Consider the following 72,089-nt stretch of genomic DNA (forward strand, 5'->3'; position numbering starts at 1 on the left):
TATTGTATTCTAAACCACAGCAACAAAATACCTATACAGTTTTTATAATTTTGACTTTTTATACCTGTTGGTATATTTGTTAATGGATAATGGAAAACGGTTCTCTGCATTATTGCAGTCTATTGCGTTCCACCGTCCAGATTGTCTAGTCTTTGAAAAATACATATCACCATAATAGTCTATAGGACGTCGAAGAAAAAATGTTTGATCGTATTCGCCAGTGTTTTTTCTAAAAATAAAATGATAAGCAAACGGAATTTATAAACTGAATTGGTTAACCTAAATAAGGCTTTTTTATCATAGGTTCCGTAGATCCTATTTAGGAGATTAAATACAGAACGTTTTTTAGCACCAAACAGACCTATTTATTATCGAACCAACCTAGGTCACATCGTGTGTGAGGGAGTTTCAATGATAAGAGACCCACACTGATTTAAACTTGTCATCGTAGTTGGGAGTAATTGACAGGTGCTATTGTAAATTATACCAATACCAATATAATAGATACATAAATGCATGATAGTAACAATTATAATTTATTAACTATCCAGATAAACACAATAATACAAGGATTCTCTATCTATTTAAGAAGAGTATTTTTTATAATGAGATGTATATGATTGTTTTCTGTTACGGTTGATAATAGCACCTTATTAGTTATAATTAATGTGTTTATATTTATATAGTATAAAAGAATAGAAATATCTTAAAAATTATATAATAAAAAAAATTCCTATGACCCATCAAAAATTGACTTGCGACCCGTAGTTTGAGTAACACTGCATTAAAAAATACAATATTATGGCAAAAATCACCACTGAAGTTATTCTCTTATCAATGAAATAATAGTATTTATTAATAAATTTCAACATCTTTAAGTATTTTTTTTTTTTAACAGAGTAAGAAGTAAGAACATTTTAAGTTTGACCAAAACATAAAAATAATTAATTGATATAATAGATATAATAACGATTAAGAAAATATTTAAATATGATATAATACACGGTAATACAATGGTACAAATAGAAACATCAAACAACTAATAATCGTACAATCAGATTCACATTATACATATATTATATAAACTAAAAGTTGTTTTTTAGGTGATTTATATTAACCTCGTATTTTAATAGGTTTTTATATTTAATTTTAACATAAGATTTACAGTTTTTAATTTGGATTTGAACTTTATTAAATAAGTTAAAACCTGCTGGTGAAAAACATAATTAATAACATTATTGTAGATCACACATTCATACTCATTACTGATAATTTACTACACTTACAAGCCTTCATGCATACTGCATATATTATTTAACTCCTTAAAAATAATCCGTCAAAATTAATACAGTTAGTAAAATGTTATACGTATATGATTTGCAATAATATTATAATGTGCTTAAGCAGACACTTCATTTAAGAGAGTGAATGTGAATTAACACCTGTTTTTTTTTTAATCTGTCTAAAATAAAACTAAATCGCTAATGCGTTTTAAATTTGATATTGAGTCAACATTTCGTACTTTGAATAGATATTACTTATACATTGTTTTTGAGTTGACGATAAATACATTTTTGCGGTGGTCAGACAATTGATTAACTACCAAGAGAAAATCGATATCAACTATCAGTAATTTAATATTATATTATTTATATTATATAGAACATAAAATATTAAAAAGATTTTTTTATATGACACAATGTTATCGCTTTTAAAAATTACAAACACAGGACATATGAACTTAAAAGTCATTAAATCATATTAATAATAACAAAACTGATAATTCTTCGTCAAATTGTCAAAAAGAAAAAAGTCTAAAAATTGCATTCTTAATGAGTTGTTTATTTTTGTTTTAAATAGATTGTATTGCCTTTAACTACTGTATATATATATATATTATACTTGGTAAACATGTACTACTATAACCTATGTTTACCATATTTGATGTACTAAATGTGTATTCAATCCCATGATATAAAGAAATTCATTATGTTTTGTCCAAAGCTTTTAATATTTTAGTATTTAAAAAAGTCAGTTATTATTACTTTTTATTATTTATAGGTAATTAAAAAAAAATCAACTACAATATTAAGATGTTTAAAAATGTAAGTTAAATAAAAAAAAAATTTCTGATATAATGTTATGATTGAATATTATTTATTACACTATTTGCATAATATTTTATGCTGTATAAAAACAGCATATTATTATACAGTTAAGTAAAATGTATTGCGTTAACACATACATTTACGGCACAACAATATAAACTAGCGCGATATCAAAGGTAACGCATTATTAATAAAAAAAAATAAACTCTTACGCTTCATAAATTAGTCAGATTATAGTTTGTTTTTTATTTAAAATATGATTATTTTATCAGGCTACACATTGGATTCCAATTTTATTAACTCTATTTTTATAAGTTTTAATAAACAACTAAATATTTACAAATAATTGAGTATTAATCTGATGTTATTTAAAGTTAAATAAAAAATCGAAGACTAATGTGATCTGAATAATGTTTTACTCAAAACTAAAAATCGAACTATTATACAAGATCGATTTTCCTGTTAAATCATTTTTAATCGTTAAAATATTTTGATTTGGTTTCCCCGGAAGGTCTGTTGTATCTAGATATTGTCTACATTTTGCTGCTTAATAAATAGCCTATTCCGACAAAATTAATAATATTTAATTAGTCAAATGTTTTTATCATACATAATTTAAGTTTCAGCTTTTGTGCTGATATCATTCATGATTTTTCGAATGTAAAATCTGTTTTATCAATTAATACTTCAATTTACACTCAATCACTATTCAGTTGTCAGTTGTCAGCTTGTCACTATCCGACGTTGAATAGATTCGTATAGCAATGTTATCACTTTATCAGGACAATTTTTCAATTACTAATCATTACAAAAGTCAGCTATATGTGTAAAAATATAAGCTTTGTAAAAAGTGAATTAATTAGCTAACCGTACCCAGTATAAAATAATTTATGTAATAAGATAAAAATGTGATAAAAAAAATATTTTTAAAATCTTTAACTCAATATTATGCTTTATTCGTAACCATCAGGGTTATGAATTTTTATAATTACATTTTGGATAATTAATAGGTTTTTCTATTAATTCATGTACTAAGTTTTAATTGTATTTTTCCCTTCATTATAACTTATCTACATTAAAAAAACTATTAATTATTATATTTCATATGACTGGATAGTGGTTAGGTACAATTAATATAGTATTTAACTTAAAAAAACATACAACACAATAAATACAAAAATATGGCTTGCATTAAAATTAAACATTATTGACTTTAAAGGTATAGAAACCGGTAATTTATTAAAAATCAAATATCTAGGAAATTTATAGTTACGTGGTGCCGTACAGAGTACAGTAGGCTGTATGGAAAAATTAGAAAAATTAACTCAAAGTTTATCAAACCATTCTCCTACTATGTTAACCAAAAATGATTTTTTACGAAATATGATCACACGCATAGAATAGTCGAATTTGATCTTTTTTTTTTGCATTATTTGAGATTATTTATTTATGTCGCATTAAATTCATATTTTTGAACTTACTTATTAAATAACACCAAAAAAATACAATTAAAATATACAACAATTTGTAATTATTCAGATTTTACTACGGCTTAATAATAATTCTGAATAAAATAGAGTTTTTTTCAATCAAAATACAATACAACATGTATCATGTTATTATCTTTCAAATAAAAATAAGTTATCAAAATTTGTTTATTTTACAAGGCGTGGATATTTTTCTATGAACCAAGTTTTGACTAAAAGTATAAAAATTAGTCGGTTCAGATATTATATCTTTAACATGCTAGTTTCTGAGACACTTTATTCTTAAATTTTATGGATTTAATAAATACTGCGTATAACTATTTTGGAATTAAAACTAGGACCTACCTAGTTTGGTATAAATGGTTCCTATACATTATAATGTCTGGATGAATTTAATATATAAATTTTATACATAACTAGATATAATAAAAGCTATACATATATTTTTAGTATTAACTATTAAGTGTATAAGCTCTATAAATGCATCTCTTCTGCATTCCATAGATGATTTAATTGTATAATTTCAATCTAGAATTATTCACAATTTTTCTTTTAATAAAAATAAAATAGTTCTTATTATTTATTAATTTCTTTTATTAAAATGAATGACAAATATAACTTATTTTGTATGGAATTATTTTGATGTAGTAATATATTATTTTCAAGCATATTCAAATTGTATACATAAATATTATCATGAAATAAAAGCAATTATTTTGGGTTAAAAACCCACTATAATATTAAGACAAAATAAAACTATTATTTTTTTAATATAAATAGTTTGTATTTATAGTTTAGTTTGTAAACGAAAACACCCGTGCACATTATCATTTAATAAATTCAGTGGTGGAATAATATAGAAGGAGATAAATAGTCTTAAAAAAATAACACAATTTAAATGATACTACACAACATAATATTATGTTATATATTTTGTATTTTGTTGTCTGATGTTGTAAAAAAAAATGGACAATATTTATGATGAATTTAGTATTTATACATATAAAAAGTATATCAACATTAGTTATAAACTTGATATGTGCTTGTAAGTTTTAATATAAATAATTTTTTTTTTTTTGAAAATCAACGTCTTTAAAATTTTACAAGAAATAAATGTATTGTACAACTCACTCAAATTATAAAATAATAATAATTATTTACACAAGATTACAATAAAGGTAAAAATAATGATGTTTTTTCATTAAAAAAAAAATAATAATAATAATAATAATAGTCCTAATAAAGTCTAAAAGAAAAACATTCTAAACATTTAAATAACAAGAACATCGTATAAAAAAAAAAAAGAATAATAATAAACCATTATCGACGTAGTAAAATATTTACACGATAAAACATATATTATTAATGTTAATATTTATCTTAATGATTTTGGTATAAAAATAATTTAGTTGAATAAAATATAAATAATTTGTAATTTCTGTAGGAAAAAAATGCTCTTCTTTTTTGATTTATTACAACAAAACAAAGAAAAAATATAAAAAAATAACTCCGGGAAATCGAATACTTAGTTAAAATCGCCAAGAGATATTCCGTATAATTTCGTTTTGTCTGCCGGGAAAAAATATTTTAAGAATAATAAAAATATATATAATAAATATATATATAATAATAATATCGTCGTAATGACAAAAATATAGACGAATTAAAATAATTTAAAAAACGACCCTTTCGTCAATCACTGTCCAAGTAGTTGGATAGTTAACAGACGGAAGGGCATGAGCGAGGGTACATGGATGGTTTAGTTGGTCGATGGTTGCATACAATATCCGCTGTACGTTCGGATGTTCTCTTCCGAGTAGTTCTTACTCTGTATCACTCCTGCATCTGTGTGATGAGACGGGCACGCATGTTCCGGCGGACACTGACACAACGTGTTAGTGTTGACCTCGTCCACCATTTCCTGACGCTTTCGCACCGTGAATAGCCGACAAGGTTCTTTCCGCTGGCATCGGAGCCTCTGCAAAACGAAAAATCAATTCCATATTATGAGACGTATCACACAAAAATAAAAAAAATATTCAAAACGTTTGCACGGGATTACAGTGTTAAAAAACCATAGGATTATATTTTAATGTACAGAAAAGACGTCACGTAAGTTTGAATAAAATTAACTAAAATAATTTTAATCATTTTTGAAATCTAACTAAAACATTTTGCATAGTTTTGCACAACTAAATTTTCTTTTCTATTGAGTAACTTAAGTATAAACATTTATTATTTTATACTTGTTGGCTATTGCTGATAGATATTGCATATTATTTTTAGTATACCTAACTATAAACTACATAATATATGTATGTATTTTAGTATCTTTAGTGAGCTATTCATTTTTTTGGTTTTAGGACGATTCTGTGTCCATGAAACTCTTCCCCCCTAAATACGCCACTTATTTTTTATATTATACCGTATACAAAAATAATATTAATACTGCACGTACGAAAATGTTCATTTAAAAACACTAGTATCATATACTTAATGCGCTGAGCCTTGGATTGTAGTAGGTATTGACTAAAAATGTAATATACTACAGGTATACCATCTATTTACGCTGCATGTAAGCATTAAGCGAGTTCCGCCTACTGACATAATAATTAATGATGCTTATTAGGCGAATATTTTGAAAATTTAATACAGCGTTTAATTATTATTTCACATTATCATCGTCGTCCCCTAGTCACTGATTTTGTTTATGACTATATAATTTTGTATGACGCCATGTCATCGATTCAATAGTCCCGGATCCTTTGCGAGAGTTAATTCGACGCCATTAAATTATTTTTATTTTTGTTTTGTAGCTCAGACAGAATACACTATAGAACAAACGATAATATTATATTCGTTCACGCGGGCTCGTATCAGTAACGCTCTTGTATAATAATTAATAGTATATAATGTAGTCCCCGCACGAGTACTAGCGACCACTCGATGAAACAACGACATTCTCCCCTTCGGTAAAAAAAATCTTTTGTAATGCTCTAAAGGCGTATTACTATATAACGACAATATTGAAATATGTTTTAATATGGAATATCCGTAGGTCGAATAAATATAGCTTTTCCGGCAAGTACCAGTACGCTTTACATCGTAAAACACTACTCTGGGAGCTTATATACACATATTCAACTTTAACAAAGCTAAGTACACATGTGAACTAAAAAATTGAATATAGCATTCTACCTTACTGTTATGCGAGATGGATTGCATTATACGTGAATCATACACCTAACTCAATATTGTCGACAAACTTCGTCAAAAGCTCATTTATAAATATAATATAGGTATTAGCCACCATAGATGAATTTAGGATTTGAGTTTTGTTCGGGTTACTTTAAGAATGTATTAATTTAATAGACCAATTATAAGCCACTAGATCATAATAATAATGATTCTTTAAAACCATTGACTCGTTATTGTTAATTCATTAAATACTTAGTGATTGTCTTTGTGACTCGGCGTAAATCTCATACAATTTATGAACATTACACAAAACCTAAAAAAAGACTATTATTATATATACGGTATCATTTTAAACAAAATATGGAAATGAAAAATAAATATTTTATTGAAAATAAACTAAAAAACGTTATCTAGCCTAACCATACAAAAAACGGTTTGGGAGGGTTAATTCACATGTTCGGGAAATTAGTCTACAATGCCTCTTGAAAGCACCTTAAAAATCGATTCTTAACTGGACTCTCCAATGGGCTTAACACGTAATAATTATAGTATAAATCACTAGCACTTACGCTTTGTGGGGAGCACGCGAACGAATACTGATAGCCGATCTGTTTGGACTCGGTCTGGTACGCTTGCCGCTTCAGTAAGTAGGCAACCGAACCCTTGGGACAGTGGCAGTGAACCGTCTGCAGCGTACCGTTACCCTCGCTTCGAAGTGTCCACGCCATGTCGCGAAAGTAACGACATTTGGGCAACATCTTGATGGGCTCGCATAGCTGTACAGAAATTAAAATATTATAAATATTTTTTAGAGTAGGTACAATTATATAATATGTATACCTAATAATTCAGATATATACGTAAATACTTTAAGGGAATTTGATACCGATCGTTCCTGTCTTTGTCTTTGTCTAACACACATAGACATAGAAATTAAAACGTATTTTTTGACAAACGTGCCGATTGATCTAGTGAAGCAATAAGAAATCTGAAAGCAGATTTGAATTTGTTGCAAAGTCTACTTTCCCGCATTTCTTTTTTTTTTTACTTAAAACTTCTTCAAAATTTGAAATATGAAAATTTTTAATTTTTAAATATAAGTTTTTTTGGATTTAAGGTGATAAAATAAAAAATGTGAAAAAGTAGATGTCAAGTAAATTTCTCGACAAAATATAATCCGTTTTCAGATTTATTATTACTTCACTACATCAATCTAAACATCTGGCAAAGAATACGACCACATTTCTGAGTTCTGTGTGTATATTAGATAAATGCAGAAAAAATCAGTATCGAAGGGGATAAAAAAAAATGGATGTGTACCTATTTAAGCCTGTAATCCGTAGATAATATTATGCCATACATAATACTATGCCTATTATGCCTACTATAACAGAGTGGTTATTACAATATTATTATTATTATTATTATATTGATTACTATTATTTTGCCCTTAAATAATTAATTTATTCAAATTCTGATTTTTGAAATTTGTAAGTATACTCACTTAAATACCATATTTACCACATAAAAACAATACTTATTAACTCAAATATTACAATTTAAATTGTTTATTTGGATTCATCAAAATATTAAAAATATACATTATTAACAATTTAGAAACAAATATTATTTATTTTATTTATATAAAAATATGGACTTTAAATTATACATTAAAATTTGAATAAATGCATTATTGATGGATGAAACGGGTGGAGGTGGCTATGCTTGGGGCGAACTATCTTGCACATATACTATTATTCACAGTCGAGGGTTCACATACGCGTGGATTAAAACGCACGAATGGTTAACTGAAGTCATTGTGCGCTGATAACAAAAACAGGTAGGGACGTGCATACATATTTTTTTTTTGAAATTTTATCGAAATCGAAACGATCGATCAAACGGAATGATTCTGACGGGTTTTATTCGTTTGTATAATGCAGTGTGTGAATATACTATATTATTACACATGCATAATATAACAATAATATTAGTTATATTATACAATATATTGTACGATATCGCGGCGCACAAGGCGCTTTCGGGGTAAGGCGCGTAAGGCCCAGCCACGGAGGATTTTCATATTTTTGTGTTTCTTTTTCTTTTTCTTTACCTTGAACTGCCTCGTTTTGTCGGTGATGGTGTGCCCATCAGCCGGCGACAGCATTTGCGAGCACGGCGGCACGCCCGGTGGACACCTGCACTGCCTCTCCACCCACGGCCATTGATACATGTCCACCTTGCTGCACACCGCCCACTTTTCGCACACCGGCAACTCTTCTTCAGAGCTCTGAAATAATAAAAACACAAATGCGATTATTACACGTGCGTCAAATTATGAAACGCGTACCGATATAATATATTAGTATATGAATGTAATATATAAATCAATATCGACGACGACGATAATGATAGAACACAACGATGAAAATAAAATTACAGTAAACCTGCAGTATCATAACAATATTATTATGATACGAGCGCGTGCTCGAGCGTAGGGTCGCACCCACTTCATTTGGAGAAATGTCTTATGAAATTGCATTAATAAGTATACAGGTATATACTGCAATACATTATATTATATTACGAGTATATTATTATATGTGTCCATGTTATGTTAAAATACGCGCGCGTTGGCACCGAAATAAATAGAAATCATTAATGAACCATATAATTATTATAATAAAATATTAAATAGTATAAGCATACGTATGTAATAATATATTGTAAAATTATATAATATGAGCGATTTAATTCGGCGCGGCCAATAGTTGATAATTTATTTTGGTTTTAAAGTTATATTAGTGATTTCGACTGTTTGGACAATGCAATTATACAGGCATTAACTAATAATATATCATTTATTGCAGTCTTATATTGACCATTGTCCATCGGCTAATATGATCGAAGCAAAATATTCGTGTTTAATTATTATTATTTTTTTAAATAATTGGATTTAATTCAAAACAAATATTATACTCTTACATGTTTATCATGAAAATACAGATACCACATGCTATACATCTATATTCTACACATTAAATCGACTATAAGAACTTAAGATAAAATAGAAAAAAAAGTTATAGTCAAATCCCATTCGATCGGAGTATTAAACGTCAAACAAGTGAGTAATTAATTACACCATTTAGTATTTACCGTCACGTGTGAATTATATAATATCGCTTACACAGTAATTATTAATATTAATGCAATCTGTTTGTTATTTATCACAAATAGATTCATTTACACATGAAATCGTTTTTTTTTTTTTTTTTATGTATGTATGTAATATTTTGTCGTAATAATTTGCTACGCATTACAATTGCAGTTATATATATATATATTACATACGGACATACATATATACTATATAGTGTATATTTATTAATTTTTATTGAAATGAATTGATATTACTATTGACGTAAATAATATGGATAATACTGCAACTATCAAGTACTATATGAATTTATTTAGAATGTATTTTTTTATACGAGATAAAAAATAAGATGACTTAATGCATTTTTTTTTTTTTAAGTAGGTCATTATTTTCAATGTCGTCACGACTATCAGAATATGATATGTATATATCCACGTCGTAATTCTTTGTATTTCTTGATAAACTTAGGTGCCTATTTAGTCTACAAGCAAGGCGGTTACACTACCCCAATAGATATTTTATTCTATTACAACATGTCAACATGTCAAAACGTGTGCTAAGAAATACAATTGTCGTTCACAAGATACATACAGTAAGGTTAGGTATCGTTTAAAACGACCTATTGTTTATGATAAAATTTTATACACGTGTATTTGATAATACTAATGAATGTTAGTTTTTTCATAAAATATAAAACTATACTATTTACTAAAAGCTACAGCACACGCCAACGTGATTGCATATATTGTACAATATTTTTTATTTTGTAGTGACCCATGGCATTTTAGTTAAGAGGCCATTTATATAAAATTATTATAAGGTATCTTTTTATAAAGTATCCGTAACCGATAGTAGCAAAAGTCGAGATTATCGATCAGTATCGTGTTCAATTTTGACTATTTTAGATTGTTGTAGCCTTGTAGGTATATTACTACCTAATTACTATCGGCCATCCTATTGCCTATAATACGGTAGTATACTTGACCAAACTGCAGGGATATATATATAGATAAATATCTGAGTATATTATTATAATTATTTGCGATTGATGAACATCGCTCTGTCGTAAAAAAGATTTGTCCATTTGTATAATACATTGAAAATAATTTATTGATTCATACACCCCAACTCGTAACGAACGTTCGTGGGTTTTAATCGTTTGGATCACGTAGAAGATGCCACATCGAGGTTTAATGCTCGCTGTCTCTCACTGCACGTCGTAAATTTAATCGTTTAAAAACAAGTTGATGTAAATCAGTAAGTAAGTCATTTTTTGTGGTAAATATAGCACCTATTTCATACAGAAATTAAAGAAAACTAGATATATTTTCAAGAAATTATGAGCGGTATACATTTATTTACACCAAAAAAAAAAAAAAAGATTTACTTAAGTAGAGTTACTAAAACAATTCATACGTCAAATATCTATACGACGTCTAAATACTGTATTCACATATTTATATTTTAATGTTTATTAACAAGCAAAACGGTAACGACAAACAAGTTGTCATTGAAAGTAGATACTTACATCGTATATATATAATTTATACATTCGTGATGTATATATATATTTGTTTTCTTTATAAGTCTTGTAGTCTCAATCTCAAACCTAATACCATATTGAGTATTATATACTATATAGTATTTATACTATTTTATACTATTGTATGTATTATATATTATATGTATTGTTAAACTATCTATACTCAATAGTAAGATGTATTTGATGGCAATGTTTCAAGATTTGCTAAAATCCATCGTTGATAGACATATTCAATATTCATACAAAGTTACAAGTTTATAAAATGTACATCGGCTGAGTCCCATTCCAACATGATATGCAGGATTGTATAATATATATTAATCAGAATAAAACTTACTATATTTATATTTGAAAATATTTAAACATCCATAAAATATATGAATGGTATCTTCAAGTATTAGCTGTTTATTTAAACATATGTGTGTAGTCGGTATTCATAGAGAATAATAGGCCATGTGGATTTTCAATATACTATAATGGAACGATATCACGTGGACGAGTACATGGGATGGAGAAAATCTGAATTTAAATTTTATTTAAAAAATGTGTGCCGTGTGCGTTTATATAGTAAATAGGTAATGATTGTAGCATTATATTATAATATAGACAATAATAGTACTTATTTACATCATAATAATACAAAATTGCATTTCTGATTTATCATATATTTTTAGTGTGCGCGAATAAAACGATACGTTATAGTATAATACTATAATTTGTAATTTATTCTCATAAATAAAAAAAAATATAAATATCAACCGCTGTGTGTGCAGTATAATATGTACAATGTATATATATACAAATCATTTGTTATTATTATTATTTTTATTTTTTTTGTTCTATTTTAAAAGAATATACATAATAATAATTCTGTAGTAAAAGGATTGTATCTACTTTATTGTTTTCTCGTGTTATTTTTACGGTGTATATAGTTTACTATATTATGTATTTCTATGACGCCGTGTTAAAATGATAATACAGATAAAAAACCACACGTACTCTTTTTAACGATTAAAATATTACAATATACATATGATATAATTTAATATGTATTATGATTAATGTGTGACTCAAATTATATGCGTTTGTCGCCGGAAAACAATGGTGGCACGCGTTTATTTAGAAATTGCGTAACATTCAAACGGACATCTGCACCAAACACGTCTTTACCATAAAACAATAATAATTATAGTATTACCTAGACTATTTGACACATAGTTTATTATTAAAAATTAAAAGTTTTATATCGTAAAATGTAAATTATAACCGAATAAAAATCAAACGTTGTTATTATTGTTTTGCTCACGTTATCACAAAAGTAATTGTCTCACCGCGTATATGATAAATTCTCGTAAGCGTGTACGAGGTGATTACTTTATCTATATACGTGATAGAATATACTTGAAGAATTTTAAATTAGGCTTTCTCTTTACCCGAAAATCGTATTTTTACGGATTTGGATTGTTTAAAAGTAAAAAATCTTACTTCCTATTCCGTCTAGTTTACAAAAACAGAAATGAACTGCAGACTGCAGTGATAATATACTGACTGATTCACGTCAAACCCTATAATAATAATATTTAACAAGAAACCGCGAGCCGCCATATTATTATAATGCTGTCTATACACGTGTCTAATATGAACTCCTCTGCACGGGGGTCACGTATAATAATTATTCCGGTTCCGTCGCAATTAAATGAAAAAAAATATTGATAGAAATAATAATATTATAATTATATGACGTCGTATTTAGCGTCGAAACGCGTTACGTCATTGTGTTTTGTTATTATTGCACATGCACATTTCTGTGCGAAACTGCGAAATGTACGCTATTAATTTATAGTAACTTTTTTTTTCGACATCGAAATCTCCATCGTCCCACGCGACGTTATTTGCAAACGGTGATGGTGACATGATAATATATATTATTATATTACATTATATTATTACTATATTATATGTATATATTTATAAATGTATACGCTTGCATCGTTATTTGGTGATTAAAAATTGATTTGGCACTATTTTTTACCTAATCCGCCCCCTTGAAAAAAAATTGATCGCACCGGCCCCGTTGGCATCGACTCAAGTATTCGACACATCTGCGGCGCAAGACGCAAACAAATCGGTTGCGCAAAAAACGCACACACGATATAATATACATTATAATGTATTATAATGTGTTTTAAATAATTTTTCTTGCTATATTTATGTACGCACGTGCATTGCGCGGGGACTTCATAACGTTCGTATATTATTATACAAAAGTATTTGTGTATTGTGTACACTGTACACGAATATAACATAACAGTGTATTTTGTGTATAATATGAAATTATATATTATTGTAATTTATATTTATAGTAATTTATGATGTTTTTATTTGAGTGCACTGCAACCACTAGCAAATCAAGAGGTTGTTCAAGGGGAGGGGTGGATTTAAAAAAATATTTTTATCATATACCTATCACCAAGTATAATATACTATATTTATGAAGGAATTGTTATATATGTGAAATTCTATTACCGGCAAATACTTTTTACAATGTAAGATTACAACCGTCATATAAATAATTATAGAATATTAGAATTATTTGAAAAAAGGTAAATTTAATCTAATTTCTAAGAGGAAGATACGATCACCCTATTCAATACTTCTCTACAGACTGCAGTACACACTGCACAATAAACGTCTTATAATAATAACTAAATTACGTATGAGTGTATGACATGAATGTTACATACAACATATATCATAATATAATATACTATACATCAGTACAAGAACTACTCTTTTAGATAATAATGCCTATCAGTTTCTCCAGATATAACTATATACATATATAAGTATAATAATGTATTAGCAAACGAACATAAACACAATCACATGTAGTAAGGTACACATGACGCGCGATACCGCATGTATATATTTATCATAATGCGGTATTGTGTTAGATTATGAGTGCAGTAGATTTTTTCCACGGAGTTTTGAGATTTTTTTGTCGAAAAACTTAGTACATTTAATTTATTATAAGCTAACGTAATAAAATATGCAAAAAAGTCAAAGAGTTACGTACGGTTTACAAACTATTCTATCGTTATATATAATATCTACGTAATAGTTTTATGAGCACTTTTTTACTGTGAATAAAGTTTCTGGAAGAGCGTGTAATGACTAATGAAGTAATACAATAACACCCCCTTCTGTGACCCACCACCCCTCACATCGTAACTACGTCACTGACACTGAACATGTAATTTATAATAATGTATTATAACACTTGTGAATACGCATCACCAGTGGCGTAAATTGGGCTAAATTGTTAGGGTTGCAATCAGTTTTTAGGTTGGGCAGGCTTCAAATCAGCTGCCATTTATATTTTTTGTATAACACAATACCTAATACAATATAATATATATATATATATATTATAAGTATAGATTTAAAATATTAAACTACTTAACTATTAACTTACTAAATTTATTTTTTAGTTAACGAATTTATCTTTCATTTTAAGAAATAAGTTAATTTATTTTTTTTTACATTCACTATTTCAGTCGTTTTTTTGTCAAAAAATATTTTCATTGTGAATTTATATAATGATATAAACAACTGAACTGTTTTTAATATGTATATTAAATACCTTGTTATCAATTTAATAAAATATTTTGTGGTTCTTTATTAAAAAATACACTAATACTCTATTACAAACACACAAATAATATCTGTATGAAAGATTTTATTTAATAATGTAAATTAATTATTTTCAGCTTTTAGGCACCTTAACTATTATTTAGATGACTATTGTTAGATAAAACACAATTAAACACTATTAATTAAAACACATACTATATAGAAATACTGTATGTTGTTTGAAATATAAACATTATAGTCTATAATTTAGTTGTGTGTTGATAAGAAATAAAGTACGGTAACGAATAAAAAAAAATATTTAACTGAGTTAACCAAAAATTGTATTAAACTTTTAACTTTTACTTTTTCTTATTGACGCATATCAACTTAACTGAGTTAAAAAAAACCATTAACTTGCCGAGCCTTGGTTTTTTACTGAAGGAATAATATCATTTACTGCAGTAGTAATCGGCGGCCTCTGTAATTATTATCAGCTACCATTGAGACTCGAGTCGGCCGATCACAATAAATATACATATTGGTATAATAATAGAAAATGATTAATAACAAAACTATAAATAATTGTGGAAAGGATATAAATATAATAATAATTCCAGTGCTTCAAAACAAAGTTAAACATTGGTTCTCAAAATATAAATTAGTTAATTTATTATTATATTGATATTTCAATTTTTTGAAAACTGAAATCGTGATTTTTTTGGAGTCGCAAAAAGATACTCTTGCGACCTTTTGATATTTTCAGGGGTTGCAAGTGCGACCCCGTGCGACCCCCAGTTTACGCCACTGCGCATCACGCGGCTTTCCGAGTATACAACATCTGTTGCTACAGGAAATACACTGGACATATAAGTTTATATTGTTGTGAAACTTGTAAAACATAATATTATAATACAACAGAGTCAGGACATTTTGGTTAGGTAAAATGAACGTATTCGATGTATTATGCTTCCCGGGTATCATTCATATAAAATGTATAATTAATGATAAAATATTTTATTATTTTATGTAAATGCTTAGGGTTTTAATGCTTGACATATTTTATTGTATGAGATAAACATTTTGATTGTACAATTTGTACTAATATAATGTTCTTAAATTCTTTTTATGGATATTGGATGTATTATTAAATTATTGTAGCTATATTTTTTTTTAATTAGGTGAACACCGCAGCTGCATCAAAGCAGCATTCAATAAAGTTAATACATATAATACCCAATTGTATTGTATATTTGTATGTGAATAATCATAATTATGTTAATATATTTGGGTTATAAATTTAAATTATACTTTTATTAAATTAACATAATTTTGTAATATTTTGATTTTAAACTATTAAAGGTACTGGAAATAATTTAAAAATTCGAATATTGAATTTAAATCCAGATCTACTGATGCTACAATAAATAGTTATGGACTGTAACAAATCGTCCAAAGACTCCACAGCAATATAATAAAATATATTATCAAAAACTGTATCTTCTACAAAATATTATGTTTCTACGAGTAGAAACTTTTTATGTTTAATAAACAGTTTTATACTCTTTCTCGGACGTCAAAACAAAGAATTCAAAACAACATTACCACGGAGCAATCCCGCAGAAGGCTATAATATGTAAGTAATAGTATATATGAAATATAAAAAAAACTATCATTATCGTGTTTGAAACCGTCCATCTAGTTGATAAAATTCGAAAAAAAAAAACAATCTAAAAAATAATAATAAAAATAACTTCATACAAACACACACGCACACTTACACACACATACACTTACTTATATAAAAATATAATAATTGACCAGATGGTGGTTACGACAGAAAACTCAGAGAAACGTTGAAAAATGTCAAAGACTATGAGGTAAAAAAAAAAAAAAACGAAATGAGTATGTACATTCATATATACCTTATATATAATAATGATTCAATACATATTTTATATAGTATATATATATATATATATATATAAATACGATACGCAACAATGTACTGTAACGACCGCCGTGCGACAGGAAGAAGTAAAAAAACGCGCACGCGCGAGCGTGTTTTTTTTTTTATTGAATCGTCGTTGCCGCCGCCGCCGATCGCAGTCGATTTTCATTGATGCGACGACGGCGCGGCGTAAAAAGATCGGTCGGCGAGCGTCAGTGAATGGGCACGACGTTTTTGTGGGAGGGTGGGGGGGGTTAGTGAATGGGTTAGGGGAGCGTAGTGGTTTCCAACCGTCGAGCGGGACGTGGCGGGGCGGGTACATAGTTTTTATATTTTCATTCTTGTTTTTTTTTTTTTATTTATTATTATTTTTATTCTGTTTAGAACAGACTGCGCAGGCGGGCCGGGGTGGGTCGTTGGCAGAGGGAGGATGCGTTTTGGTAGGGGTAATCGCCGCCGCCGCCACCGCCGTCTCAGACGAACGAGAGAGATCGCCACCGCACGGTCCACGCGGCGACGTCGGAGACGCTGTGAGAGCCCGCGCACGCAGCGGATCGCACGTGACATTCCATTCACGGAACGAACGGTCGACAAGCGCGCGCCGCCGCCACCCGAGATCCATGCCGTGCGACCGGTTCCGTCTTCTCGCGGGGCGGCGAAGGGTTTCCGTGCGCGCGTTCGGAACTGGTTTTCCTCTGCTCTCCCGGCTTGCACGACGGCTGAGTACGTCCGTCCATTATACACACAGCCGCCGCGGTACATATTATTATTATTATTATTATTATTGTTATATTCCGTGAGCGCGCGCGTGTGTGCGGCGTTCGATGCGCGCCAAAAAAATTATAACCGGAAACGCGACGTCACGGTCGGACACACCGCCTCACCTGTTTCCTCTTGCCGCGTGCGCGCTCGCGACAAGATGACGATGACGCGGCGACCCATCAATCACCTGTTGCCCGCCACGGCGATTGACAAGTCATATATATATATATATATATATAGTATAGTCGTACACACACAAACAATATATACACGCGTGCACCGGTTTAGTATTCGGTTTGTTCTCGCGCGGATAAATATAATATGAATCGATGGGAATATCATAGTATAATATTATCATCGCGAAATTTATGCATTGCAGTTGGTATACGACGGGCTTATATATATTTTTTAAGGTCAACTCGCATTCATACCCCGTAAAATGATGACAATCAATATCAATGTATATAAATATAATAAAATGAAATATAAATATGTAGGTATATATCATAGAAATTATTTTGATCGAATGATCCTCTGCAGACCGATGTTGTGCAGAATAATATAATAATTGTGCACGTGTACGTATTCGCCGTAAAGAAAACGATTATTATTATTTGCATACGACAACGATACGAGGAAGTGCGCACCACCCCCAACCACAACACGTGGGGCCACCCGCCGGCGGTTGTATGCGCGACGACGATCGTGGGAGAATTTTTCTCTTTTTTTCGCGGTAAACAATCGAAATAAAAACAACTACTGCGTGCCATTCAACGGGACGACGACAATGGCGCGGAAAGGAAGAAGAGGAACTCGCCGAATGTATATGCACCTATATTATATATAATATAATAATATGCGCGCAGTGATTTTACTCACTCATACACACGCACAGACATGAATACGATATATGTGTAAGTATAATATGTATATGTATATGTATGATGTATGTAGGGTCCGCCGCCACTGAATGTGCACCGATTGTCCTTTTCCGCCGGCTATATAGGTGCGCTGCAGCTGTCTGCGTCGGGGTTACTTGCGCGTGTATATAATATAATCGCTCCCCGGCACAGATCGTGGCAAGTGTATATATAATATATATAATATTATATAGATTGTATTATGCGCACCGCGGTAACCTAGTTTTTCAACGCGTCCTTTTTTTTCAAAGTCGACGTGTATCACCTCATGATACAAACATATATATATATATATATTTAGGCAGTAAATGTAACACGGCAGACGTGGCTCGCCGTTATTTTACCGATCGAAATATTATTGAAATATCATACTTGCAGTGAAGTCGCTCATCGTCGTCCATGTAATATAATATAATTATTATGCACGGTTATAACCCATTTACTGTACTATACTAAATAAAGCTCTATCGAATATTCTTTTCTTAAGTCAACGAAGGGCTGTGCAGATCTCGCCCAAACCAAGTAACGGATTGAACGGTTCGTGACGCATATTTCACAATGCATGTATACATATACATACAGCGAGCGTGTAATAGAATAGGTAAGTATATATAGGAGAATCTGACGAGTTTTCTAACAGCGAGAGAGAACGCACGACGACCGCGTAGAGAATATCAAGAATGCGATACAAAAAAAAAGAGCGGGAATGCCATGAAATGCTTTCGTGTAAAAAAATTTTGACGTTCCGACGTTTAATAATGCGTCGAACGCACATAACGCATTACGCATACCTACATAATAAATCGGTACAATTTCGTTTTTTCCGTACATTATTAAACGCGCGCGTTTGTCTACACACATATATAATATACGTATAGGTATATCAATATGAAGGGCTGTCGTCGTCGTCGTCGTCGTCGCGGAGACGGCGACCGGAATATACGCCCCCGTGTACGGGAAATGACAGGTTTCAGACGCGATTTGGGCGCCACTCGATCGCACGTTAAGATATATCTATATGTCTATATATATTATATATGTATATACTGCACGGTCGCCGCCGCCGTGCCGCCGCGTAATCGAGGTCCGTCGCCACTACACACGTATATCGCAGTCGCCTGCACTCACTCGCCGACGTCTGCACTGACGCCGCGCCGTGCGGGGCACGTCCGCGTAATAATAATAATAACGTCGGATAACCGCGCTTGGCGCCGGTCGTGAACCAAGAAAAACGGCGTACCTGCATATATATATATATATATATAAAATATGTCTATATGTATATGCCCCCGTCTTCGTCGTGGTCGGAGGAACGCGTTTCGCCACGCTCGGCGCGCCGTCCGCCTCGACCGCTGTGCGTGCGCAATTCATACGACGCGCCTATCGCGAAAGACGACGTCCGATCGGCCGCGCCGCGCCGGGACGAACGAATATTATATACATTATATCGTGGCACACCTTATTATGTCTACCCTGTACTGTTCAATAGTTAATAACAATATATCCTTTATTTGCAGTCCACCCTCTTTTACCCCTCTAATTGTAAAAACAAACCATTTTCTTTTTTTTATATATATATATTTCTTACCACTAAACACGATTAAAGTGTTTATAACACGTGAAGTAAGAAATTGTATCAGGGCCGGTTCCTGAATTGCGGTGGACGAACTTTGTCTTGATCGCAAATTTTCTTCTCGAGAGCGTGATATTATGTTTAAATTGTATTTATGGTTTTGAGTTATTAAATTTTATAAAATAAAGATAATCATTAGTTCTTAATATTCTTATAGATTAAATACTTCTGATATGTATTTCATTTTAGTACTTATTATACAAGAAGTTTTTTTTATAAATTATAAAATTTCATGAATTTGGTATTAATTACCTACTATTATTTTTAAATTATCATGACCATGTTCCATCATCTATACCTATTATAAATACTATTTAAAATTTAATAACTGAGAAACTATACTTGTTTGAATTTTTATTTATATGTTCATCAGGATTTAAACAAAAATCTTGCTTGTTAATTCACAGTAAAAACAGGTAGTTTTAATTTAAAAAATGTCTGTATCACCACAGGACACGTCTTGACACTTGAATGGTATAAATAAAAAATATGGTGTGAATACCTTTTGTTATCATTTTGTTTATTATTAAAAATGTTAATTGTACATTGTATGTATACATATATACACTTGTATCAGTTATATCGCAAATGTTTATAAAATTCATCAACTTTTATTATTTAATAAATTTATATACATATGTATGAAGTTTCTAACATTGCTTTATAAAATATATTGCAATCGTTAAATTTATATATCAATAGTACTTACAAATTTCTAAATTAAACTCTTTGAGAGAGAGACGTAATAATTATTATAATTCATTGCAGTTACATACATAAACACTCTCACATAATTCTATTCATAATTTTCTATATTTTACAGAAACATTTTTATAAAACTTGTATGCAACTATTCTATTTAGATCCATTCAATTTGCAGAGTGCAGGCAACAGGTGTGCAAGGTGGTGCACTACTACTATGGTTGAAGACGTGACACAGTCCAACATGTATATAGGTTGTTATGGACTATTACTACTGCACTACTACAACTAAGCGTCGCGAGTCATGTGTTTAAAAAGTAAGCCAAGTATAATATGGATATAATATATTAGCTTTATAATATAATTGGTAATTATTTTTAATTTAGTTGTAAAGGCCTATTATAACCGATAACCAATATAGTTGGGTTTATTATTGTGTATTCTATATTAATATTATATTTTGAATAAACATTCAAAAAGTTTATAATCTCGAGGTGGAGGGATCGAAGTACACTCTAAAAATTAATTGATATTTAACTAAAATCGAATTGTATAACCAAAAGCTGATTAATATGCTAATTTATTACATTTTGCGGTGTAGGGATGGGGGTAATACTGTCTATAATCAACAAGTCCACATAAGATTATTGTTTGTGCCAGCTATGGAGAACGCAGTCGTTTTATCAATCAAAATCAATTAGACAATTTTTTTATGTAGAACAAACAACAAGATTTTATTTCAATAAGCATGTCACGCACGATATCTTATATAGTTATTAGTTATCCGTATTCTTTTATAAATTGATTGCAATGTACTACAAAGTATTAATGATTATATTGTGACAGAAATTGCCATTATTATTATAAATTATAATAATTAATTATTATTTTTACGAAACTCGTCACATTCCCTGTAATCTCTCTCTCCCACACCACACAAGTGAGATATTTAACTTTATTAATCAATTATGGTTGGAATAGAACTTATACACTTCAGTAGTACCACATTGTAATCTACATGCGTATCGATAATATTATTTATTTAATGTCGTATTTACTTAGAGCGTGTTGAATGGTATTAATTTTTGCCACCCTATCAATGTTGTAGCTGTTGCAGTACGCGACATCGTCTCATCGGGCAGCAGACAGTGCGTCGCCCGTAGTACCTACCAATTGTATAATATAGGTACGCGTCTTCAAATTATATGGCATTTCTCTCTCTTCGAAGAAAAATCGTCAAATGCCCTTGCTCAAGGACACATCCGTGATGAGTAGACACATAATGGGTTTTTATTTATTCTTTTTCGTTACACAGACACGTTGAGGACACAAAGAGGAGAAGGGCCCACTACATATAATTATTATAACCCGCAACAAAGGACCGTTGGTGAATGTTTATGACTACGATGAGTATATTATATTATGTGTATATGTGTACGTATATAATATATATATATATATATATTGTACATAAATATCTGAGTTTGTGTGTGTGCGTGCGTGCGTGTATGCGTGTATATATAATTCGCTTTGTTTTAGGGTGCCAAGGAATGAAAAAGGAGGGAAAAACAACAGTATTATCGAACACGTTGCATTCCGATGGTCTGGCGTGTTCCTTTTGTGCGAGAAGATAATCACACGATCCTTCGTTGTATATATAAATATGTATATATATGTGTGTATAGTCTTGCCCCCCCGAGGTGAGGGGGCACGGACACGTTGTTATTCAAATCTACTCGTAAATCAATATCACTCCCTCTATACATAGGTATATATTTTATACCTATATACATATACGACCGTCGGCCAAATAAAAAAGAAAAAGTATTTGAAATTAACTATTATATTATTCTTCGTCTTCTTTAGACTGCTACAGTGATAATAAAAATATATATACTTTTTATTATTATTATTATTATTATTGTGATTCGAACGCGCTTGTGTATTATATTATTATCCGTATACATATATAGGTATTTTTTTATGCTAGGTCTGTATATATATGGTATGCACTATGCATTATATATTACTCCAGATTCGCGCACCTGTTGATTTACCTCGAGAAGAACGTTAAAAATCATTACACAGAAGCGATCGTATTGGCTGGGAACTATAAAACATCGGGACGGTATATACCATATTCGCTCTGCAGTATTATATATTATTATACATTATGTATAGAGTATACATACTACATAGTATTCAAAAAATGTTAATGAAAAAAAGTATATACAAAATATATACACACAATTATTATAGTGATGAGTCTGAAAAAAAACACAATCCAAAGTTAACCACATACACACGACTGATGGAATGTAAGGTTGGACATTTTGTTTGATTATATTGTATTTCGTAGCTTGTGGTTATGAGGTATATGTACACGTTGGTATTTATTTCGAATTGCTAGATGAACAAAACCAGTTCAAAATAGAGAACTTGATTTTGAAGAGAAGAGAAATATCTCAAATATCTAAATGTTGTATTATAGCAAAAATAAAATACTGTTTTCATTAACGCTTCCTCGAATTTCCGTACTTGTTTTAATTTAATGTTCGAAAATGTTATTAGCATAAATGTAATATACAAAATTCAACCCAATCGTATAATATAAAATAAAACTTTAAACAACAACGTAATTGAATAATTTCTTTTCATAGTGCCTATAGTCTATATGACAATATATATATATATATATTATACGGCATACATATGCATATATTACGCTAAGGTTATACACTTATACGTTTATATGTATTTCATAATATTATTGAAATTTTAAATGATTATTGTTTTATTTCAGCTTATACACACTATATGGACTTTCAAGCCAACAAAAATCTGTGTATACATATTCATAGTTTGGAAAATGTGTGTTAGCACTTAGCAATAACTATATATATTATTACTATTCGTAATAATCTAGTTCTATATCCAATAACCGTAACATAGTTGAGTTTCATTTCCATCGATCACGATCAAAAACTCAAGAAATCATATATCTATAAAAATATTAGTTTACATTCACGTATTATATTATAATATAGCTGATACATGATGCATGCATAAAAGGAACTCGTTTGCATTCATGTGACATAAAAATGTTTTTTTTTTCTTTTTTGTTAAACGAACGATGAAAAAAGTCACCAACAAAAGCGAGAAATTGGTTCTGATAATCGCACATGACAAATGATAAAAACGATGGTTCGGACGTCGAAATTCCGAGATATAGAAGGATATAAGACGGTCGTATTAGTAGCGGATATGCATGTGTACACATACGATGCTATAAGAATCCCCGGGGGCGTGGGTGCGGTATCGTGTATAAGATGTAAGTATTATATAGTATGTATTATAATGTACGACAAGCGCGCTATAAATATAATGTATATAGTATAATACTATTATATTTGTTCGGCTGACCTTTCCGCCGAAAAGGACATTTATCCTTTTGTGTAATGGATCCCCCCCCCCGTACCGGAAGCGTGGATCAAAAACGCAGTCGCCAACTGCAGACACACTCACACACACACATATGTATGCGTACATAATATACAAACGAACATAATATAATATAATACATTTATAATATATATATATATTATAATAAATAAATGTGTACAACACGACCATGGCTCGTCCTTATACACAAAAAACCCATTGACCCTATCCGCAGGACCGGATGTTCCTTATCGCGCACGCCTATCCTAGAACCGCATTCCTTACGACGACGTTGTACTGGACGAAATGTATGTGTGCCCATCGGATGAACAACGGAAAAAAAACTTATTACATTTTTCGTTTTATTTTTCTTATGTTATTATTATTTTTTTTATATATATATATATATATATTATTGTTATTATTATTATTTAACGATATTTTTTCGTCTGCTTCCGTTCTACCAGATTTGGCCGGTAAATTAACCGGAACGGGGTTTTTCTTTCTCCCGATAAAATGGGAAACTATACATGTAAGACGTAGGTATATATAATAATATCAATATATTATTACTATATATATAAATACAATTATGACGCAGTGTATAATATTATCGTAGTGTGTTGTCTTGCTTTGGTACCTGTACACACTGCCGTAAATATGGAGCTGTGCGTGTGTACGATATTATTATATTACATCGGAGTACAGTTTTGTATGTATTTATAATAAGTATCAAATAAACAGTGACCGCACCGAGTCGGTGCAAAAAACACACCGTGGCACCGATCTCATGGGTAGATATAATTTCCGTGTTTTTTATAATAATATTACAAAGAATTTATTATTATTATTATTATTATTATTTTGTGTCCTCCAATGCTTTTATTCTTTTTTTCGGTTTTTTACACCCCCTCGGACGAAAACCAGTAGCTATACGTGCACCGCATTATTAGGACAAACGCGCAGCGCCCCCGCCACCCCGTCGTCGTCCCTAAGAATAATAATCATTGCGGCGCACAGTAGCTGCTGCGGTGGCGGCGACGGCCGGTTCGGCGGGTGGTTCATGTCGCGTACCGAATACATAATAGAGTATAATATTATATACATGTACATATTACGCGTTATAAGAGACTCGAGAGAAAATTCGTTTACCACTCGGACAGGAAGTGCGCGAGTATATATATATAAATGCCGACGAAATCGGAACAAACAGAAAAAAAATTACCTGTCGAATTCACACCAGGAAGTTTACACTAGATATAATACACTAGGTAATAAACATAGGTAACTGAAACGTTGTGAAACTCGGACGTTAATATCGAATATAAAATAATATATATACATGTCGATTATACTTGTCGCCATATAGGTGTAAAATTTCGTCTGGTCGATGACACTGCGAAATAATAAATGCCGCACATCGACAGTATTACAATTTATAACATCGCAAACGCACAGGTGGTTATGGCAGTAGTACAATTATTATTATTATTATTATTATATACGTTGGTATTGCACAACCCGTTGGCAGCCGGCGTAAAAGTTTTACACTGGGGTGGAAATTGTATGGCGTTTGTGTGGTGCGAAAATTAAAATCTATTTCTATTACATTTGTGTGCAGTAATTATTTATCATATAATATTATAATGACCAGCAACGAGTTTAACGGCTTTCGGTTGTACAATATTGATTTGGTCAGCCCACATGCTGCCACCATTGCATGTTACACTATAATACTCGTATATATTAGACGTGTATTATATAGGTACATATTTGCAAAGTTTTTCAAGGAAATTCCACACTAATGTATTTTCAAACGCGTGTATAATATAATGTATAATGTACAGCAATGAGTAGTACCCGTTGCGGTGTATTTATATTTTATATGTAGATGTGAAAGTTTATGTTCGAATTCCAATCGCGATTCTGTATGAAATTTATAACTGCAGATGATGTATACGATATACATAATAATAAATCCCAAACCATATGAGTACGTTGAACGTGAATACGTAAAACTGGTATGTATAACTTGGGTAGGTACAGTACGCGATAATTTAAAATGCGTTAAACGTTTAAGAGGGCGTCATACCCGCATGTGTTGTCTCTGTCTTACAAGTGCGTAACATAGCAAATTTACGCTCAGAAGATCACGTATAGCTCCGTCAGTTTAAAAATTAGAGTGAATCGACCTATTATGAAACTTGATGGTAAGAAAATTATCAGTGTTTGTATGCTGGTTTTTTACGATAGTTCAATTTTTTAGCAAGTTATTCGTACATAACATAGCGTAAATTAACTGCTTAACTCACTTAAAAACTTAATAATCGTAAAAACCCAACATACAAACACAGATAATGTTCTTACCATCAAGTTTCATAAGAGATCAATTCACTATAATTTTTAAACTAACGGAGCTAAACGTGATCTACTGAACATAAATTTGCCATGTTATGTACTTGTAAGACGGAGACGACACATGCGAGTGTTGCGGCCTCTTAACAATTAATATTTGTATAGGTATAATATATTATTATATTATAAAGACAATTTTTTTTATTGTTTAAAATAAAAATTATAATTTATAAATATTTATTCTTTTTATAATATGAAATATTTATTTTTATAGTTTGAAATTAATTAATATATATTTAAATAGGTGTATACGATTACATAAAAAAAAATACTTATGAATACACTTCGTATCAAAATATAAGTATGTATAACATATTTTCACTCTTATTTAAAATTTGTATTCAATTATTAAACTATATTACAGTCTTAGACTGTTCTTAAGTGTGTTCACTGTTCATTAACGTCTTTAATTTAATCATAGTTGAATAGTGGTTTTTAAATGTATTAATGTATACGCAACATGTGTGTCTTGGAAAATAAATAACACAAAAATAAAAAAGTAAATTAATGTATATAAGAACATGAAGTGAATGCTTTAAAAAAAAATTATTAATCATAATATTATATAATTTAATAATTTAGGTATATTGTTTTAGTTATATTATAGCATATATTTAATGCTAGTTATAGATAAATTATAGGCAAGAATGCAAAGAATGCAACGTAGTTTTATTTTTACTAGGCTTATAAAAAAAATGTAATTATTTTATTCATATTGTGCCGAACGCTATACTATACACATTACAGTTATTATTTATTATGATATAAAGATTATTGTTATATGTCTCGAGATGATTATCTAGAAAAAAAGTAATATCCGATCTAAATAACTATTTATATGGACTAGAAATCACATTTACATAATTTTAATACATTAAAATGTCTTTTGGAGTTATGTTAAAATATTTTAAAAATTTTATGTATTTATTATAATTTAAAATGAGAAATTAAACACCCGAAAACGCAGACTTTATAGTTCATTTATATTTATATATAAGTGACAGCAGGCTGGTTGACCACTGAAAAACACTATAATAATAGGGTCGTCAACTATACAATTGACCTGTATATATATATATATATATATATATATTGGTAGTTAATATATAAAAACGCGAATGTGTTTTGAATAATTCAAAAATTATGTATTTATAGGTAAACTTAAATATTTGTTAATTCAATAAAAAGTAAATCTTTTGAGGTAAATAAATGACGCACGAGTGACATTAAAAAGTTAAAAAGTATACAATGCGAGGAAAAAATAAAGTTATTTTTACAAATCGTACATTTTAACGATCATTAACGTTGATTTTAGAATGTGAGCTATAACAGGCTTTATCTGGCCATGCCTTTATTGTAACGGCAGGATTGCGAACAAGGAATAAGATGAGACGCCCGGCGCCTTATTAACGGTAATTCAATTAGGTTAACAAATTAAAAATATAAAAAAATTCCATCGTTCTACGCCGTCATCATTCATTAATGTCTAATGACCAGGCCGCAACCACGAGTCACGACCAAATATAATGACGAGACGACTATGTATAGTGCAACGGTCAAATACTATGTCGCTGCGTATAAATGACACGTATATGGGACAATTGTTTTAAAAACGATTTTCATTATTGATCACTGCAGCAGTTTGAAATTAAGTAGTACTTTGGGGTATTTATAATATTAAATTACTATAATTTAGTTAAGTACCCAAATTCGCTTAACGAATACATCTTCACTCACCGCATAGCTACCATATATTATTATAAATATCGTTATTCTTTTCCCAACTTCATCCTGAAATTTGTTGATAATTTTGAAGTAAAGTTTTCATTGAGAAATCATGATTATAATATAATATGTAAGGGTATAATATTAAACATTATTTTTATTCACCCTGAAATTATAATTTTGGTTCCCCGAGTAGATAAACATACCTACTTTACAACTTCATTGTAATCGATCTATAGCATCAGTAACATGATATTAAAAGTATATGCTTAACAGTTGAGGTCCTTGTACTAATTTTTGAATCACTAAAATTATCGATACCTATAGGCCCTCCTATTCATGACAGTAATATATATATATATATATATAGTATAAACATATATATAATAATTGAATTCACCTATATACATGTTATATTATAATATACTCACGTGTTGGACCTTCGAGAGCAATACCCTACGACATGTCGTCGACGGATCGTCGGGGGGGTAAATTCTAAAAAGGTATTATATTATTATAACGTATACGTATAGGCCAACGGCCGCTTAATTCGTATACGTATAGCGTATATTATATATTATATTTATCACATTTATACGCGCACGAGTTCCTCGACAGTCAAGCACATATAAATATATTATATACGTATGTATTATAATAATAACTGCGTACACATTATAATGTATATAAATATGTACCTGCATTACCTGAAGTAACTGCTCTTGAACTGATAAGTAAAGTACTTGTAAAATTTTTATAATTTATAATTATTTAAATCATTTATAAAATCATAATAATATTGTAAAATGTATAGTTTAGTAGTATATTCTAATAAAACTATAGGTATGTTATATACTTAATTGAAATTACACAAATCTATAAACCCCGGTCCACAAACAATATGCTTATTAGTTATTTATGTTAAAAAATGTTTTTTTGTACTTATTATTATTATTTAAATTTATGTACCGTATAATGTACTATTTTTTCGTTACTAAACACATTATTAATATTATTATTTACGACAAGTTATGTATATATAATATATACCTAATAATAATATTATTATCGGAGCCGGAACCGCGGGCGAAGGATGTATATATAAGAACCGAATAACAAACGGTTCGCGCGCGCGTCAAGTCGCCGCCACCGTCGTCGCGCCTTCGCTCGCTCACGCACGCTGCCGCCAGGAAATATTAAATACTATTCCGACGAAATTTGCATTCGTTATCTGAGGAGGTCCCGGGGGAACCCTCATCGAGACCATAATAATAATAATAATATATTATATTAATGTTATATATCTTATACACACAAACACGTACGTACACTAACACACACTACAGAGCGATCCGGTCAAACCAGCTTCCTATTCAAACTGCCTACCACCAATCTGGTTTACATCGTGTATACGTTATATTATGTATATATACAGGTAGATACGCACAATAATAATAATAATAATAATAATAATAGAAAGAAAAAACATACACACACACACACACACACACACGCACACATTTACGTATCGGTCTATACAATCTCTACTATGGCTGCTCGACCGCGTATATATTTTATACATATACATATATACACATATATATGGTGGCGCCTGTCCGCGACAAAGTTATAAAGGCGCCTAGTTGGCCGCGATTGGGGCCCGCGGGTCTTAGCACGAACACACACACACGTTAGCCGCTATACATATATTATTATTATTATTATTAATATTATTATGGCGCGCTACTGAGGCTGCACACCAGTGGTGCTTAAAATGTTATCATATATATCGTAAACGATACTTATATAATAATTATTATATATCGATTTAATATCGCGATTCGCGTATTTCAATTGAAAAATTCAAAAAATACTAACCCCGGTCTGATACAAGACTCTGACTGCGGACGCTTCGTGTCTGAACCTCCTGGGCTGCGGCTGTTGCTGCGGTGGTTGTTGGTCGACGGTCGCGAGTAATTCGGTCGTCGGCTGCCGGTCGTCGTGGCTGCTGTCGCTGCCGTTGTTGTTGTTGCTGCTGCTGTTGTCGATGTTGTTGTTGCTGCCGTTAGTCGTCAACTCCATGGCCGCGACGCCGAGGTCCGCGGACTCCAACGCTTCTGCGGCCGCCACTGCAGCCGCTACCAACGTCAACGCAGCCGCCATGCAAAACATCACCGTTACCGCGCGCGGTCCGACCATCACGCATCACCGGCCCCCCAAAACGATTTTCACGCGAACCCAAACGACCGGTAAACGTCCGTCGTCGATGAACACTTGTCGCCGTGCGCGCGCGTGTTCCGTATATATATTTTATATACGTACGTGTATACAAATAATTTATTACACGGTATTATTATTACGGTTGGTTTTTTTTTTTCAGATCTTTTGCATATTTCGTACGCGGCGAAAGATGTCTAATGTATTGTATTTTGAAATCCGAATGAAACGCGTCGGCAAAACGCGCGAAAAAAAACGCACTCAAAAAAATGCACTAAAAATCACGAATTATTATGTACTTTTCGTTAAAATCGCGATGACGCACAAGACGCATTCGTGAAAGACGTCGCGGAAAAATAACAGCGAAACGATATCGCGCACAATATTAATAATAATATTATTATAATTACGTGTGTGCAGAAAAGAACGACGCGGAGCGGCTGACTCGTGTCTAACACCAAAGCGCGTGTGTGACCGTTGACGATCGCGGTCGGTGTGTCTGTGTGTGTGTCGTCGTCGTCGTCGTCGTCTGCTGCTGTTGCAGTTGCCGCGCGCGTTTTCCCCATTCAAGAAACCCAAGCGCTCATGTGCGCGTGTGGCGGCGGCGGCGGCGGCGCGCGCGCGCGCGCGAGAACCCGTGTGTATGTGTGTTGTGTGTTCATGTGTATGTGTACGCGTGTGTGCGTGTGTGTGGAGTGGAGAGGCCTCCGACACGCACGCACCGCCGCCGCCGATCCGGATGGAGCATAGTAGTAGGGATGTTTTTATGAATGAACGGGCCACCGGACGGACAGTCGCGTGGTGTGGCGACCGTGGTGGTGGTGGGGCGGCGCGCTTTGCGGGACCTGCACGGTTCGGGGGAGGGGTGGGGGGGGTGGTGATGGTGCGCGCGCGGGGTCGAGTGACGGGTGAATGAGGCGGCGGCGGCCGACGACGACGACGACGACGACAGCAACGACTAAGATTGGTGGGCGGGTGAACGGTGCGGGTCGGTTGACGGCGCGCACCTGGTCCTCGAGTCCAGACTCCGACCACATCCTGCCCGGTCCACTAATTACCGGCGAGGTCGCACTGTTCGCCCGCCGTCGCTCCGCGCGCGCATTCGTCGTTGCTGTTACGGCGGCGGAGGAGGGACGGGCAGCAGGAGCACCGAGCTGCAGAAGCAACAGCACCGCGGCAGCAGGAGGTGGCGGCGGCGGTGTGTTTTATATACAGGTGCGGCGGTCCACCTTCGTCTTTGACCGCCGGCAACCGCACGCCTAAACCGAAACGGAACTCCGGTTACTACGCATAAAATCCATTACTATTGCGAGATTATACAACATTAGGTCGTCGTCGTCGTCGTCGTTGTTGTTGTTGTTTTAATATTTTTTTTCTCCTCGTCCTCGTCGCCTTCTCGTTTTACGCCCCTTCCAAACATCAGCACCACCGCCACGACATCAATGACATGTACGCTTGGTAATTTATATATACACATAATAATATGTACGAGAATTTCTCGCGTCTCCTCCTCGCAACGCCACCAAGCCTATACCTCCCGGCACATCCCGTCCCACCCCCAATGAAGTCCAGTCCAGTCCAACCCAATCCGCCCGGCCATCCGTCCACCGTCTAAGGTATTTATTAGATATATACGTATATATGTACAAAAATGAAATCCAACACCCGAGTGTGACTGAAATGAAATTATATACTGTTTCGACACACACACTCACCGCAATATCATGACTTTGTCGTCTCCCCGAATTGAATGTGTTTAGTTTGAGCGGTATAAGTTTCGATGTCGTTATTATTTCCACACTGGGCAAGGCACGGTACGCGCGCACACGCACCGTATAATGTCTCTTCTCGACTCCGACACGCACCGACGGCGATGCCGACGACCTGTTGAACGTCATGATTTGTGTATGCGTGTGCGTGTGTGTGTGTGTGTGTGTGTGTGGAAGGATTATTTCGTCCTCCGAATCGACACCTTTTTTCGAACGCCTATTTATTATTATTATTATTATAAGTGGATTGTAAAAATGATACGAAAACAACACGTCAACCACGATTGCACGAAACACGAATTTGGAAAGATTAGTTTTAGTTTCATTTTGAAAATAGGTCGATTGTAGGAAAGCGTGCAATTGGTGCGGAACGACTGTGTAGAGCCTATCGGAAACTAAGAGAGGAGACAGAAATTTAAAATTTATTGCATCGATACAATGCCGTTAAATACACTACAGCTGACAAAGGAAAAACGTTAAATTTTCAGAAAAACTAATATTACCCTAGACAAATAAGACGGCCTGAGACCAAGTATCCAGCACAAGCGGATTATACGATAGTTGTGAGATTGACGTAAAAATTCAAGAAACGCTAGTACAGCAAATATGCATTATGCTAGTCGCTAGGCTCATTAAGACTCGTTAGATAACTCGTATAGTCGTATCGCTAACCACTTGAGGATTCCAGAAGTGTGGATGGCTCCTCAAAGAATTGAATCCACGGTTCAATAATCAACGCTCCGGAGGGATATTATATTTTATTGTAAGTTGACGGAACGTTACATATCTGTGAAAGAAATATTCTTTATTCTATAATTTTGTTTTTCTTATCATAATCAGAATGGCATGGCATGCATCGTATTGACAAATTATTATACAATAATGATATAATATAATTATTACAATTTATTATAACATAGCGCGAATGACTATTTGAAAATGTTACCAACAAAGATAAACGAGAGCTTAAAAATTTACTAAGAATATTCTTACTATAGACGCTATAGTACTTTCAAATTTTATAAAAATGATAACAATCGCCTAAATCATCGACTTTTTGCTTATATTTTTATTTTTTGGTAAATAATGTCTACAATATTTTATGATGTACATACGTTTTGTACAGTTTATTCATGAAGTTCGGATTGATCTATCACTGTATCAGTGTTATGAGTTTGGGTAAGAATGCATTACTATTAAAGTTTAAGCACCCTCCCCCCATAATATACGTCACTTCCCAGTGTAAGGGAGAAATTCTATGATTTGGGAGTGATAAATAATATCAGTTTCAATTTTTAAATTAAAGTTAACTTTTAACTCGTTTAATAATACTTCTAGCGTTAAATATGGATTTAACGAAATTGTGTCAGAAAAGATAATTTATTATCTTATAAGTAAAAAAAAGTTCTTATAGTTGCTGTATAATAGTCATTTACTCGTTCTATGTATTTGATAATATGGGAATACGATACCTAATTAATAAAAATTTTACTGTGCCAGAGTTGAAATAAACGAACATTTTTCATATGTTGTCTACGTCGAGACTTTATCGTTGCGAGATCTCTCAGTTCGGTCATAAAAATGTATTACAGCCCATATTATGTACTGACGCCCGTCATACTTGTCATGACTTGAAATGTATAATACAATTATACAATATTTTAATGTATATATTTAGGTGGACGCCGATAGAAAACCGTTTTTAATTTATTATGCTGTAAATCATATTGTTATATTCTATATATGTATAGGTACGACTGGTACGAGCGTATAGCGCTATATCATTCAGTGGTATCGGTCGTCTACACATAATATTATAATGTATATGATTTTCAGTTACACAGTTACACACATTTATGTATATATTTTTACTATGGTTATATCAACCTGTACCAGATTGATTAATTGCGTTTACTATTATGTACGTACTAATTATTACACACAGAGCGATTGCTAATCGGCCGAACTGTTCCACGGCGACTACTATGTAGGCATGCCCGCGTAGATAATTTTTTCAATATATTTTATTAATCTTAGAAATCAATCGATTCAAACAGAATGCGTTCATATTAAATTGCGTAGACGTATAATTCAAAAGTGAAACAACACATTACACGAGCGTTTTAAATGTTCTGTACACAGCTTATATGGTACATATGCGATAACGGCGCATAATAAATTATTCGTACCTACCTATGCGCATTTATAAAATAGTATAATATTTATGACCGTTTCACACGTCTGGAAATTAATATCAACGTTCGTTCAGTTTTCTGAAACAGATTCTGTGTATTATATTGTGCACAGTATATGTGTCGAATATCAAGGCCATACGTAGGGGGAAGCTAAAAAATTCCAGATGATGGACTCGCGTGTTAATCAGATAATAATACTTATGATTAGGATGCTACAATCGCTAAAATCATTGATCCTGGACCTAAGCAATTTTGAGACGGCTCTGCGAATACCTATATATAGCAATGTACAATCAAGTCGCGACTAAAACATACGATTGAAGATCGCTGGGATCACGAGCGCAAAATTTATTTTCATACAAAACAATACAAATTGAATCGAGAAATCGATCAACCCGACGAGGCGACAACTCTGTAGCACTATACATTATGTCAATATAGTATATTCATAGACTCAGTGGCGTGATGAACTTAAAACTGTTCAATAGACATAGTCTAATATTCCACTCGCCTAAAAACCCGATAAAAGCGTTAGGTAGGTACTATCATATTTTTAACTACCTGATGTAGTAATTACTAAAATACTAGTCAATACTAACTATTATTACCCATTATTTATCACTTATCCTTTACAAAACTCAGAGGTTACCGCCTCACAATTTATCCTTTCTTCACTCCACTGCAGGTTGTAGTTGTCGATTGTTATACTATTGTTTTAAATTAAATTGTTAATATTGTAAAATAAACTAAAATTCTAATCGAATTATTCCGTTACTAGATATTATTTGAAATTGTAAAAATTGTGAACGCGGCACTTGTCAGAAACTGCTGAACGCAGCATAATATATACGATACCTTTTGTATTATATGACGATAATTAAATGTACATTAAATGCACCGAATACATCTGCACAACATAATTCACGATAAATTGATAACGACGCCGGGCACACATCATACGCGGTCTTCCGGCCGGACGATATTATTATGGTTTTTTTCGCTTCAGTCGTCGCGCAATCGTCATCGTAATATAATATCGTTCGCGGTCGTATAATAATTATTAATTATTATTGTACGTCGCGTTTATCTCTGACACGCAGCGGCACACAGTTTTACCATATTATGATACAGGTACTTGCCGCGTGTATTATCCTATATGCACTGCGAGGTGACCTACCCACTACCCACCCACTGCATGAGGTACCCATATACATATATACAGCAGTGCGCGGCATGTTTATGAATATTATCACGATGATAACTACCGTGGCCGAGTGGGCGGCAGCGAGCTAATTGCCGACTCGGGGGGAATGAAAAATGAAAGAAAAAAATGAAAATAATAATAATTACACGGTCGGTGTAGCTATACAGATGAACTGCGGTGTTTTTAAAGTATAAAACGTAATGTACTAATGTGTATACGTGTAAATATAATGCGCTATGGCATATATTTGTATGTTATTCACATCAATTGATTAATTTTAATACAGATTTTAACGAATTATATTAAATTATTTGTCTTTTTTTTTCTGTCATCAATAATAATTAATTCTGTGATCAGCTAATTAGGCTAATTTGTATTAGTATTTTACTTCATGCATATTATTTGTTATTTTTTGATGATATTATTTCTAAATTTATTTTTTTGTTCTTACTTATACTTGATGCTCACTGACGTTCCTGTACCTCCACCACAAGCATTGCTCATTAGAAGTAGATAATTATTGCAACAAAAGAATATGTATTATATGTATTATATTTTAGTATTTTACTTTAAATATAAGTATAAGTTCTTTTATAAGATTAAAAAATAAACAAATTTGAATTGCTAATATTTTTTCGGTGCGAGAGTGAGACAATTTAAAAATATTTCAGCATTGCCTCTTACAAATGTCTAATTCCACATAGAGCGCCTTGATAAGGGTATACGCGTATACTCTACAGTTTACCTACGCGCAGCGAACAACCGATTGTTGTATAGATAATATATTATTTTATGCTATGTTATTCTCATTACAATAAACTATTATTTAAAAAAAAAAATGTATATATTGTGTATTACATATTAATCAATTTTGTGGTCAATCCTAAACGACGTGTGTATATGTATCTCGGGAACACTCGATATCTGACACGATCCTGTCGGAAGAAACTCGCACGTAACGTCCGTATATGTTTAAACCTAAATATAAAATGTATGTAATATTTATTAGGTAGGTAGGTATACTATTATGTGAACTACTTACGTTTATTTTTTCTTTTTTTTACATATAGTTAGGTCGAGTGGTATATTGTATAGATGCGTGTAGACCTATATCTATCTATCTATTATGAGATGCCGGGATCGGACGACTTAGAAATCATCATCGTACATATACAGTATATATACAGAAAAATCGCATTAACCTTGGACGGGAAACTCGATAGAACATTAAAAATAAATAAATAGAAAAGAAAAAAGATCCCGACACCTTGAACCGTACCAAGTGTTACGTTTTTTATTATTATTATTACATATTTACGAGAGCAAGGACGGATGTACGTATATATATATATTGTACAGGTACAGAGAACATGCGCGCATACCAGACGCGTACATAACAATGTAAATAACGCACTTTCACGGTCGAACCTATCCAAACTCAATTATAGAAAACATAATAATAATAATAATAATGATACATGTTACATGTTGGTGCTCGAACGCGTAGTAACGCGTTGCGTCCGCTACAGAGTGCAGATTATGAAGACGGAGGCGGCCGAATATTATATACACACGTATATGTGCGCGTAACGAGTACACGCGATACGTCTCGTGCGGAGAGAAGAAAAAATCGGGTAAACCGGTGTTTGGAAAATTGAGATTTTTGACACACGTGAAACGTGAAACAGCTCAATAACCTCGTTATTAACCCCACGACCGATCGACGGATCGCGTTACGGTTCTGGAGAAAATATCGAGTGTATATTATAACGCATATAATAATATACGTACGGCGTACACCACATTATATTAAAATATGATATTATATTATTGAAATGCACCCCGCACAGTTGATTTAAATATTTCATCTACCGTCGGATACGATTCCTGTGTATACAGCGTATATTGACACATAGACACATAATAATAGGTATACTTGGCGGTGTAGATGTGCGCGCGCGCGATATTATAACATCGTGTTGACTATAATATAATCACGCGTAAAATCTCGACATCGATCGGACGCGACTTAAAATGATAATAATATGATAAATTATATGTAGGCACATGTAATAATAATTGGCATATATTACTGTAAAATACGTACCTATATATATATTATAATATATGTGTTGTTTTTCGTGAGCGGCAGCAACAGGTGCGCGCCCGGCGTAATCTCTCCCTGCAGTGCAGCGGGGTACACAAAACACACCCATATAATGCGTACCTATAATATATACTGCACCGAGCGGGGGGAAAAGGTTTAAGTGATACTTAAAAGCGTAAGAGTTAACAACTGCATGCGTGCGGTGCATGATGTGTATAATATATATATGTATATATATTCGGTATTATATAGCTGTAGCCTGTAGGATATACTAATTATTATTATTATTATTATTATTATTATTATTATTATTACTATTTTATTATTATTAGGAAAATAAAATATAACGCGCGTACGAGAACGAAAAAAAAATGTTAACCCTCGTCAAAATCTGCCCATTAACCGAAATGAATTTTGTGTATGTGTGATGTATATATATATATATATATATATATATACTTATATATATGTACACGATACGACTCCCAAAATGGGTTCCTCCGCACGTCGTTATCCGTTTATAAATCGGAGTTTTATTACTCCTGTCAAACATCTGTTAGGTATATATGTCTTGTATATATATATATCCGTTCAAGTACAGTCGGAGAACGGATTAAAATGTGTGCGTGTATACACATTTTTTCAAAGTCGTAAAATTAATATATTGGTGTTGTGGCCCGAGAAATTGCTCGTCTTGTCGTCTTGTCTTGTCGTCTTGTCGAATACGTATATACGCGTAGTATATAGAATTATAGACGCATATTATATATATGATGTGTAGCCGAAAAATATGATTTAGTCCAGTGGATTAGGTCCACGTGCGTCGTATATTTCTTTTTTTTTTTGTAATTTGACGTTAGACAAAAAAACTCAGACTTTTATATGCTCAAACTATATACTACTTTGTGTTTATTTCTCAATTTGGTTGCATGTATAGTTATAGCCCATAGGTAACTCTTTAATATCGATGTATATGGACATATGGCAGGCATGATGTATACGTGCAAGGATGTTTGTGGGGTTCAACTTTAAAAAAATAAATAATTTTGTAATTCGGTCATTCGGACACGTTTTTTAGTTATAAATTATACATTTTAATTTATAATTTATGATGTTTATGACTTACGATTTCCCCCTTCGTAATTCGTTTATGTGTACGTACCTGATAGAAGGGTTAAAATACGAATGGAGTATTTGTTGCAATATATAATCAGACCATCACTAGACCAGTTGCTAGTTTTTATAATTTGCACACACTGGAGTTCATAATTACTAACTCACCCTGTTCTAAGATAATTTCTTATTCACGCGTGTAGTCTACTCTAAAGTTCTACGAAAAATTCAGTGAATTTCGTCATTATCCACGTACCATTGGTCTTATATTTAATTTTAAATAGTATAGCACTCACTCTATGCAGTATAATATAAATAAACATAAAATAGAAAATATTTGACTTTTTAATGTTGTTTTTGTTACATATTGCATACTAAATACTTGCATATTATATAGTCCAAATCGAGAACAATCTAAGCTGTACAATTATATTTAATACGTAATGGTTGTTGTCACTAATATAATATAAAAATATGTTTTGTAAATCACCGATGCGTAATGATAGCAACAATTTCAAATACTTCTTGAACTACATAGTACCATAATTATTACACTATAATATAATATATCATAATATGAAAGAGTTTTTCTAAAACAATTGTATTATTTATAGGACAATTATCTATAAGCTTGGAAAACATGTTGTAGTTACTGACGTTACTGCAGTATAGGTATATTATTTGCGTAATTAAGGCTTATTAATGATTCATGATGACATTATTTAATTAGTATCTATATAATAATATTCATTGTTATTAATTATCAAGCAACACGTGACAAATAAATATTACAACAATGTTATGGATAGTCAAAACAATATATCACGCATTCAGCCAATCGTTGAACGATATAGGTGTAGCACGTCATGACCATATCACATGTGTGTTGTCCTGCAACATACACTTATACATGTAATAATATAATATATAATTATATCATATACGATATACATCATAATGCACGTCTATAGTGTAGAACATGTCGTACAAAAACGAATAGAAACAGGTGCACAAAATAATATCATAAATGTATAGAATATATATATATATTGTTGCAACAATAATAATAATGTAATTAATAAATTGGGTCGAGTATTAGTTAAGAATCAAACAAAAATGTATTTTAAATTGTAATATGTGTAGTTACTAGTTGTATACAGAATAGTCATTGTTATGATACGAGTACGCGGTAACCGGTGCACCGTTTAATCAACGGCTGAGCTGTGTACAACTGCAGACCCAACTCCTAGGCCTCGTCGATATGGAATAAAGCTTAGCAGCCACAACCCGATCATTTAAACGATCAGAAATACCAGATGAGAACAGTGTAACAGAAAATGCGTTACAATATAATATACTTACATATATATTATATTCGTGTACAAATGGCCGCGCTATCGTTATTATATATGTATTATTGTCCGATTAGAATTCGCGGCAAAGGATTTCCTTACAGGTATACTTCACTTAAAAATATATAATATAATGCATATAACGTGTACGTTTATAGTTTATAATAGTCATACCTGCAGCGTGGCAGATCACCTGCTCGGCGTGCAGAATCGTTTTTACGTCGTCGAGCGAAAGATTTTATTAGTTTCCGAGAAACGATGATGCGGACAGACAAAACGACATTTCTTATATTCGCGACAATATATATATATATAAATACGAGCCGATGGATAGAGATAATAATAATATAATAATATGTTTGTGTCAGGTAAAATTATTATATATACATATATAATACCTATACCTGCGTGGCTGTGTGTGTATATGCCGCGAATAAAAGAAGATGCCCCGAAGAAAAGCGTTTTGTTTTCGCTCCAACGAGAAGTTCTTGAGAACGGCGTCCGTCCGTTAAAATTCAACAATGTCGTCAAAACATATAGTACTGAACACGATTCGCACGAAGTGTATATAATATAATATCTAGATGTGTGTGTGTACCGCTGCGTATATATATATTATATTATTTAGACTATACATCCATATAGGCTACTAGTGTGTATATATATATATTATGAACGATTCAGACGCAGATTATTGGATATGCGTACGCGCCGCCGTTTCGAGAAGGCCACTTGCAGAGACCGGATGTTTATTAAAACCATGGTATATAATGATAATAACAATATTATTACCGTGTTGTATCGTGCCTTAGTTTGAATGTTTGAAAATCATCACTGTCTCGAGTGTGAGTTTTGAATTTATATGATAATTAGGTAGGCGTACTTCTCGAATTATATTATAATATGCTGCGTGTACGATTATATGTACGTATGTAATATATTATAACTGCACGGTTAGGAATCACTATAAATTATTTATTATTTCGTTTTTAATAATTATTATTAACTCAAACTTTAACGAATAATGTTTTATGTTTTTACAGGTTTCGGATAGTTTTTGGGCGTTTTTGAAGACTCGGAAACCCCGCAGTTTTGTCTTTGTCGACGGAATACAATTTTAAAGTAACAATAATCGAGTAGTTTCTATATTCAATATTATTAATATTGTCTATAAATGGGATATTTCTAACCTACTGGACGACATTCACTCAAACGGGGGTGGTAATGAGATCTAAGTTTTTATTCTGGACAATCGGGTATTATTCTTTACCGGTTTTAACCGAGAATCATCCGATTATTATTTCTTGTCAACACACAACCCGAACATATTTGTTATTCTTATTGTTACATCGATAATCCACAGTAATTGTACTATATAAAAAATGTATCCAGTTTAAAAAGTAATTATTTAATAATTAGTTAATTTATTTTTTATTCAGCAGGCATTATATGTTTAAAATAGTTTTTTTATGGAGAAAATATTATTTTACGTACTATTAACATAAACATTTTCTGAACAAAGGTGTGTGAAAGAAAAAAATGATGGAAGTTTATACCTAGTGTGTTTCTTAAAAAAGTTTGGTTAGATAAAAACTCTGGAAGAAGAACTCGGGAACGCTCCTCAATTTTTGGTGACTTCAGTCCCCCCTCAACATTTTTCTCACTTTAACCACTGATTTGATATAATGCGATTTCGACAGCGAATATGAACAAACTACTGTTTAACCGGAATTATACATTTTAGGTGTTTTATAGCAGTCCAATAAGTAATAATTAGCAAATGTTTTCGAGTTATAAATCGTTTACTGTTTTGTTTGAGTGCACTAGATTGTTTAAAAAATATGGTTGTCGAGGAACTTATTAGAAACGTTAATAATATATATATAAAAAAAAAACCATAAATATCATAGACCATTTAAATGTGTAGTACCTATGGATATCCAGTTGTGCTCGGTGTATTTGATAAATATGTATATATATATATATATTATACATACAATATATATCTTGCGTATAAACTACGAAAATGAAATAATAGTAGTATACTAGTATTGTAATTAGATTTATTTCGTCTCTGTTAATTTTTTCATCGTCACGAACCACCGCGTATTATTGTTTATATTTTGTATGTATTATTGCCGCTGTAGCAATTCGGAAACGGACGTTTCGAAAGAACTTTGACGAGGAGGAGGAAGATTAGAAGTGAAGAAAAACCCGAATAATAATGCGTCTTTATTGTACGGCGAAGCACGAGGAATATAAATACACAACAACAACAAAGGTGCGTGCGCGTCTTTTGGGTCTTTTCTTAACGGTTTTCAATTCAATTACATATAATATATATGTACATATAGGTATATTACAATAATAATTATACATTGTAATAATATACATTATACAGAGAGACGAGCGTACACAACTGTAGTTCATATATTATATAGGCGTGTATAGGTACATATTATTATGTATAGATACGCGCGTTGTAGTCTCTTTGAAAATAATGATGATGATGATGATGATGATAATAATAATACATAGGTAACAAAAACGGGTGTACGTCGTCGGTGTAACAGTTTCACGCGCACGTTATTTTAATAAAATATTATGAATACATAATAATATTTAGTATTCGAATTGGGTCACCGGGGATCGGGTTAAATATAATATGCATAAATTATTTATATCTTTCATCGATATTCAATAATATGTATATAAATATATTATACTACGCACATATAGGTACCACCCCGATCGGTGGCCGGAAATCTTGTTAAGAATACGATTTCTATTGAAAACGAAAACCGTCGCTCTATACTCAACCGGCTGGGCGGCAAGTGCGCGAAACCTGCATCATTGATGATACGGTGGCGTGGGAGAATATTTAATTTTTTTACCAGTCGCATCTGTGAGATAAAAAAAAATGTCATAAGCCGGATCTACCTGATGCGTTATGCCCTGTAAACCATATTCATTTATCTAGGCTACAAGACGAAATGATTTATATCTCTTTCATCGTGCAGCGTAGAAAAGCTTAAGAAATAAAAACCGAGATCGGCAGACGCGAGAATATTTTAATATAACTGATGACATTATATATAGATTTTCCACACGCAAAGTACACACACACAATTCGTACTCTCGCAGGGTTTTTAAAATGCGAACCGACGGCGGTGTCCCCGACGTCATAATACTATACGTATATTGTATATTATAATATTATGCAGTGCGTATACGCGTCAAATAACGACGAGAAAAAAGTAAAAACCATTTTTTTCATTTCGAACGCGTGTGATACATATTATAAGCGTTGCGGACATGTGCGAGACGGTGCAGCGACAGCTAGTATATACGTACGTACGTGTGTGTGTGTGTGTGCGTGTGCGTGTGCAGTGGATGTGTGTTGCACCTAACCCTTCACAGTTCACGCGTATACGCGCATACATACACACACACACTATTCGTATGTATAATATAACTGAGTATTAGTAGTGGTGGCGGAGGCTGTGGTGGAGGTGGCTGCACAGGTGCGCGTTTCTATATGCGTGTAAACTATATAAATATATATATATATATATATACTATATACGTATATACACGAGGCGGAAGGCTCCCGTCTTACGCAATCCGAATCACTGCGTGTTTATAGCGTGGAGAGGAAGCTGGTGGCGGTCGCCCGAGACCCGTCGTCGTACTATATAATATTATTATTATTATTATTATTATTATTACTACAGCTACTATATATGTATATATATATATATATATAATATATACGGGAGGAAGAAGAGATGGGTTTTTTCTTCTTCTTCTTCTTCTCACCACCTGCCCGCTTTTCCCACGCTTCTCTCGCACTCACCGCCGCCGCCTCGGCGCTCGTCGCTCATCGCCGCCGCGTATATTATATATTATATATACAATACACACACACATACACACACACACTATATATATATATATATATATCGTTCGCCCTTCTCGTTACCCGCCGCCACACCAGATGGCCTCCGCCCCGTAATTAAATCGGACACACACCATCTGCACACACACACACACACACAACCCTTAATCACGGCGATAACTGCGCGTGTGTGTGTGTGTGTGTATAGGCTCGCGCGTTAATCTCCTGGCCGCGATCTCCGAGCTCAGCATCGCATCGTCCTATATATATATATATATATATATATATATATAGTGTGACGTACATTATACGCGCGTGTATATAGATATATAAGCGCCGTGGTATGGATTGCGCGTCCGTCCGCATCACTCAAGTTTTCGCGTCCCGTGTCATATGTCGCATTATGATATACACGTGGGAACTTGTGACATTCTACACTCGACGGCGCATTTGGGACGGCGGTGGGTGGTGGGGGAGGGTGAACTCGGTGGTCAGTCGATCCGGGGGCGCCGAATCCCGAGCCCGCGAAGGGACGCCCGGGTCGAGTAAAATGTATAATATACTATATAATATTATATTATTTTACGCGGTGGTTTATAATAATATTATAATAATTTGTTTTACGAGTTTTGTTTCGAATTTCTAACAGAACTACTTATATGGACACTAAAGGCAATAGTTGTTCGCCCAGCCCAACTGCCCAAGCCGTTATCACTTAACAATAATGATATACATATAAGTCAATTTTAATACCATTTTTTAATAGCTATCATTTTTTTTTGGGGGGGGGAGGGGCAGCACTGACAACCGGGGCACAAATCAGTGAAAAGTGGGACGGTAGCATCGGGCGGATGCTGCAGATAAAACGAACGATACGCTACGGAAACGTCTATTTTCTGAGAAAAGTCTTTAGAAGAAAAGTCTAGGTGAACGTATGTACAAATATTAAATATTGTCATAATTTTGGCAAATGACGTATTTTCCACAGGACATTTTGTTTTTTGCTCATCGATCTAATAAAAGCGCATGGCATTGTCGTGAGCATATATTTTAATCGTACCTATACGTGTCGTAGTTACTAAATGTATTTAAAATCGATTACGTTGTAAATTATAATCTATTATTTTTTATTTAATAAATTCGTTCTCATGTATAATATAATGTATTATATATTATAGTATAGGTAATTAAAATTATTATTATTATTATTTTATTAATTATTACCTTCTACGCTGTAGCTATTAAATTCTACATCAAAATACTACCATAAAAGTCTTTAGTCTTTAACAATAATGTACGTCATGTTTATTGTTAACCTAGTAATATCACAATACTGTTCATATGGTACAACTGGTCTTCAGGTTTCAACCACCGTCGTTCTTCGTGCCTGCTAATAAGTTTTTTGTGTTCCCATTAAGTCGATCCAAAAGGTTAGGTTTATACTAAAACACTTTCAACTTCAGATTTTTTTTATTAACAAAAGAAACCAAACATGTTAAAACTGGATATGTCGACCCTAACCCATTATCCGCTAAATTGTATATTTAACACATAAATACAAAAATGTTGACCACCTCTAAAATATAATTCAACATTCAAAGTTTCTAAAATTAAAATATTATTATGTCATTGCCGAACAGATACTTTGTAGAGACGTAGATATCGTAGGTTTTTTAATAGCACCAACAATATAAGATACTTACCAAATTCGTATATATTATTACGTATGCCATGAAATAGTCCTCGAAACTGTATTGATATAATATACCTATTGTGCCATTTGAGTTTCGCGACTATTCATTGGAAACTCGCACGCATTATGAATAGATTTTTATCAATCTTCACGCTCACGCCTTTGGCAGACGTGTTATGTTCATCGTTTACTATTATCATCGTTATGGTGAATAAATATATTTTTTAGAGTGTGAATGGGAAATATTAATTTTTATTGTTTTTGTTTTTTAATTTAATTCGAATAACCTAATATATTTCTTTTCATATTTAATGTAGTAATGCGATTTATTAAAATACCTCACTTAGATATAATAATATACTATAGGCATATCATTTATCACTGAAATTACTGTAGTTGATATAAAAACAATAATTGTATGTTTAATGTTTTGAGCATATTTTAATAAGTACTGTAGTTGTTTAGAACCCTCGATGCAAATATTGTAAGCGAGACTTGGACATATTATATCATTAATGTAAGTTAACTCAATCATAATCTAAATAAATTTAGCCTCTATTTAGTTCTACTTTTTAATACGTATTATTGCAGTTAAGCTCGTGTCTCCAGGTAAATGTATGGCAGTAAGAATTTTCAGATGCGAATGCAAGGAGCTGTTTAAAGAGTTCACCCCACCCCGAAATTTCAAGAAAATTATTAAATATAGTAAGTATGTTTTATAGAGTAAAAGTGGCTTCTATCAATGAACTTCTAAGTATAAAAAAATATGAAAATATACAACCTTTTAAAGTGGTGTAAGTTAAATTTAAAACATTTAATATTATTTTTCATTAATTTTTTTTCACTGCCACTTTAGGCGTGGCCACGACACGCGTTCACAAATAAAAACATAACGTACGGATTTAATACAATTTCTATATGTCGTCAAATGTTGGTAAGTATCTACGTTGAACGGGCCGTGAGCATACGATAATGATTAAAAAACGTACGGGCAAACAATCGACGAAACATAGCTATATATACTATTATAGTAACTACGCATATAGTGCGGGTGGCATGTTACCACGCATCAATCGGTAATTTCTGGATCAAATCCAAAAAATTTGGTATTAATGCCCCGAGAAATCATAGTATACGATCAACTTGTTAAAAATGTTTACTTTAGATAAACATCAACTATAAATCAAACATTACAAACACATTTTTTATTTTGTGTTGAAGGCAACAGTAGAATTACAATTATTCAAATAGAGAATTATTTTAATTCAAAACTTTAACACATATTGTCTACACGACTACCTATATATTCTATAACATTTTACCCAGCTAACCATTAGCAACAATTTAATATATTTCTAAATGTTGATGTTTCTATATTAGTTTTCAAAACAAAATTATTAAGAGTATAGGTATTAAAATACTAAACAGTAATTGACGATGTATTTAATATCACATAAGTATATTTCTCCGATCGTGGTTAGTGGAAGACAGTAAATTATTATTCTCACAACGGTGATAATATCGATAATAATATCCATTATCACTAAAAACATTGTTGTCTATGCTTTAAAGTTTAAATATTAAATTCAATGTATAGGTATTTAAAAATAATAAACATTATGTATGATTAAATGTTAATCCACGTCATATCTAGCGGAGTATTTAATATATCCATCATACGTCTTTGCAGCGGAGATGGCTTTGCTTTAATGCTTGGTGCATCCCGGGCGGTATTAAAACGATAGGCTTGAACAGTTAAACATGTAATTTTCTATAATCGAACTATGACCAATTAACGTGTCTGTTGACCAAGGTATTTCACTGGCGACTCTAGAGTCTAAACACTGTAAAAGGCAGTGTTTCATACTTCAGTTCAGAATCTGTCAGACGCAGTTCCATTTGAGTTATATCTTATATGCCATCCGAAAACAATTAAAAAAATTACAATAAAAAGTAATAACAAAAAAACACGCAATAATAAAATCGTTATAAATACGACAATGATTAAAAAATGCACATATTTGAAAAAGAGTAAATTAGTAGGCGAATATTTATTTGTTAACTGCGTGCACTCCAGAGATTTCTCTATTCACCATTAATGGACCTATTACTTTTAAACACGGTTGGAAAATAAACATTAAATAGAACCCAGTAAGATCTTGTATCTAATGCAAGTATAGTGTCTTTTAAATAATATAAGTACGAGTAATATTATATAATATCCATTTTATTGGGTACCATTAATATACTTATTCCATTTAAATATATCCACGGGCATAACATTTCTATTAAAAAAAAAACCTTATAAAATCGAACGTGAAAAATGTTCAATAATTCATTTATGATATGGTAATTTCAAATAAATAAAATTTAAATTTATTTATCGACACAAAATATACAGATGTATGAAGTTCTTAAAATGTACATATTTCTTTATAATTGTATATAATATTATAAACGTATTTAAGTTTAATTCAATAAAAAATTACCGTGTGTTCAAATATTTCAACATTTTTTTAATTGGTGTAAACTTGTTAAACATGAATAATATAATGTAACATTTAAGTAATTTTTATTTGTGCACTCAATAGAAACGTATGATAATAAATAATAAAATATATTACTGACAACATTATAATAACCAATATTGATATTAATTAAAATAATTTATTCATGATTGTGTTTAGATTTTCACTTATTTTGTTATTCTGAAATATAAATTATGTTACACTTGTAAATAACAAAAGCAACTAAAAATATCTTATTGAAATAGCGTGCTATTTCAAAAAAAAATACTAGAACTATTATATTTAATCATATAGTGATTAGCTAACATTAATAAAATGACGGGCTGCTAAATTATACAGCGCAGACAACTAGTGGATTATGAAAAATGTTATAGGCAGCCAACTAACTATAATTGATACTAAAATTTACTTGAATAAATTATTAACTTACAGAAATAACACCAATTTAGTTTATGTAATAACACCTAATAATGTCTTAATAAAAGTATAATGATTACTTGGGCTCAAATTTATATGTAAATACATATTTTTACTGTGACTTGATAAATTAATTTAAGTGAGTGATAAATTCGTTTCAAGAGATTTCCAATGAAATTAACTATATTTTAATTTGCATATTTTTACAAATTTTGCCATAAGTACATGTTTTTACATATTTCTCAATAATTTCATTTTTTCCTACATATTTTGACAATTTATTCATTTACGATTTTTTATTAATTATTTATTATGTACGATTGTATTTTTCAATACAAACAATTTCCCGTATTTCCAAAAGTACAAAATACTAACAAAATAATACCAATTATTGAACTTAATTTACGGTTGATATAATTTACTCCTTCAAACATAGTTAAAATGCAATACTGTCCAATAACATCAATGAAAGCCGAAAGATCATTTAGTCGGTTTAAGGCAATTTTACGACCGAATCGGTCGTATTTATAATTATATTTTATAATTTGTAACACCATTTTTTTTAAATAATTTTACTATTTAAAATATAATTTGTTTCATTAGAAACTCATATGGATATAATATATAATTAAATATTAATAAATAAATCATATTAGTAAAATACATATTTTGATTTTTTTAGCACATATTTATGTACATATTTTGCTAATGTAAATACATATTTTGGTTTCATAAATACATATAAATCCTAGCCCTAATAGTTACAATCGAGTTCTCAAAGATTACTCTATTCGGATACTTTTTTGGTGAGTAGGTATGTATATATAAGCGAGTGTGTGTGTGTATGTGTGTGTCGAATCCGATACTAGATTAAATATTAAATATCTAAGTACTGTAAATTCAGATACACTATTCACTAGTGTCCAAATTGCTATACCAATAGGTAGGCTTGTCATTCGCCCTAGCTTTAACAGTATGTCCCATTGTCCCAATGTCCAGGGTCTATGATTTAATTTGTCCTGGTTAATACTGTTAATAGAAACTGGTCTGTAAAATAAATGTTAGTTTATTTTACGAAAAAATTCATTCTAGTGAAAAGTATCTGGTGTAAACAACTATAAAAATTATATTATTTATACTTAACTACTAAAATATTGAATAACTATAATGTCTATAAAATACTACCGATGATTAATACATAATAACGCATTAATGTATCTTTGTATTAGTTAATAAATATTTAAATAAAAAAAGAATATACATTTATTTTTATATAAGCATAACATAAAAAAATAAAATCATATTTGGTGTCTCGGTTTGGGGATTTTAAAATTTGGCATTCGATCTACCAATAGGCTATAGAATTCTAAAAATTTAGTACGTTTTAAATATTACGTTTCCTAAGATTCCAGAAAATGATAGTAAACATTTAGATATTTAAACTTAGAGGGCTGGCAATACAAACCAGTTGTATGTAAATATATTTAATGCTTTTAACTCCTGTTCAATTAACATTGTCTAACCAAGACTAAGAACTAATTGATATGCCTAATATTTCATACATATATTTATTATAGATATTAATTTAATATTTTAATAATAAAATAGGTTAGGAAACCAGCAGTAATTTATTATTGTTTTTATTGAACACGAATATTATAAAACAGCATCTACTATAATTACAGTTTGATTAAATATTTTCGTTTAAAATCCTAGAACAATAAAATATAATTAGTTGGATTTTTTATGAGTAAGCAGATAAGTTATAAAATTGATTAATTTTTAGATTTGTTTAACTCTATCACATACTTCCAAGTACTTCCTATTACTCATCGATGTTATTTAAGCCGAATGATAAATAATGGGCCACTATTTTTTTTTCAAATTCCATTAATGTTAATCATTAGCCACACTTATTATAAAATTAATAACCCGTGAAAAATTAGGAATGCGCATTATACCATATAACACTATAACATATAAAGACAAATTAATTATCATAATTATAAAATTTGTACGTTTGTATTGTTTAAATATTTAAAATACTTTAATTCAAAATATTATTATGAGATAACTTTCATAATAATTATATTATAAGTTTAATATATTGTGTTATGAATAATGTTATTATGATGTTGGTAAATAAAATAATAATGTATTAGTAGATATTTATTAAACGCTCAAATCTTATTTATTATGTTTCAAAATTCACTATTTTTAATACTTCGTTCATTTCATTACAGGACGGGATAATAATATAAGTTTCTTACGTGCATCATAACTCAAAACTTAAGAATATCAAAATTATATTAAATGTAACTCAAATCGGGCACAATTTACATAGTATGCAAGCAAAATAATTTTCCCTGGCACTTTTATGGATTCTGAAGGATCGTGAAGAAACTGGTTTATCGATTTGAAATTGGATGTGTAATGACTAATTTGAGTTTTAATTTTAAAAAACTGACCAGTTGGCCGTGACGAAGAAATCGGAAGAGCGAACAATAAAATATCGTTTGTGGTATCCTGCGCACGTATTGGATTACCGTATTTTATAAATAAATGCAAAGGCTTTTATCACTACTAAATGCTAATGCGCTTACTGAATAATAATAATTTTATTATTGTCATATACCGACTTTGGCCATCTACATTTCTTTGAGATTTCGACGGTTACCCGTATTTAAGATTGGTATAGGGGTATATATAATATTATTATGTTATTGCAATATATTAATATAGCATAATATAATGCTAAACTTTTACCATTTTTTTTTATGTTGACCATACTAATAATATATATAATTTAAAATATAATAAGTTAGCGTGGTTGCTAAAATGTTACATCATAAATATTATACCTCAATCATAATAATATGTTTAATAAAATATATTCTGACCATTTTATTTTACTTAACTACAACGTAATATTTTGTAATTTTAATCAAATTCTGATTTTTGGAATTTATAAGTATAAATATTATGGGTTATAACTATTTTTTTTATTATTTAAATTTGTTTTACAGTTTAAAAGTGTTTTATGATCATACGAACACTTTTTCAACTTATTTTTACTATAGATTGTTAGCTCGTAATTTTTTTTAATATTGATGTATGTATATCAAAATTCTAACAAGTATTGTTTAAGTTATTAATCGATAAACTAATGAAAATAGTCCTTGAAAGTGGTTTACAAAAATATAAAACAGATGTAATTTTGGATATGACATTTACCTTTTAATTATCATACTCCCGACTATTTTTAAAAATTATAAAATGTTGATTGATTAATATTAATTACTCAAGTGTTCAATTCATTATAACGAGATAACCCCCATAACTTCCATACCTATTATCGTGGATCTTTATCTATTATCCTTAGTATACAAAGTTAATTAATTCAAGAATTACAAGCTCAAATTTCGATCTAGAAACATCAATATTTCCAGATAAATCATCTATTTAATAATTCATTAGAAAAAAGGTAATTCTTAAAAAGTAAGTCGCAGGCATCCCCACAAAACCTCACTACGTTGTTTAAAAATATGGCACTTAGGTATACTTAAGATTTTCAAAAAAAAACATAATTTGAATAAATATAGGGGTGAAATTATGTGATAATTGTTGGTGAGCACAATGTATATTGTTTTATAATTTTCACCCATTTGTTTAAAATTAAGTGGAGCCCTTAAAAGAGGAGTAGAATTTGATAAGTTTCTCTAACCGTCAAATTACCAAAATTAATACGAAATATACAATGATATTTTATTTTTTTAGCAATTTTAGGCAAATTTAAACTATAATATAAAACCTCTAGTACTAAAACGTAAACATAATATATTTATTTCACATTGCTTTCATATTATTCGAATACAAATATACATCATATATGTACCTAACCTATAATACCAATTATTATATGATCTCCCCGTGTACATTGCAAGATTATAGATCAATTTATTTATACTATATAATATGCTGTTTACTTGTATATTTCTGGCGGATAATATTAATATGATATCATATCGATAATATTTCAGGAAGTATTGACTACATCCAATAAAATAAATGTCCGCCGAGCTTCAACTCCTACTCGTTTACCTACTGTTCTCTGCACGATATACGGTGATTCGTTTTTACAGACCACAGCGCACTACAATATTAATAATTATTATACATTTTAGAACGTTCAATTTTGAGTCTTACGCGTCAAGATTTAGATTACAATACAAATACAATTTTTTTACGGCTTTTAGTGCGTTTATCACTAACTATGTATTGTCAGTGTGCAGACAAGATACACGATTTGGTGAAATTTAACGTATATAAGGCGAAACAGTGTGGGAGATAAGAATAATAAGTGTGTTTGCCTTTACTAGCTGTTATATAATATTATGCTACTTAATATTTACTGGCTGTAAAATAATATAGAGAAAACGATTATACTTATTTGGTATTATAATTGTAATACGTAAATATTATATTGCCATGTGACAACATCGCACCACAAAAAAACCGTTGTATATACATATATGTACTATTAAACATTAATACAGTCGTCGAGAAGTATGCGTAATCATTGTTTGCACCTACCTACATTATAGCAGGGAAATGAGAACGAATATTGTGACAATAAATCAGAAGACTCGATGTGTAGTAGATTTTGATTATACGATATTTCAACGTTGAGTAATCCATAAGACAGCTAATAGATACTTTAAAATTAAATTCATAATGATAAGTTTGTGTATAATACGAAAAAACGATTCTGAATAAGAGTGAAGAGGAGACCAGTGGTTCATTGATCAATTTATCAGTATCTATTTGTAGACATCTCTGAGAGATAGTTTATATGTTGTATTATTTTTATATTAATAATAGTGTTTTCAATGTAGGTTGAACTAATTTTCGTAAAAAAACATATAAGTTATAACTCATAGAAGTCAATACTGATGACGTACCACAGAATAGCATGAATAGATTCACAATAGTATGTTTAGCTTAAAAATCGTCTAAATATTTTTTATATTTCATTGTGTACAAAATATAATAAAAATAAAAAATTCAAATATTTACAATCTACATTTTTTAAATTATAATAAAATAACTGAAATTAATGAATTTAAAAAAATTGTAATTATTTGTTAAATCTAAAAAAATAAAACGCATATGAAAAAGTGTATTAGTTAATATTTTTAAATTAATATAAAAATAACGTACTATTAGAAACTTTAAATTACAATTTCATTGAATTTAATGAATTTTTGACAATCAAGTAGTTTCCAAATTGTCACGATTCTGATGGTTTTTATTAATGTATTTTATTACGCATAAAAAAAATGTGCTTTAATTTTTGATATTTTAAACTTCTTTATGAATAGTTCATGTCGTATTTATATTATCTAATCAAGTTTTTTAACTTAAGAAACTAAAATACTAAAAATTTCAAGTATTTATAAATATACATAAATTAACTTAAAAAGAACCAAAATGCTATATGCATATTATTATGAATATAATATACTCTTCTGTGAATTATAAAACAAAAAAAAAATAGATTTTGTCAAAAAAATGATGTTTAAAAATTCCGTTTTTTACTACTTCTTACTAGTTTTTCTCAAGTATTAAGAAAACCACAATTTTTTTATGTGAATCAAATTATTATTACCTACTAAAAACATCCCTCAACTTCACTCCAAATTGGATCAAATTATCTGCTCCAAAACGTGACAACAGATACAAAAGACATACGTCATGTGTACATAGATTATAGAATGTATAAATATTAGGTATGTATTGTTGGTTTGTTATTATAGCGAATATACCCATAGACCACAGGTCCACAACAACCCAGCCCATATGAAAGGTTTTCAGCTTTGTAAATGGGCCATCATAAATATATAAGGAGGCACGTATTTTCAATACGCCTGCATTCAATGTAACTACCTATAAAAATGATTCTTTTTGAGTTTCGAGAAAGTATATGGTATATTCAACAAGCATGAAAAAAATTGACAGTTTTTTTGACGGGTACGCACCCCTAGTTCGGCACCATAATAATACAATACGAATATAATCAAATCTTATAATAATATAATATAAGGTGTGTACCTATTATGTATAAATGTATAGCCAGACAAATAAAAATAACAACAAGTTAGGTTAGCTTTTTTTATAGTTGTCGTGTATGTGTTTAAAGGCTAAAATAGAAAAATTATTTTCAAAAATCTTAAATTCATTCGGTAAAATATTATACATGAATATTTTTATTTTATTAAAACTTATGACGATGATAATCGTCAATATTCAATGTAAAATTGACCATCCACCTATCATCTTCGTTTTGAATGCACAATAATTCATTTCTTTAAAAGAAAAAAAAATAGGTTTTAAATATTTTTATTACCTATACCAACTGATTTTTACATTTTCCGACATTGTTAATCGATTGATTTTGCAAACTTCTTTATAAAATTTAAGTAACTTTTACTAGGATATTCTTTACGATTTCATATTCCATTCCTATGCGTAATTAATTTTAAATATACGAGTACTTAAGTATTGAAAATAATTATAAAAATAAAACTAGTTAAATTAAATAAGAGTAATAACTAGTAAGTATATAATACATAAATACATTTTATTCAATGAAGATAGAAATATTGTACGTTATATTACAATACACAAAATGTTAAGTCATTCATATATCTATCTCACATAAATATATAATATGAATAATTTATATAAATTATATAAATTAAATGTATGTTTAATAAAGCTAATATAGACTTGGAAACTATTGAACCAATTGACACCAAATTTTAAACGCTTATTCCTTATGGCTTATATACATAAAATAACCATTAAAAGTTGTTACTTAGGGTGGCTCTGAGTAAAATTAATATAGTTTTGGCTCACAAATATAAGTTAAAATAAGTAGTTAATAAGTCTAATAGTTTTAGTTATCTATAGGTATATAAGTTTGTAATATTGGTTACTGTTTGTATAATTGTAGCTTATCGTCTCAAAAACTATTTGACTGTTTTTTTTTTCAAAAATGTCATAACTATATTAGGAAAATTCAGAGTACCTACATCTTTAACTATGTTCGAAAATATACCAAATGCTTTATTCAATCCAAAACATTCGGAATACCATCTCGGTCGAAATAGTTCATAAAACGAGGTAGGTACACCGACATTGATTTGCGGCAAATTATTTGCCTGTGAACTGAAATACTCGTAGCCCGTATAGGTTCTACAAAACCGAGATACACCAATATAATCCCGTATTTTATATTTGTTATTTTTTCCCCGGGCAGTCAAGTTATACAGCTAGTATATAATTAAGTAAAATAGTAACATAAATAAATAGTTAAAATAATATTTATTTATAAATATAACAATAATCTAAATTTTTTATAACTAAACTTCTAAAAATTATTTTATATTTTTTTAATATTATATAATTTGAATTTTAAAGCCATTAGGGAACAATCTATTTAGTAATTTCAATATTCTAGAATAAAACTTATTTTTATTCTATGAAAACCCTGAAGTTGTTTATATAATTTTGTGTTGCTAGGTATATTATGATTATATTCATATGGATTCATTTCATTTTATCGCTTTGTCCGATAAACACTCTCCCATACCAATATTAGTTTTTTCAATCTATTAAATTAAAATTTATACTGTGATAATAATCGTTTTGTTAAATTATTTTTATATTTTATGTTTAATTATTATGTATATTTTACATTTACAATTTACGAACAGGAAAAGCAAACCGACATAGGATTTTCAGAGACAAGTTTCTTGAGGTGGTGTTATATTATAAGACTATATATTATGTAAAATAATATTTATTTTTAATTTTCTAAAATTAATTAAAAACATAAGTCATTATTGTAGATGAAATGTCATTATCTGAAATCATGAGGTCAATAAAAAGTTTGAATATAAAAACATTGACAATTTCAAAAATAATTGATAAAAAAAAAAAAGAAAATGTGGAATTAAAAATCAGTCTTAATAGATTAAATACAAAAATACAAAAACAAAGTTGACCAAAGAATAACACACAAACAATTTTAGGCTAAGACTAATATTTAATAATTTTTAGTTTTGACTAAAAAAAAGTTATTGAGTGAAATTAATAATATTGATAAAACGAAAAAAGAATACGAAGACGAATTCAAATATAAACTCTACAGTAACATAAAACTGGCATCAAAGATTAATATTCAATTTGAAGAAATACAAAGATTAATAAGTGAGTAACAAAATATACGAATGAAAGTATACTATGGATTTAAATGTATGTATAACAAAATGTAAATGATTAATTTATAAAACTGCTGCTTTAGACTATCCCACTTTATCCACATTTTAATTTATAAAACATTTCAAACGACCTGTACATATCTTTAATTTTTATTGATAGCTGAAAAAGATGACAAAACTGATTTTATTGAGAAACAAATGAAAATTATTAACGAAAATGGTACCTACAAAAAAACTACACTATTATTAAAAGTATCAAATTTTTATTAATTACATTTCCACTGTCAGCTGTTTACATAAGTATATAAATACTATTCAAATAATAAGTAATAAGTTGAACTAATTTCCAGAGATTAGAAAAAGAAAAGGAAGACGAATACTACAAGTTATTATGCAAAACTTTAATGATAGATGATATATTATCTGATAAAATAAATGCTTTAAAAGCTAAAAAGTCGATCGAGAAAAACAAAATATTAAACGAAAAATTTCATAATTCTAAAAAAGTAATAAAATAGTAATGTAAAATCGATTGTAAATAATTTACAAATTGCACATGTACAATTATATAAAAAAAATTGAATTTATATATGTATAGAAATTGAAAACAGTACTGAACGATGTCGAACTATTCAAACACCAGTTTGTATCATATTTCGACGATACCTACGACAACGTTAATAAAGTCGAAATACTTAAAGTTAGTTCATTATTAATGTTTATTTTGGTTAAAAATTAAATTAGGCATATAGGTGCTAAGTATAGATATTTTAATTTAAAATAAAATAAAAACTGTCTCATTATATATAACAAAAATTACACTAAGATCTATTATATATTTAAATCCCATGCGACTAAAAGTAGTAAAATTTCAAATTATGATCTTTAAAATTTTAAGATTTTAAATGCAACAAATATAGGTTTCTTATGGTCTAACTAAACGCGGGGTGATTTCATTTTTCAAATATAATGATAATTTTGAAGCGATAAATATATTGGTTTTACAATTTATTTATTTTTATTTTTAATATTTTTAGTTTTTTTTTTTCAATTTTCAATTTTTTTGTTTTGCGTGAAAAAATAATACATAATTCCTCATAAGTTTTTTATACATCAATTAAAAAATGTCATATTAAAAAATCACAATATTTTTTTATAAAAATTTGAAGTTAACATTTTTACGAAATTCATAAACATTTTAATGATTATACCTAATATTTAATAATTAAATCAAAAGTCTCATATACATTTTTCTTACAGGAATTATATGAAACGTTGAACATAATTCCACAAAAAATATTTTATTAGCGTCCGAAGTTTAAATTTTCACGAAATTGGATATTTAGGTACACGTTAATAATAACGATTTATCATTAAACGATTTTTTTCAATTTGTTGTAGGTATCTAATTCAAAAACAAATAAACCGTAAAAACTTAAAATTCTCACCAAATGTTTATATTAGCACTTTTTACATATGGTATAATTTAAAATAATATAACTTTACAGTTAATTATTCAATGGTGAGGTACACTTGGCACCTATTGTACAGCAGAGCGGTTACCTACCATTCCCCCTTTACTTTTATATATATTTTGTCTATCGCTGCATATATAGTAAATATAAGTATACGCATAAATATATACCTATATATTTTATTTTAATAATTTTATTTTAATTATATTTTAGATAATAATGTTAACCTTCAATCTATTAATTACTAATGGATACATGTGCTATTGGAAATCAAGTGGAAAAATACTAAAAAACAATGCAAAGCTCTGGACAGTGCACAATCCCTCTGGAATGCCCATAAACTTCAATTCGCCGTTCAATCAGACAATTTTATCTGTTTCTACTGCAGATGTTAGGCAACTTGTGCCATTTATTTAACACGCCTTAAACGAAAATACAATTAAAAATAATTATTATTCAGATGAATGTATGACGATGGTTGGTTTTAGTGCCAATCATACGCTTTGTGCTAATTATACTCTTTTTAAGTTTATTGTTCGTATCGGTTGATGTGAAACAATAAATAATACTTGATTTTCAATTGTTTGCATTTTGCACACATTTATTATTGACATTAACGATACGAATTACTTTTTTAGCAATCATCAAATAAATATGATTTGTTAAATCAGATATTGAGCAATTGAGCACTACCATAAACATGTATTTTATATTTGCAACATGATTATAAGATTGTATTTATGATGATAGGCGATTAACATAGTTTCCAAAAGATTTTGTGTTTAGGTATTATACATGGTATACGATTTTATTAAAATTATTATTCAATTATAGTTGCTATCTATATGTAAGACACTAGATAGCTGTGTTATGATGTTAAACATTATTTACAATTACGTTTAGTTTATATATACTCGTATAATATAGTCTTGTTTAGCTAACATCATTGTTATAAAAACTTTGATTTGTTTAATAAATAAATTACAAAGAAAATTTATTGTTTAAGAAATATTTTAAAATCTAAAAGTAAAATGCCGTTTTTTTATCTTTATTAATAAAATAAAAATATATGATATTATTTAAATGTTTAATAAATTAAATTAAATATTTATTAGAGTTACTTATTTAATATCTTATAAATATGATGTATGTAAACACGTAGTAAGTACCCATCTATCATCTATCTTTAATCTTTAAAGTAAAATACTATATCTACTGTATATAACGAATATATACTAACTATATTCCAGCTTATTATATTCTTAACATTAAGGGTTTGTCCGTTATCAATTCTGTTCATCTATTCATTTGACGTTTTGTAAAAAAAAAATTGTATTAACCTTCATCATAAACCGGGTCTTCAATTATCTACATCTTATAATATAAATTAATTATAAACATTGTATAATATATATATATCATACTACCAATATCTTTAAGCTGTACACTGGTTTTCCATGCATTTATAGTTTTTATCTATAAGAATATCTATACTCTCTAAAAAACAAAACAAAACATACAATTATATAAATATTTTTTTTTTTTGCTATGATATTCAAATCAGTTTTTATAATCGTACATTCCTGTGTCCCATATATAACTACCTGATAAAGTTTGGAAAATACGTAGACTAATTTATTGTTTTCAGTATTTAAAAGTATTTTTCTACATAAAGTAAATATGTATATATGTATAATGTGTATATATATATATATATTATATTAATTATAAAATTCTGATTTTTTATTTTTAGGTAATACTTACATCGTAGCAGGATGGGGAGAATATGGCTTCTTAATTTATATAGTTATAGAACTACTGCAGCTACTGTTTTCAATCTACAACTATTTTTAATTCCTTAAGAACTTTGCAGGAATGCGGGCCTTCCAGGCCAAGGTTTCGCAATTAGTATTTCTATTTTGATGCACAGGGTTTAATATTGGTTTTTTTTTATTCATATTGAAAAATAAATATGTACAAAACGACAATTTTCATTATTATATATACATTTAAATAAATATTTACATTGCATTTTTAGGAGAAGTAGCTATAGCAGTACGAGCGTCATTTTTCACGGTTTAGTCTCGCGCGTTACACTATAAGACTACATAATCGTATTTGTAATACTCCAGCCAATATCACAGTAAATTTTATGGCCATTTTTTTGCACATAACGTCAATGATTGACTAATTTCAATGTCCTATGCAGTATGTGAGAACATCGAAGTTACAAAGTTATTCCGTACAAGAATGTCAAGTCGTATGACTCATATATTGCGCGTCGTCCATTATACCTCATCACCGAGTTTTAAGAAATTAAACTTATATCTGCTTCGTCTGCGGCTATTGACCTTGCAGTCGAATCTGATTCTTTTAACCAGTTCAAGTCCGTATAGTTTTCGGGCCGGCCGCTTATAAAAAAAAATAGGTAAGTACCTATCAATTTTTAGTGTATGGACTTTGCATGGATTTTCTCATGGAATTTTTCATTAAAAAATATTGGTTCTCATTTAAAATAAGTATGTTGCATCGCTACAGAACTATTCTCAAATGGTTTACGACATCTAAATATTTAAGTGTTTATTTTTTTAAATATACTAAATTTAATAATGCCATTTATCTAAATTTCTATAAATAAATTATCAAAGCAAAAATAGTGGAGAGCATCACGGTTGGTTAGGTGTATCATGTATGAAAAATTATTGCCAAATTAGATAACCATATTGTTATAAATGGCCACTTCCTACATCTTATCTTATCTAACCAAAGACCGTGACGATCAAACTTTTCACACGCATAATTTATCAGTAGATCACCCTTGTACATATACCTACTACAAAGTGAAAATACTCACGTTTAGTCACGTTATTATATTCGTTAGACGTTGGTGTGTTCTAGAATATTTATTTAATACTGTATAATATATATAATATGGGGATGATCATATCAACCCTTACCATAAGATATTCTTCAGTTTCTGATTTTAAATATAATTTTCTTCGTATCGTAAAAATAATGTGATAGAGCTTTATTTCGATTGGTTGTATTATGATATAATTTATATTTTATATTATATATTAATAGCAAATCAACATATTACCCTGTCCCTAGTTCATTCGACAAGACATATTAATATTTTTATTTAAGGAAGTACCTATAAGTTTTTGAATGTAAAAATAATATCAATTATCAATAAATAACCAACTACATATACACCAAAAAATCATAAAAAAATGTATATTATATCATGTGAAAACAACATAGTAAAACACGACAAGGGTAAAAAATAACATTTTGAAAAACGTCAAATGTATTTTAACTTAAAAATTGCAAATATATTTTTTAAGTCAGATAAAACTTAAAATGTCAAATTTATAAAAATCAAAAATATGTCATAAATAAAACGCTTGGTCGACAATTTTTATTATTTTCAGTGATAAGTATATTACAAATAATAATGATTGTACGTTTAACCAATGGCAATTGGACATCCACCATTATAATATACGAATACATACTTATATGTAATGTCCTATCGTATAAGTATTTTCAGTGTTCACTATCCGGTTGTCTTTGATAACTGTCCATTAATACTAACTTTTGTAAAATATTTTTAATTAAAACCTTTACTACATTGGATAAATTGTTTTCTGTTTTTGTACAACGTATGACTTAATGATTCATTTCGTGAATATTAGAACATTTCGATTATCTGAATGATATAGTACCTACTACACAAGCTATAACAGTACATTTCCTACGATAGAATGTCATTGAATTTACTGAATTTAGAGGTAGACATTTATATATATTATGGCTTTTCATTTAATTTCGACTTTAGGATGACCCATTGATAAATGTATTTATAAAATAAATATATATGTTACACCTCGCCTCGTGTACGCAAAGTATAATCCGTCTATTCATCAGTGCAATATAAATAATATAATATATGTGATATAATATAATATTCTATTATTATTACGTCGGGACGAAAAGGTCGAGAAACGATCTCTGGCCGAGTCATTGCGTAATAATTGGATCCATTGATGTAGGATCATGGCTACATTTATATTGACTGCATCAGCAGGTACCCAGTACGGGGGCGATGTTACGCAATAATAGAATATATACAATACGATGGCACCACAGCCGAGAATTAAGGGTGATTTCAAAAATGCCCATATAATACTCACAATTGAATGCCGATTTCTACGGATGATGACCCTTAGGTACACGAATAACGTGTCCAGGTATACATTATACAACATCCGGACGGATATTGGTGAAAAAAATGTCTATTTTGAATCTTATGTATTATAGTTCAGAACATTATTTCATACGAAGAACGTGTATGCTTATACACATTATTTATTATACTCGGATAGGTACGTTTAAGCGGGCTTTGTTGTTGGAGAAAAAAATGCCAAGTCGCATTATGTTATACATAATATATGTATTCGTTCTGTAGAGACTATAAATACGATTTTATGAGATAAAATTGGAGATTAACTCAAATCCGTTATTGTATGCAATGTGAACACGCATACAAATAATATTGACCTGCGGAATATTCAATGTAAAAAGTATAACAATAAAAGGGACGCCAACGAGTTGATTCCCAACTATCAAATTGGTACCCTAGTGACTACCCGGGTACCTGTAGAGCTGTAGACTTGCACGTAAGAATAGGCATTTTTTCCGGTGGTCTATGGATAACATACGAATTGGTTTCAATTAGCTTGCATTAAAATAAAAACTATAATAAATTGGAAAATTATTGTAAATACGAATTACTATTTACTACAATTTGTTTTTCCAATTTTAGACACTGAAGAATGTTAAGAAAACCTATAGATATAGTTAAACTGGTGTTGGTAAATTGCGGCCCAATCCCAAAATAAAGTACGAGTGCCGCGGTCCGGACTTTTTTTATAAGAACGATAGGACTTATTAGAGGTACATATACGAGTTGCGGCCACACATTCAATAATATAATATACATTACATATATATAGTATAAACACATCACATTATAATATATATTGAAAAAAGTATTGGAAGTAATTTACTAAATAAATTATTAAGATTAAGTATTTTCCGAAATTCCAATAAATATTCAAATCAAATTAATAATTTTTATATATATATAAAAGAAGAACAGGCGTTTTTTATGTTTCAATTTTATGACGACACTATTTAATTTTTTTTCAGAAAATAGTTCCAAATGCTTTCATAAATATCACCACGTCGCTCAATTGTTCGTCTGAGGGAAGAGAGATTTTTAGCGTGTTATTTAAATAATTAAACGATTTTTTTTTCACTAGGGTGTACCAAATGAGCCTACGAGTAAATCACTTTTTTTTATTTGTCATTTCAGTTATAAATTTCATAAATTAAGTTAAATTATAAAAAATATTATGTATTACGTGACAAGGCTTAAAAAAGTTTAATTATAATAAAAAACCAATTTATATACGAATCGATTATTTAACACACAAGTGAAGCCAGATTATTCAGTTAGTAAAATATTTAATAATATAAATAATATTGTTTTTTTTTAAAATACGATAAATAAATAATGTTCTAGAAAAATAAAAGTATTCATATAAATAAAATAATAGTTTTGTCGTTTTTTTAAATTATTGTTTTGTCAAAAACTTAAAACTCGATGATTTAAATCAAAATTCTCTATTTTATTTAAGTCGAGCTTCGTCATATGTTCTTTAATTAACGCTTCTTGTTCACGTATTTCCTTTTTATTTACACCTTTACTTTTATATTTTATGTATGTTTCAGAATTTCAGATTGAACTTCTATTAACACGTCAACAAATTACGAAGTAGGTATAATGTATATGACGTATAGGTACTGCCGTACTGGTACATAGTTAATGATAATTACTCAGGCCTATCCTACAGCTAAAATATTATTAGGCCGGAGTTTACAGATCTTCAACATCGCAAACAACACGTCAGGCTACAACTCACCAACAGCCTCAGGGTAAATGTGTTGTCGGTCTATACACAAGTAAGTGTAACTTAAAAGTAATATACTAGTCCTATAATATCACTATAACAGTCTTGACAAATATCAAATAAGTCGAAGTTAATCAAAATAAATAATAATAAAATAGGTTGGCAAGTGGATGTCGCTGTGCTGTACAGTAGGACCAGTAGGTGTATAATAGTATAGTGGTTCACTGTAATGGACATGTTAAATTTGAATTTAATAATATATCATTGTATACGAATAACGATTCTGAACAAAGGTGGTGTGTTAATCTACATCACTAAACATGTATTTCACGATATGTTTATTGATATTGCTATTAAAGTAATTTTATTTATAATGGGTAATGGGTAATGGGTATTATGGAGAGTTGATTTAATTTTTTCCGAAAACAATGCATTTATTATAATATTAGTAAATAAAATATAGTTCTTCATTATTAAAATAATACATTTTCATACAATATTATATTATTATTATTATCTTTTGAGTCGATACTATCTGTAATTAATATAAAGCTATAAATAGGTAATATATTAAAATAAATTAATCTATGCACATTTTAGAATGTCATTGTATATAATATAATTCATTATAATATACCTTAAAGTTTTAAGTGTATTAAGTGTCCATGAATAATGTTTTTGAATTATAATAAAATAATTATAGTATCGTTATTCAACGTTAAAATATATAATTTCGTCCGAATTTTAACTTAAAATATCTATAAAAAATAATTATTTTTGTATATTTTTCAGGTTTTTTGGTGCTAGTAGGTATGAACATTTAGTTCATATGAGTATTTAAACTTTAGTTATAAAAATTGAAGATTTTATAATTTTTTTACTACAATATACTTTCAGTTTGTACATTTTATTATTGATGTTGATAAATTTTGCCTAACATTTAAACTGTCTATAGGTAGCAAAAAAAAGTTACCGTAATTTGAATGTTACACCACGTATCTATAGTAAATTATAGTTTAAACATTTAGTGAAAATTTCAAGCTATAACAGGTTATCGTTTTTTTAACACAATAAAGAAATATATTTTCTCAACAATTTATTTCTCAAAAAATTTCTGATTTTCCTTTTGGTTAATCTTTCCCGGCGATTTTAAAAAGTAATTCCATTTTTGATCCTCTCTCACCACCACTAAAGTACCAATTAGATCCAGTTTGCAACCAAAAATTAGTAAATTACCTTCAAAATTGAAAATTAAAAAATTTTTACTGCTCAAAAGGTTAGGTTCACTCATCAGTCATCAATGATGATAGACACAAAAAACTCATAATATAATATTAAAATTAATACATTTATTGCACCAGAATCTAAAAGTAATGTAGTAAATATACACTTCCAAAATAAATTCTCACAAAATGTAAACTTACAATTTGACAGTCATGTATTTTTTTTGTATTTTTTAACTAATTAACTTTTCCTTTTCAACTACTTTTCTTAATAACAAATTACATCATGTGTTTATTTGTTTTCTATACGTCTTACAATAGAATTCTTTTTAAATTAATTATTATAGATTTGGGCCTTGGATGAATAGAGTACAATTTTGAGTTAAGTAATCCGTCAAACAATTTTCAATAATTAGTACTTCGTTCTGAAACGAATGAAAATTTTGCCCACATTTTCGATTAGATATCACAGTCATCAAATCTTAATAATATTACCTGTTAGCTATTTATGTGTGAAGTATTTAATCGTTGTATAATAGCAAATCATTTTTTTCGGAACAAATCCTGAAGTTTAACCCATAAAAGTAATTAGAAAACGAAAAAGACGATAAATTTATTACTATCTTTAAAATTTATAAAAATTATAAGTTATAACTAATTATTTAAAAAAAAAAAACATTCCAAATAAATTAACGAATTTTATTACTACAATAGTGTAAGTACTGAAATACTCAGTTAATTTATCACTGTAGTTTAGAGCAAAAATAATGTTTTTTAAGGAGACAAAATAGGCAACAAATTATACATTACAACAAATTATACGATTTCAATTTGTATAAGGGCTATAACATATTATTAATAAAAATGTAACTGACAAATATTATGCCTTTTATTTCCGATTATTTAACCTGATAGTTAATTGCATATTGCACATGTATATGTTACTGGCAATGTGGAATACATGATGTATGCATTGCCCGGGCAATGTAAACCACGAACTTTTTTTAACCAACTAACATTATTTTTTATTATTATTATAAATTATAATTATTACCTATTTATAGTATTATTTGCTATATAGTCTGCTTTTCTACAGTTGCATTTATTTGTTTTGCAACCCTGTATACAAATACACCGATCATATCCCTGTCCTCTCAAATTAAAAAATGGGCGGGCTGCTTCTCGCAATAAAATTGAATTAGTCGGTACGTCTTCAATTTGTACAAATTTTTTCTTTACAAATCGTAAATTGGTTTCTACTGTACAGTTGTTGTAGTTTTCCTTCAGTCGTACCGATTTCGTAGAAGTTATCTTTCACTGAAATATAGATATTTTAAAATGTTAATAGTGAGATAATTTATAATTTAAATATTTAATATAATTATTACCTGACATAATCACGCCAAGAACACATCTGAGATCACTCCACGCTCTATCTACATCAGGAATTTTAACTTTAACTGACTCCCCAATATTTCCTTGCCAAAATCTTTTTTCATACATTTCCGTAATTTTTTTGGTTTGAATTTTCAGGTTAATTAATGGCTCTTTCCTGTTTTGATTTATTTTCGTTTGATTTTCAATTATTTGTTCTTTATCATCTTCTTTTTCTTCTTCACCATTCACTTCATTATTTTCGTTGTCGTTAGAAAGTACCTGTATTGACTCTAAATTTATAATCTCCGTCTGGTTGCGCTTGCATATCAATAAGGTCTATTTGACACCTCGAATTCATTTCCGAAGAAATAATTGGTTTAACCACCAATCCTTTTTACGCTGTATTTCCTTTTTTTTCACACGACTCGCAAAAATGTAAGTATGACAAAATTGTTTCTCTAATTATATTTAAAAAAATTTTATTTATTTCATATTCCATAGATTTCTACCACCGTGCCCAATAGATAAATGGATTTCATGTAAAAATTTAAATAACTCTTCATTGTAAGCATATAATTTTACACCTTCTGCAGTTACTGGCATAATATTATTTCATAATATTTAAATTTATTAAATAAAGTACTGTTAGTCTTTTTCGTTTCGATAGCTTTGTTCAAATGTTCGTAAAATTTGGATTCAATTTTTAAAACATTTACAAAGTAACGAAGTATATAGTGTCGTTTACAGCACAAAAACTCGACTGATTAGTCGAAAATATCAATTATTGTTCTTATAGTATTGTTGACTGATTTTATCAAGATAGCTATTACTTTTATCATTACGATATGGCCATATCCATGTGGGAAAACTATGATTCTTAAATAGGCAATACGATAAGTAACAAAAATAAGTTTATACACAGTGTTCAAAAATTCATAGTTTATTGTAAAAAAGCAATTATTTGCAAATTTAATTAAATTTATTATAAAAATAAAACGATGATACATACTTGTTAATTTGTTTTGTTATTCCATCAAAATATATGTAATATTATGATACATGAATAAAATTAATAATCATTGTTTTAAAAAAAAAATCAATACTATAAATAGTTAATAATTACAATTTATAATAATAATAAAAATAATGTTAGCGAGTTAAAAAAAAATTCGTGGTTTACATTGCCCGGGCAGGACCACATTGACCGTAACATACATATTAGTTACTCCTATAGTTGTCGAATAGTTTTTATTTCTCATTATCTATCCATCTTTTGCATAAGGTACCTAATATAATAATGACATTTTTTAATATTAGCCATAGCCCACGGGAAAATTGAATTGGGATATCTAGTCTTGTTGAGAATACTTTCCAAATATATTCAGAATACGTATTTAAATACTTAGTGTCATACTGTCATTTGTATTTAAAATACATATTCAAGTACATATTTTTAAAAGTATTCAAAATATTTAAACAAATACTTTTTTTTTAGTTCAATAAATTAAATATTGAAATATTTATTTTTATTAATAATTAATATATAATTAACATTATTTGCAAATAGATAGGTATTTAAACTATTCATAAATGTTTGAGTTAATAAATATAATAATTAATAGGTACAAGATGTTAGATAGTCATAAGTATACTTAAACTGTTATACAGTATTTGTCCTAAGGCCGTAACTGAAAACAAATTTCGGGATGGTCCGACATTAGTAATTGGAATTTGGACTTTGAAGTAAAACAATAGAATGAAAAAAGTATTTAGTATTTTAGAATAAAAATAAAAAGTATTTTTAAGTATTTCAAAAATACATTGGTCAACAAATGCCTATTTTAAAAGAATTTAAAATACAAAAAATGTATTCGAATACCTACAACCTACTTAACAAAAAAAAAAAAAATGTTTTATTAAAGAAAAAAATATTTACAGGCCATTGTCTGCCTATAGCGTTTTTACGCGGGAACCAATATTTTCCTGAATCCAATTTTATTGTAGGTGTATAAAATATTTCTTTATATTATTTTATGTAATGCCTATATACACTCCATATCATTGTATTCCTATTTATGCAATATATTTATGCATTTAATGTATATTTAATCAATGTAAATATAGTGAGTAAACACTCAAATTTCATTTTCTTGTTGCGGGATGGACGTTGAATTTTTTTCAGCACTTTCGTTAATTACTTCTACGATGATCACACCACTGTTTCCTTTTTCCAGCCAACCGGCATATTATTATTTTACTTTATTTTGTAAAGATTTAGAACAAAATTGGGCGCAATATTGTTTTAGATTAGCTGACAAGCCGATAGTAATATCAATTATTTGAGGTTATGGAACATAAACGTGCACTGTGTGATTGTGCGACCGAGTTTTGAATGTTGTGATAGGTAGTTACTAATTGTATGTTGGCGTTGATCACGGGCTAGTGTATATTATTATAATTGTTTTAAAATTTGAAATTTAAAATTTACTTAAGTATGATTGATTCGTTTTAAAATTGTAAATTGTATTTAATTTTATTATTTGTAAGAAGTGAATATAGTTTATATATTCAGAACTATTATCTCAAAATGGCAGAATTTGTACAACGACGAAAAGAGGAATTGATTATTGAAGTTCCAGTACTTAATAGTCACTTTCAAAAATCTGTTGTGAAGTAAATAGAAATATTTTTTAAAACTTTAATGCCAATTAAATATTTACAATTATTTAATGAACATTACATATTATGAATGTAAATAGTATATATACTTATGTTATCTTGCTTTGTCTACAGAAATATATTGAATCAACGAGAAAAATATGAGTACAGATTGATGCGTCGGAACAAACAAAAGTCAGATTTTACTCTTTACATAACATTTTTGAAAACCATCATTAAGAAAGTTCAAAAAGTAATAACTTATAACAATAGTTTTAACATTTTACTGTCAATTTTTTATTGTAATGTGATTTGTTATATTAGATGGGTTCAACAAGTACTGAAACACTTAAACTTATAAATCAGCACAATAACCGAATCATTGACCTTTATCGTGCTTCTCTTAAATATTTTAAAGATGATGTATCTCTCTGGAAAGAATACATAAAATTCCTATTGAAATGTGTGAGTAAAGACATTTTTTAATTAGTTATAATTGTTGTTTACACTGCCTATAACAAACATAATTATCTAACGGTTCCATGATTAAATTTAATATTCTATTAAACTGTACACTATAATTAACAATATTCATTCACGCCTATCTTGATAATAACGAGGATATTTGATAAATCAATCAACAATACTTCTTGTTACTTGAATAATCAATATTTAATTGTAATAACTTGAGACATTTTATTTTCTATTTTTTAGAAACGATTAACATTGTTACGGACAGTTTTAAACAGTGCCTTGTTATTACATGGTCACATTTCAGATTCACTGTATGTTTTTGCTATTAGACAAGAATTTGAAGATTTAAAAAGTATCCAAAAGGCAAGAGAAATGTATACTGATGGATTACATGCACATAAGAATTCATCAAAATTATATTTTGAAGCCTTTAAATGCGAACTTGCTTATTCAGAAACACTTATTCAAAAATTGTTAAAATCAGGTAATATCTAGTTAAATGCAAGTATTTTTAATTAATTACTTCAATAAAATGTGTGTATAATATATATTTATTACAATTGTAATAACAATAATAACTATTTTCTATAACAGGAAAGGAGTTAAACCTCGAGGATCCTGCATTAAATGGTTCTGTAGCCAAAGTAGTTTTTGAATCGGCTGTAGAAAATGTGAAAAATGATACTGATCTTTATTTTAAAATGTATGAAGAAGCCACTAAATATAATTTTGCATTAAATTTGTCAAAAGAAATCAAAAAGTAATATTTTCATCTGTTATTAAAAAAACTTTATTAATTTAAGTATTAACATTATACTAATTTTTAAGCTTAATATTATTTTGTTGTTAAACTCTTCAAACTAGGTTTACTTTTCCTAATAAGAGAACACACCGATCATCAGGGTCGGCCTGGCCAGGGCCAGAGGGCCGGGATTCCTGCCTGGGGCTTTGCCGTATTATAGTTCCTGGGCTCTTATACTGTGTTACCCCATAATACAGTATAAAATTATTAAGCTCCAGAAAATAATTCCTGCTTAGGGCCCTCAGGTACCCAGGCTGACCCTGCCGATCATGTATACTCAAATGATACCCTACTGCCATGACTGGTTGTACTTTGGCAAGATATTGTGTGGAAATGCACAGAAAACCCGAATTTTGTCAGGCTGTGCCATGTTTTGTTACTAGACAAAATTCAGATATAATTGTCATGATAAATAATAAAATAAGTTACCTAGGAAGTATTAATATAATATTCTACTTTAGCTTTTTTTTAATGTTTAAACTATTAGTATTTGTTTATTATGAATTTCAATCAGTTATAATTACAGCGCGGATTTCTATGCAATTTCATATTTTTGCCAGTAATCTTTACAAATAATTTGAAGTTACTGGTCAATTTTTTTTTTGCATATTTCTGAACAAGATTTTTGAAATTCAAAAATAGAATCTTGAAA

The 72,089-nt window shown here is 30.0% G+C and overlaps 3 protein-coding genes across 3 annotated transcripts in view; 2 read left to right on the top strand and 1 right to left on the bottom strand.

The window, feature by feature from the left end:
* Window positions 1-4,987: 4,987 nt before the first annotated feature.
* Window positions 4,988-31,476, bottom strand: LOC113560735 (protein giant-lens). Its single transcript, XM_026966788.1, has 4 exons — window positions 30,551-31,476; window positions 8,907-9,083; window positions 7,363-7,569; window positions 4,988-5,573 (listed from the first exon to the last, which is right to left on the bottom strand). Exons 1-4 carry the CDS (start codon window positions 30,869-30,871, stop codon window positions 5,355-5,357), a joined length of 924 nt encoding a protein of 307 aa, XP_026822589.1. The 5' UTR covers window positions 30,872-31,476; the 3' UTR covers window positions 4,988-5,354.
* A 25,607-nt stretch (window positions 31,477-57,083) lies between these two features.
* LOC113560585 lies at window positions 57,084-59,342 on the top strand. Its single transcript, XM_026966559.1, has 6 exons — window positions 57,084-57,117; window positions 57,347-57,439; window positions 57,611-57,702; window positions 57,801-57,956; window positions 58,049-58,150; window positions 59,139-59,342. Exons 1-6 carry the CDS (start codon window positions 57,084-57,086, stop codon window positions 59,340-59,342), a joined length of 681 nt encoding a protein of 226 aa, XP_026822360.1.
* Window positions 59,343-69,929: 10,587 nt separating this feature from the next.
* The window catches only part of LOC113561346 (U3 small nucleolar RNA-associated protein 6 homolog), a 4,377-nt gene continuing 2,217 nt past the window's right edge, over window positions 69,930-72,089 (top strand). Inside the window, exons 1-5 of the mRNA XM_026967694.1 lie at window positions 69,930-70,176; window positions 70,297-70,414; window positions 70,486-70,626; window positions 70,876-71,119; window positions 71,230-71,395. Coding sequence (XP_026823495.1) covers window positions 70,091-70,176; window positions 70,297-70,414; window positions 70,486-70,626; window positions 70,876-71,119; window positions 71,230-71,395 — 755 coding nt within the window. The 5' untranslated portion in view covers window positions 69,930-70,090. The remainder of the gene's footprint in view (window positions 70,177-70,296; window positions 70,415-70,485; window positions 70,627-70,875; window positions 71,120-71,229; window positions 71,396-72,089) is intronic.

Source organism: Rhopalosiphum maidis, chromosome 1, assembly GCF_003676215.2.
Source record: "Rhopalosiphum maidis isolate BTI-1 chromosome 1, ASM367621v3, whole genome shotgun sequence".
Taxonomy (NCBI): Eukaryota; Metazoa; Arthropoda; class Insecta; order Hemiptera; family Aphididae; genus Rhopalosiphum; species Rhopalosiphum maidis.

Excerpts from the sequence above, each read along its gene's own strand:
- LOC113560585 (XM_026966559.1), top strand. The coding sequence starts at position 57,084 with ATGTCATTATCTGAAATCATGAGGTCAATAAAAA. Across the intron at positions 57,118-57,346 it reads AATCATGAGGTCAATAAAAA|AATACGAAGACGAATTCAAA; the intron begins GTTTGAATATAA and ends AAACGAAAAAAG. Across the intron at positions 57,957-58,048 it reads AATTTCATAATTCTAAAAAA|AAATTGAAAACAGTACTGAA; the intron begins GTAATAAAATAG and ends ATATATGTATAG.
- LOC113560735 (XM_026966788.1), bottom strand. The coding sequence starts at position 30,871 with ATGGTCGGACCGCGCGCGGTAACGGTGATGTTTTGCATGGCGGCTGCG. Across the intron at positions 7,570-8,906 it reads ACAAAACGAGGCAGTTCAAG|CTATGCGAGCCCATCAAGAT; the intron begins GTAAAGAAAAAG and ends ATTTCTGTACAG. Across the intron at positions 5,574-7,362 it reads TCGCGTGCTCCCCACAAAGC|AGGCTCCGATGCCAGCGGAA; the intron begins GTAAGTGCTAGT and ends TTCGTTTTGCAG.